Source organism: Trachurus japonicus, chromosome 18 (genome assembly GCF_045865225.1).
Source record: "Trachurus japonicus isolate A0001 chromosome 18, Traja_1.0".
Lineage (NCBI taxonomy): Eukaryota > Metazoa > Chordata > Actinopteri > Carangiformes > Carangidae > Trachurus > Trachurus japonicus.
The window spans coordinates 2,421,691-2,484,180 of record NC_140924.1 but is presented as its reverse complement, the minus strand read 5'-3'; the positions used below and the strand labels follow the sequence as shown (position 1 = coordinate 2,484,180).

Sequence of the window (62,490 nt, the reverse complement as noted above, 5' to 3'; positions counted from 1 at the left end):
TGTTCACTAACCAGCTGTTCACTAACCAGCTGTTCACTAACCAGCTGTTCACCATCCAGCTGTTCACCATCCAGCTGTTCACTAACCAGCTGTTCACTAACCAGCTGTTCACCATCCAGCTGTTCACTAACCAGCTGTTCACTGTTCACTAACCAGCTGTTCACTAACCAGCTGTTCACTAACCAGCTGTTCACTGTTCACTAACCAGCTGTTCACTAACCAGCTGTTCACTAACCAGCTGTTCACTAACCAGCTGTTCACTAACCAGCTGTTCACTAACCAGCTGTTCACCATCCAGCTGTTCACCATCCAGCTGTTCACTAACCAGCTGTTCACCAACCAGCTGTTCACCATCCAGCTGTTCACTAACCAGCTGTTCACTATTCACTAACCAGCTGTTCACTAACCAGCTGTTCACTATTCACTAACCAGCTGTTCACTAACCAGCTGTTCACCAACCAGCTGTTCACCATCCAGCTGTTCACCATCCAGCTGTTCACTAACCAGCTGTTCACCATCCAGCTGTTCACCAACCAGCTGTTCACCATCCAGCTGTTCACCATCCAGCTGTTCACTAACCAGCTGTTCACCATCCAGCTGTTCACTGTTCACTAACCAGCTGTTCACTAACCAGCTGTTCACTAACCAGCTGTTCACTAACCAGCTGTTCACTGTTCACTAACCAGCTGTTCACTAACCAGCTGTTCACCATCCAGCTGTTCACTAACCAGCTGTTCACCATCCAGCTGTTCACTGTTCACTAACCCAGTGTTTCTCAAACTTTTTTCAGTCAGGGCACCTTTCAAAGGTGCATAAAATCTCACAGCATCTCTGTGTAAAATGTAATTCAAAATGACACTGCATAGCCTAAATGTAAATGTCCTGTTTATTTAGACGGGACAGTTTTACAGTATTTATGCATAGGTGCCTCTGTAGCCTAAATATGCACACACACATGCACACAATAATCCGCAATGTGAGAGGAAGAGAGAAGGTCTACATGCGCGCAGGGCAGGCACGCGCTCAAATGAACATCCACCGGCGTCTCTGCTCCGTTCTGACTCCGTTACGAACAATCAGAGAGTTTCCACCGTGTCACTGCAGTGTGTTTTTATACATCAGACGCAGCGGAGTGGGAACAGAGCGACACAGATCCACTGGAGAGAGGAGGGGGGGTGACTCACCAGCAATGAGAGACGTGAGCCTGGTACGACCATAGACTGTAAAAAGAATGGCCGTAGCGTCCGTGACGTCACCCTGTGGTGTTGGGGAGTCGTTTTTGTGACTCCAACATGGCGGCCTGAACAGCGCCATGTTGGATTGGCCGGCTGAGAACCCGCCCACTGGCCTCGAAGCAGCTGTCCACGGACCTATCACTCAACGTTTCCGCGCCCTAATTGGCCAGAGTTTTAACCTTATAACAGTAAAACAGTAGAGTTAAAAAAAAATTCACCCCCCTCAGAGTGTGTGCGGGGGTAGAAACTATCGATTGAGACGAAAAAACGTTCTGACACCAGGCTTTTAACATGTTTACTGAGGATGTAAAGTGGGTGATTTTAACATGGGGCTCTATGGAGAATGCTGCTTTCTGACACCAGCCCCCAGAGGAAGAAGAGGGGATTGCAGTTTTTTGAACGCGGAAGTGACTTCACTTCTCAGACCCACAACTGCCCCCTTGGGTACGACGCATTTTTTTCTGCTCTGAGCGCCCGTGACCAACCCGTGTCCACGGAGCGGTCTCTCTCTCTCTCTCTCTCTCTCTCTCTCTCTCTCTCTGAACGCTGCTGAAACGAGCCGCCTCACGTCCGAGCCGCTTGATAAGTGCGGCGCTGTTCCAAAAATTGAACATACGTATTTAAACTCTGAGCGCTCTGAGCACCGCGCCGAGAGCTTTTTTCCGAGCTCCATAGGATCTGAATGGAAAGTAGACGCCCAGAGCGCTAAAAGGGCGTCCGGTGGACACGGCATCTCTTTGCATACCAGAGAATGTATTCTATGCAGTGTTGAGACTAACGCCGTTAGAATAAACGCGATTACGTAACGCCGTTACATTCCTCTGTAATTTGTAATCTAATTAATTACTTTATCCAGCCGTTTCCGTTACTAACATGACTTGTGTTGCCGTTACTAAAATCGGGGCCCCAGCGCGATCATGGTAAAAAAAATTTAAAAAAAGCCTGCAGCCAGCACGAGTTCTAGGCTATTGTTTTTTCTTTTCTTCCTTTCCTCCTCCTCACTTCATAAGCGGGCTGCAGAGTAGAGAGCACACTAGTACAACACGGTTTCGATAAATACCAAGGATAAGACAGGTCATGTTTTGCGGATATGGAACAAGGAAGTAACTGACTTGACGATGTATAGCTGCGTGACATCATTGACGAATCCTTGTAGGAGTTTATTTTACACACAAACCGACGTAGCTTCTGTGCGGCGCACACACACAACTTTCGACCGGTAAAACCAAAGTGATAGACAGAGAAGAAATGGCGAGTACAGAAGAGGAGGATAAAGTGGGAAAGTCGGTGTTTAGCAAGTGGAAATATAAACACTACTGCACCATCGTTGAGAGAAAGGGGAAGAACTTGTATTTGAAGTGCACGTTATGCCCGGGAGGAAAGCGTTTGCCCACATTTGATATCAGGTCTGAAAGGGATTGTTATGCCAGTTGCTGATGTGTCAGTTTCAATAAATATTATGTTGATGAGCAATAAATTGAATTATTGAAGTTCATATCCCTCCCCCATGGCAAACGATATTTGTTTAAGGTTAATTATCTCTCTATGCTGTTCTACTCTATGAAACTGGCGTGTGAAACATGCTTCTAAAAAGCCGAATTCTTTGACATATTACTTTGTTTTAGTAACGCAAAAATTACTTTTCCTAGTAATTAGTTACTTTTATAATAGAGCAATTGAGTTACTAACTCAATTGCTTTTTTAAGAAGTAATTTGTAATTGTAATTAGTTACTTTTTCAAAGTAATTTGCCCATCACTGATTCTATGAAATGTCAGAAGAGGTATTTTTTTCACGGCACCCTTGACTCAGTCAGACGGCACCCCAGCAACTAACCAGCTGTTCACTAACCAACTGTTCACTAACCAACTGTTCACTAACCAGCTGTTCACTAACCAGCTGTTCACTAACCAGCTGTTCACTAACCAGCTGTTCACCAATCAGCTGTTCACTAACCAGCTGTTCACTAACAGGACTATAAACTCACATCTTCATCATTAATTTATTTCAGGTTTGTTTGAATTCAAACATTGAAAACTTTATTTACATTTCAAGGTTTCCCATCCCCGCCCTGTGGCCCCGCCCCCCTGACGATGACATCACAGCTCATCCCTCGGTGAGGTCGTCGTTGAAGTGGAGCAGGATGGCGGGCGTGAACAGGTCTCGGTCCAGTCGCAGCGTCTCCAGCTGCCGGTCGTCGTCGGCGACGTGGTTGTCGCTCAGCGTGCGGCTCATGTCCAGAGCGACGCCGCCGTGCTTCCAGGTGTAGCTGGAGGCGTGGCCGTTGTAGCGCAGGTAACGCTGCAGGATCTCCTCCAGGGTCTCCTCGGAGCACACCTGAGGACCACACTTCACCTCTTAAAGGACGATTACGGGCAAATTCAACTGTATGTTCCTAACATTTGGGGTCTAAAAGAAGGAATCTGAAGATTTTCAGGTTAAAGCAGAAGTCAGTGATCCGGTGGTTTTGGCTAACTTCCTGTCAGCAGATGGAGTTAGCAGCCCCCGCCCTCGTCATGGATCTATTGGTCCTCGTCCCTACGTCACCACATTCAGGCGCATCCCTTGGCTGCACACACAGAGAGGACTGCCCCTTTATGCCGTTCTCTCTCCTCATTGGATAAAGGTTGTAGGATACAAGGAAAGTTTTCTCCTGGGCTCAGAGCAGAGCAGAGTGACTGACAGACCCGTGTTTCAGACCAAACACTCTATAGAAGTGATTGCTGTCGGAAGATACAACTATTTAAGACTTAGATTAACACAAATATATCACTTACTTCTGCTTTAGTGTCTCCTGTTTTGCGGTAGTTATGGTCTGTCCCCGCGTCGCCACGGCAGCGATGAATGGGAGCGGATTGAAGTTCTGCTGCTTAAGGTGCGTTCACACCGGACCTTTTATTTTTGTTGCTGTCGCTCGTATCGCTCCAAGCCCCAGCGTTTTTTCGCCTGGGCGATTAAAAGCTCAATCGCTCGTTTGCATTCACTTAACATGTAAATTCGTCGCCCGCGAGAAAAACAAAAGGTCCGGTGTGAACGCAGCTTTAGGCTGTTTCCATCCCTCAAAGCCACAGACAGCGTCAGATGGAGACTCAAACATGCAGCCAGAAGTTTATTTACTTCAACAAGCCGACATGTTTGTAAAACTAGATCTAATTCAAAGTCTGGCGGAGTCGAGACCCAAGTTGATTCTCGGTGTGTTCAGGTGCAGTGGGAAGCTCCCGTTGGTGTCATAAACACAGGAATATCAACTCTTGACTTGCTTCAAGTAAATAAACTTCTGGGTGCATGTTTGAGTCTCCATCTGACGCTGTCTGTGGCTTTGAGGGATGGAAACAGCCTAAGCAGCAGAACTTCAATCCGCTCCCATTCATTTCTGCCGTGGCGATGCGGGGACAGACACAACTACCGCAAAACAGGAGACATTCCTTCTGTTAGACCTAAAATGTTAGGAACATACAGCCCCGAGCTGCTGAATTTGCCCAGAATTGTCCTCCCCCAGATAACTGTGGTGTCATTCCAAGTCATTGTGATGAAATGAGCTCCAGCCGAGAGGCGCGTATCCGTATAATAGAGTCTACAGGGCAGCAGAATGCAGCCTCTAAATAACACATTATCTGCAGAGAAACTCCTTCATTTCACCAATATTTAGTTCTGATAGGCTAGTGCTATTCCCCTCTGAGTCCGGGGTTAGCTGTTATCAACATCCGGGGTCTGTAGGTTGACCTACTGACCTCTGACCTGGATGATGTCATCTCTGAGCTTGTTGCTACCGCTAATGCTACGGTTTGTTTCTGTGTGTTTCTGACTTGTCAGAACAAAATGAGCAGCTGGATGAAGTTCAGCTTCCACAGGCTTCCTCTCCTCAACCTGGACTCACTAAAGCTCCGGCTGGTTGAGATAAAAATGGACCCAAATGCCGAAGCAGAATGATTGTTATCAGAATGAGCCGCGCGGCGCTCAGAGATGACATCATCCAGGTCAGAGGTCAGTAGGTCAACCTACAGACCCCGGATGTTGATAACAGCTAACCCCGGACTCAGAGGGGAATAGCACTAGCCTATCAGAACTAAATATTGGTGAAATGAAGGAGTTTCGCGGCGGATAATGTGTTATTTAAGCCGCGTTTCCACTACATGGTACCGACTCGACTCGACTCGGCCTTTTTGTGTTTCCACTACGTAAAAGTACCTGGAACCTGGTACCATTTTTTTAGTACCTGCTCAGCCGCGGTTCCAAAACGGCTGAAGCGGTACTAAAATGTGACGTGTAAACATTGCGGACTGCTGATTGGTCAGAGAGTTGTCACCGGCGGCCGCGGGTCATCAGATATCACCACATTTCAATAAATAAATGTTTTAAAATGAACAAACTATGCAAGTCTGGTCGCTTTTCCGCTGTCGCTGTCCCCCCCGCCCCTCACCTCCTCTCCCCGTCTGGCCATGTGGGTTTGTTGACAACGAAGCCGGCGAAAAATCAATACGGAGCGGTGGATAACTTTATCTAACACATAGGATGTTACGATGTGTAGTCTTAACTGTCAAAAACAAAGGCTTACAGTTACGGAGCTGGTTTGTGTGGCGGTGCAGCAGAGAGGAGAGGAGAGCTGGGACACCGGGGGGCGGTGGCCATGGTAACGGATGTCGCCAGGTAACGGATGTTGCCAGGTTGGTTTTCAGTCGTGAGAGGCCAGGTGAAGGCAGAGAGCCTCCGCTCTCACTGTAACAAGTCACAAGTCATGTAGTTAACTATCACATTACTCCGGAGCTTTTTAATTAAGGTAAAAATGTGGCATAACCACGGGGAAAATCCTGTTTATAGTTTTGTTTTATTTTGTTAAGCGCCGCCGGTTGCTATGACGACCGGCCACTCTAAAGGCGGTACTATCCTGTAATGGAAACGCTCTCTAGAATAGTACCTGGTACCAGAGCCGAGTCGAGTCGGTACCATGTAGTGGAAACGCGGCTTTAGAGGCTGCACTGCGCTGCCCCGTGTTCTCGCATTATACGGATATACACGGCTCTCGGCTGGAGCTCATTTCATCACAACCACTTGTAATGACACCAAAGTTATCTGGGTGAGGAAATGATTGCATTTTATGATAGAAATAAGGTCCAAGTTGTAAAAAAACGGTAATTATCCTTTAACGCGTAGCAGAACTCAGTTACCCAGAGTGCACCTGGTGCTAGCTCACCTGCAGCCGCTGCTCCTGTGACGTCAGCGTGTTGACCACGCGGACCCGGCGGGTCTTGGCCGACAGGCGGCCGACCTCGTAGTCCGGGTCGCTCCACCAGGGCCGGCCGATGTCGCTGGCCCAGTCGGAGCGCGGCCCGGCGGGGGGCACGTGCACGAAGCGCCCCCTAGGGGTGAAGTACCGCACGCAGCTGGTCAGCGGGTCCACGTGGCGCAGCAGCTGAGGACAGGTGAGAACACAACCAGACTTTTACTTTGACAGGCAAGGGGTTGTGATGTAACAGGGTAAATACAGCAGTTAATTTTAAAACCTTTTAATAAGACTTTTTCAAGACCTTCTCAATATTTTTCAACACCTCACCACCGCTTCAAACTGTAACCATTTACATCAGTGACACTTTTAACGCAACAGTTTTAGTTTGTGATAAAGACTATAGACCACTATGATACAACAGAATTCAAAATAGGCTGGGATAATAAATAAAAGGCAAAGTTTATATAAAATAAAAATAAAAAAAACATTGCTCCACTCTCAAAAAACAAAAACAACAATCTTCTTTTCTTTTCATGTACCGGTTCATCTTTGTTTTTTAATAAAATGAATAAATTCACACACTTTTACAATGTTTTTTATGACTCAAACTCTTGGACAGCTAATTCAGAAAAAAATACCTTCAAAATTTAAGACTTTATAAAGTCGTGAAAAGACTTTTTAATACTTTTTAAGGGTCTTAATTTTCCCAAAATTGATTTATCACCTTTTAATACTTTTCAAGACCCCGCGGATACCAATATAATATAATCTATTATTAAATAATCAACAACTATTCTGATAATCTAATAATCAGTTTGATTAGTTTTTTAAAGAAAAAAAGTCCAGATTCTCTGATTCCAGCTTCTTCAATGTGAATATTTCTGGTTTCTTTGTTCCTTTATGACAATAAACTGAGTCTCTCTTTGGTTTGTGGACAAAACAAGACATTTGAGGACGTCATCTGGTGGTTTCAGGTGGAAACACTGATTTTAACATTTTATTGACCAAACCACTAATTGATTAATCGTTTAATTAATCAATAATGAAAATGATCGTTAGTTGCAGCTCTATACTCACGTCCTTGGTGTCGGGGTCGAACCAGCAGCTGATGTCCCTGCCGGCACACTCCATGATGGGCAGCAGCAGAGCGTCGCCTGGGGGGGGAAATCATATAATAATTTATAATATTTCAAGGTTTTTATAGCTTTTCTGTCTTTCATATTTTGTAGTAGCTGCATATAATGTCTGATTTCTATTTTAAACTCATGAAAATTTGGTTTTCTGGATGACCATTTGCATTTATGGATGTAATATTCTCCTTGTAAAATAAAAAGATTCAACAAAAACAGTTTTTTTTCATCATAGGTGAGAATTATATCTTTTTCTTTTTTTTTTAGGTTTAATCTTGATGCCTGTCAAAAATTTAAACATGTCTTCTAGTTCCATCCAAAAAAAATAGGTAGAACGACATTCAAAAAAATAGATGACAGATATTTTCCCCCTCCTGTTCACAAAAAGTACAGTTGATCTCTTTAAATCTGGAAATGGCCTGATTGACAGGATAAATTAAATACATGATTTTAACCCTCTATGGTAGCTACGCATTATGATCCCATTGGGCTAAAAAATGTTTGGACAATTCTCACTCTCATCTTCCTCATCATCATCATAACAGCCTGAAGTTTGCTTTACAGCATCCAAAATCACATTTATTGCAAGGATCAAAACAAAATGATGATGAATGATTTATTTTTGAACATTATATTTACACCTAAACACACACTACCATAGTCTCCTATGCAATGTTGATTCCATAATGGTCCACTGTCGCCTCAAGGCAACACTGCAATTTTCTATAATGGTACGTTGTTGCTTTTTAACAAGTTTCCATTATTTAATAAGTAAATAAATTGCATGGAACTATTAAAAATTAAACTTTACTAATCTATTAGTGTAAATATATTTTTTTTTCCAGATGAAAAGGGCAAAGAGCAAAATGGCAAACTGTTTCCTTTGAAAAGGTCTGCAAAAAAGGGGTTTCAGTAACTTATGGCTTCTTGAAAGTAATTTGATAAATTAAAGCATTGTTATTGGCTCTCTAAGGTCTTCTCTCTCTCTCTCTCTTTTTATTTATTTTTTATTTTTTATAGTATTACAACATTAAAAGGGATGCATTGTGGAGAACATGGTACCATAGGGAAACTTCCTTTATCTTGTTTGTGACACTATCTGAGTTTATAGCCTATGTCTATACATGTTGAGTTCCAGAGTAGTTTAGCTGATGGGGTACTATAGTTTCTTGGCAAAGCTTCCTTATATGTCTATTGGTTTGGTGCATTTTTGTCTGTTACATTTTTACCATCTAACATTAAATTTGCCTCAAAATGTAACGCTACGTGTGTGACTGTGTGTGACTGTGTGTGACTGTGTGTGACTGTGTGTCACCTTGGTAGCGGCTCATCAGCGGCGTCAGGTCGCAGACTTTGCCCAGGAAGGAGACCCACAGGTCGGCCGCCGTGTTGTGAGCAGACACCTCGGAGGGAGTGAAGAACCGCGGTCTGTCTTTATCTTTATCCCTGTCCCTGTCTGTCATCTTCTACCACAGTCTCAGTAGAGCAGCTACTGTCTCACCTGCTGCTGCTGCTGCTGCTGCTGCGTCTCTGTTGTTGTCCCGTCGCCACGGCAACAGGGGAAAGGGGGCGGGGCCGATGACGTCGGAGAGAACTCACCACGAAACACCGTTAAAGAGAAATTACATTTATGTCACTCAGAAACGATCAACCATATAAAAAAATCTCAAAATGTTTTCATTCAGTGCACAGGATTTTGGTATAGGGGAAAATATACATACAATTTTAGAATTTTCAGCTAATTTTTGATATTTTTGTCCCAAAATCAAGTCAGGATGTGTTAAAAACTTAAAAATAACTATTCTATTGAATTCCTTGGCCCACAATTGTGTAGAAAAATGTGTTAATTTGTCTCTGTGAGTTGTTTACTTAAAGAGCTATGCCAATTTCATTTTCAGTTTTTTCAGCTTCGAATTTGGGATAGGGGCAGTAAAGGGTTAAAAATAAACACCACGGGACATTTTTTCACCCTGGTACCTGTCAGAATCTTAAAATAGACACTTTAAAGATTAGGAAAAAACAGGTGGGGAAAAAAAATCCACTATGTGCTCGTGGACCCCTGTTTCCATCTAGACTAATATTTTTATGAGTTTAAAATAGAAACCAGATATTACATGCAGCTATTACAAAATATGAAAGAAAGAAAAGCTATAAAAACCTTAGAATATTATAAATTATTGCAAACAACTATTTAATAATACCTATAATATATAAAATATCTAATATAGTGTTGTTGGTACCCCTTTCAGTGTATACTGTATATGTATATATTTTTTGTTTGTCTGTTCATTGTATGTGTATTGTTTGAATATTTGTGTGTTTGTATATATAAATGTTTAAAAATTTAAAAAAAAAAAAAAAAAAAGAGGAGAGGGAAAAAAAGAAAAGAAAAAAAAGTCACTAATAAACGATCTGAAAACAGTTTCAACTTTATCTGTATGTAGGCCTACTTTGTTTTCTGTCTGTTTATTTGATGTTTGTTTTATTTAATGCCCTTAGGCTACAATTTATGCTTTGTATTTATTTTTTAAACATGATTCATTCATCTCTTCATGGTGTCTGTTCTGGCTGAATGCAGTGAACTACTGGATTTATACTAGTTTGTAGGTTTGTACATTAATTCTTTTGCAATAAAGTAAAAAAACAAGTTAGATGTGTTTGTTTTTTCCGCTTTATTTGGTGAGAAACGAGTTTTTTTAATCTAAAAATTGTTTATTGTACAGATGTTACAAACTGACCATTAAGTTTAGTTTTTTTATTATTACTATTCAGTTTTTCCTCCATAAAATACAATATTATTATATATTTATAGTGTGTCTGTGTGTGTGTGTGATTTAAAGACTGCTAATAATCATCAGACCGAAGTTACTAGAAATACGTCGTCATCTCTCCCTCCCTTCTCTCTCTCTCTCTCCGTCACACGTGGCAAACATTCACTTTCTCCATCTTTCACGAACTTTCTTCCACTAAAAAAAGGGAAAAACCTTAAGCCCCGCCCCCTGGTTTCCATATGTCCTCTCCTGATTGGCTGCTGAGAAGCCGCTGCGCCGCCGCTCATTGGTCGGTGGCCCCGTCAGTCCAGCCTGCGGCGCCTCTCATTGGCTGACGGCTTTACTTTACTTTACTTTTTTTCCAGACTTGTGTTGACATGTATGAGAACGAGAGTTTGGAAGTATCGCGAGATCTCAGGCAGGTTGAGGAATTCGCAGCGGATCAGATGGAGTGAAGGAGTGAAAAGGAAAAGAGGAAAAGAGGAATACCGAGACTTTTATTTAACGGACTCAACCGGAGAGAGGCTCGTGACCTTACCGACATGTCGTCCGGTCTCGCGCTCTGCCTGCTCGCCGCCCTCGCGCTCCTCTGCCCCGGTTCCTCCGCGGAGCAGCAGCGGAGGTTCTCAGCAGGTAAGGCCGCTCCGGGGGCTCCGCTGGCCGGCTAGAGGGGCCACAGGGCCCCGCTGGGACCACCGGAGGGTCGGGGTTAGAGGAGTTACAACTTCACAAAACAAAAACAAGCTTGAAATACACGTAAAAAAAACCGTAAAAAAAGATAGATAGATAGAGAGGGGGATGATAGATAGATAGATAGATAGATAGATAGATAGATAGATAGATAGATAGATAGATAGAGAGGGGGATGATAGATAGATAGATAGATAGATAGATAGATAGATAGATAGAGAGGGGGATGATAGATAGATAGATAGATAGATAGATAGATAGATAGATAGATAGATAGATAGATAGATAGATAGATAGACAGACATCTTTATTGGCAACATACAGAATGTTTTAAAAACTATCTATCTATCTATCTATCTATCTATCTATCTATCTATCTATCTATCTATCTATCTATCTATCGTTCGTTCTATCGTTCGTTCTATCTATCTATCTAGTATCTATCTATCTATCTATCTATAAAGTATCCATCTATCTATCTATCTATCTATCTATCTATCTATCTATCTATCTATCTATCTATCTATAAAGTATCTATCCATCTATCTATCTATCTATCTATCTATAAAGTATCTATCTATCTATCTATCTATCTATCTATCTATCTATCTATCTATAAAGTATCTATCTATCTATCTATCTATCTATCTATCTATCTATCTATCTATCTATCTATCTATCTATCTATCTATTAGGAGTTTAACGGATCGATTAATTAAACCAAACTAATTCAACTGGTGTAGCCTGTTCAAACTCAAACCAGGACTAATCAATGCACTGATTGATCAGTATCACTACTTTATCTGGACAGGACATACAAAGAGTCACTGAATATACATATCTAGGCATCTGGTTGGATCAAAAACTTACATACAAATACCATATGGACAACCTTGCAGTTCGACTAAAACAAAAACTTGGATATTTCTATAGGAACAAATCTAACTTTCCATTGATTTATAGAAAGCGTATAGATAATAGATATTGATTAACAACTTAACAATTGGCCCATCACCATAATCCCTATAGTCATACTGTAGCAGTAGGTTTGTTACCTTTAATTGTCGGTGCAAGCTGTTTTTAGAACGGCGGAGCAGAGCCGTGAGCTGCTCAGAGCTACGCTACGGAGGCTCATTATGGGATTTCTTGGTTTCCCTCATCATCAAACTCATCAAATACACAATCCAACAACTCCACAACGCTCTGGTGGACAAGTTGTGAGCTGCACATTCACCACGCTATGAGATAATAACACAACGTTACCACACAGAGTTGTTTTAGAGGGAAATAAATGTAAAACCGCTGATGCACGTTGCCTTCAGGGACAGTTTTTCATCAAGCAGTTTAGGTTTAGGTATATTTATTTTGCACACATTTATATTTGATGGTGCGAGGAGGGAACAGAGCCGATTGCCTGTCACTAATTACAATAAAACACATTTCTATAGCTAACAAATAAACATAGAGAAAAAAAGGAGATAAAGTGCAGACATAATCAATGTTATATGAGCAAAATGAGCAAAAATGAGGAGATAGAGAACAAAGTGATCAGTAAGAAATAGAGACAGTGGAAATAAGGTACAAAAAAGTAATTGAAATCATAAAAAAAAGACCCTAAGTCTCTGAATTTCCCTCTAAAACAACTCTGTGTGGTAACGTTGTGTTGTTATCTCATAGCGTGGTGAATGTGCAGCTCACAACTTGTCCACCAGAGCGTTGTTTGTGGAGTTGTTGGATTGTGTATTTGATGAGTTTGATGAGTTTGAAACCAACCAAGAAATCCCATAATGAGCCTCCGTTTGTAGCGTAGCTCTGAGCAGCTCACGGCTCTGCTCCGCCGTTCTAAAAAACAGCTTGCACCGACAATTAAAGGTAACGACGAACCCACTACTGCTATAAAACTATAGGGATTATTATGGCAATGGGGTCAATTTGCCAAAAATGTTGAACTATCCCTTTAAAAGGCCGAGCAGCTGATGATGAAGCACTACTTCCTGTTTTCTATTTCTGTCTTTTGACGAGTTTGGAGTTTTACTGGAGTCATTGAACACATCGCATCTGTGTGTGTGTGTGTGTGTGTGTGTGTGTGTGTGTGTCTGTGTGTGTGTGTGTGTGTGTGTCTCTGTGTGTGTATATAAGTGTGTGTGTGTGTGTTTGTACAGCTGTGTGTGTGTGTGTGTGTGTGTGTCGACTCAAACATCTGGACTCTTCTTCTTCAACATCTGTGTTTAAGGACGTCACGTCTCTGTGATGTCACGCCGGCAGTGGTTTGGTTGTTGCCGTGGCGACAGAGAAAAGCTGCTATTGGTCAGGAAGGAACAAGGAGGCTTTAACACCTTCCTCCTCCTCCTCTTCACCTCCATGACCCCCCCATCCCCCCATCCCCCGCACACACACACACACACACACACACACACACACACACACACACACACACACACACACACACACACACACACACACACACACCCCACCCCAAGGTGTTTCTGAGGAATTTAAACTCTCTCCAAATTCTTCGAAAGCCTGAAGGAGGAGGAGGGGAAGGGGGGAGGAGGGAGGCAAAGGGCAAAGGTAGGGAAGGAGGGAAAGAGGAGGAGGGAGGAGAAGGAAAGGAGGGAAAGGAAAGAGGGAAAGGAAAGAGGAGGGAAAGGGAAGGGAGGGAAGGAGGGAAAGGAGAGAGGAGGAAGGGAAGGAGGAGAGAAAGGAAGGAGGAAGAAGGAAAGGAGGAGGAAGAAGAGGAGGAGAAGGAAAGGAAGGAGGGAAAGGAAAGAGGAGGAAGAGGGAAAGGAGGGAAAGGAAAGAGGGAAAGGAAAGAGGAGGGGAAGGGAAGGAAGGGAAGGAGGGAAAGGAGAGAGGAGGAAGGGAAGGAGGAGAGAAAGGAAGGAGGAAGAAGGAAAGGAGGAAGAAGAGGAGGAGAAGGAAAGGAAGGAGGGAAAGGGAAGGAAAGGAAGGAGGAGAAGAAGGGAAGGAGGGAAAGTAAAGAGGAGGAGAAGGAAGGGAAGGAGGAGAGAAAGGGAGGAGGAAGAAGAGGAGAAGGAAGGGAAGGAGGAGAGACAGGAAGGAGTAGGAAAAGGAAGGGAAGGAGGAGGAAGACGAGAAGGAAAGGAAGGAGGAGAGAAAGGAAAGGAGGAAGGAAGGGGGAAGAAGAGAATAAGGAAGGGAAGAAGAGGAGAAGCAAAGAAAGGAGGAAGAAGGAAAGGAAGGAGGAGAAGGAGAAGGAAAGGAAGGAGGAGAGGGAAGAGGAGGAGAAGGAGGAGAGAAAGGAAGGAGGAGAAGGAAGGAAAGGAAGGAGGGAAAGGAAAGTGGAGGAGAAGGAAGGAAGGAAGGAAAGGAGGGAGGAGGAGAGAAAGGAAGGAAGAGGAGGAGGAGGAGGAGAAGCAAAGGAAGGAGGAGAAGGAAGGGAACGAGAAGAGAAAGGAAGAAGGAAAGGAAGGAGGAAGAAGGAAAGGAAGGAAGGAGAAGAAGGAAAGAAAGGGAAGGAGGGAAAGGAAAGAGGAGGAGAAGGAAAGGAAGAGAAGGAGGGAAAGGAAAGAGGAGGAGAAGGAAAGGACGGAGGAGAAGAAGGAAAGGGAAGGAGGAAGAAGAGGAGAAGGAAGGGAAGGAAGAGGAGAGGAAGGAGGAAGAGGAGGGTCCGGTCACCGTATTGATCGTGAACTGATCACATGATCAATGAGTGTTGTTGTTGTTGTTGTTGTGTCACAGACAACCTGCTGGTGATCACCGCGGCAACGGAGGAGACAGACGGCTTCGACCGCTTCATGAGGACGGCCAGAGAGTTCAACTACACCGTCAAGGTACACTCCTCCTCTTCCTCCTCCTCTTCCTCCTTCCTTTCCCTCCTTCCTCTTCTTCTTCTTCCTCACCCTTTCCCTCCTCCTCTTCCTCTTCTTCCTCCTCCTCTTCTTCTTCCTCCTTCCTTTCCCTCCTCCTCTTCCTCCTCATTCCTTTCCTTCCCATCTTCTTCTTCCTCCTCCTCCTTACTTCCCTTCCTCCTTTCCCCCCTCCTCTTCCTCCTCTTCTTCCTCCCTCCTTTCCCTCCTCTTCTTCCTCCTCATTCCTTTCCTTCCTCCTCTTCCTCCTCCTTCCCCTCCTCTTTCTCCTTCCTCTTCTTCCTCCTTCCCCTTTTCTTCTCCCTCCTCCTTCCTTCCCCTCCTCCTCCTCTTCTTCTTCCTCCTACTTCCTTTCCCTCCTCCTCTTCCTCCTCATTCCTTTCCTTCCTCCTCCTCTTCCTCTTCTTCCTCCTCCTCTTCCTCTTCTTCTTCCTCCTTCCTTTCCCTCCTCTTCCTCCTCATTCCTTTCCTTCCTCCTCCTCTTCCTCTTCTTCCTCCTCCTCTTCCTCTTCTTCTTCCTCCTTCCTTTCCCTCCTCTTCCTCCTCCTTCTTCCTTTCCTTCCCATCTTCTTCTTCCTCCTCCTCCTTACTTCCCTTCCTCCTTTCCCCCCTCCTCTTCCTCCTCTTCTTCCTCCTCCTTTCCCTCCTCTTCTTCCTCCTCCTTCCTTTCCCTCTTCCTCTTCCTCCTCTTCCTACCCTCATCCTCTTCCTCTTTCCCTCCTCTTCATCTTCTTCCTCCTCTTCTTCCTCCTCCTTTCCCTCCTCTTCTTCCTCCTCCTTCCTTTCCCTCCTCCTCTTCCTCCTCTTCCTACCCTCATCCTCTTCCTCTTTCCCTCCTCTTCATCTTCTTCCTCCTCCTTACTTTCCCACCTCCTCCTCTTCTTGTTGTTAACTCTCTCTCTTTGGGTCTGGGGGAGGAGTGGAGGCTCTTCTTGTTGTTAACTCTCTCTCCATCTCTCCATCTCTCCATCTCTCTCTACAGGTTTTGGGTCTGGGGGAGGAGTGGAAGCTGTTGTTAACTCTCTCTCCATCTCTCCATCTCTCCATCTCTCTCTAGGTCCTGGGTCTGGGGGAGGAGTGGAAGCTGTTGTTAACTCTCTCTCCATCTCTCCATCTCTCCATCTCTCTAGGTCCTGGGTCTGGGGGAGGAGTGGAAGCTGTTGTTAACTCTCTCTCCATCTCTCCATCTCTCCATCTCTCTAGGTCCTGGGTCTGGGGGAGGAGTGGAAGCTGTTGTTAACTCTCTCTCCATCTCTCCATCTCTCCATCTCTCCATCTCTCTCTACAGGTTTTGGGTCTGGGGGAGGAGTGGAGGCTCTTCTTGTTGTTAACTCTCTCTCCATCTCTCCATCTCTCTAGGTTCTGGGTCTGGGGGAGGAGTGGAAGCTGTTGTTAACTCTCTCTCCATCTCTCCATCTCTCCATCTCTCCATCTCTCTAGGTTTTAGGTGAACTAACCCTTTAACTCTCTCCATCTCTCCATCTCTCTAGGTCCTGGGTCTGGGGGAGGAGTGGAAGCTGTTGTTAACTCTCTCTCCATCTCTCCATCTCTCCATCTCTCCATCTCTCCATCTCTCTAGGTTTTAGGTGAACTAACCCTTTAACTCTCTCCATCTCTCTCTAGGTCCTGGGTCTGGGGGAGGAGTGGAAGGGGGGGGACGTGGCCAGGACGGTGGGGGGAGGACAGAAGGTCCGCTGGCTGAAGAAGGAGCTACTCAAACACTCTGACAAGAAGGACATGGTCATCATGTTCGTGGACAGGTAACTAACACACCTGGAGGAGAGAGTGTGTGTGTGTGTGTGTGTGTGTGTGTGTGTGTGTGTGTGTGTGTGTGTGTGTGTGTGTGTGTGTGTGTGTGTGTGTGTGTGTGTGTGTGTGTGTGTGTGTGTGTGTGTGTGTGTGTGTGTGTGTGTGTGTGTGTGTGTGTGTGTGTGTGTGTGTAACCAGACTCACCTGTCCCACTTACACTCAGGTGTGTAACAGGTGTGGTCACTTCCTGCCAGACAAAGCTCAGGGCAACACGACACCCACAGCTTCTCCTTCTGTACTCTAAACCTCATTACAATAGGATGAATCTCCTTGTTGTTTACAACTACTTCCTGGTAGAAAACCAGCATGAGAACAAAACAGGGATGTGACAGTCAGGTGAAACTGAGCTGAACTCATTCATGGTCTCTGATTATACTGATAACAGCCGACCTCCAATGTAGACGCACGACATGCGCGCTCATTACAGCGGCGCATACACGCGTGCAGTCGATGCGACGGCGACACCGTTTTTGGACATGCACGGTTCCCTACGTTGCTGTGTCAGGCAGGTGTTTCCACGGAGCTCTGCCCCGTTTCAGAGGTGAAGGAAGCCCTGAGTGGAAAGACGTCGCCTCCGCGATGTAGAATGTGTTCAATTAAAGTGAAACTAACACATTATATATATGTCCATTACACACTGAATGAAACATCCCATGTCTTTATTTATTCAGTTTATTTTAATAGTAATAATTATGACTAACATTCAGTGAAGACCTAAAAATCAGTATCTCCAAAATGGAAATATTGCAAAGTAATTTTTTTTTTTAAAGCATTTTTAATCTAGAAATATTGGCCTTCTGAAAACTATGTCCATCTATATGCACTCAATACTTGGTTGGGGTTGAACTACTGGAACTTGACTTTTCCATGATATTGTAATTTGTTAATGGTGAGCACCCCCCCCCCCCCCCCCCCCCCCGGGAAATTCCTCTCTTTTTTGGTCCTGACCTGTTTCATCCCTGACAATAGTGACGGACGAGAGTTTCGCTATATGTATCTAATTTTTCATGTCACTATATCACCGTTTAAGTTCAAGTTCACCTTTATTTTTATTTAGACTAATCTGATGTTTGTAAAGTTTATAACGGCTACCGCTGTTAGCTTAGCTGCTGTTAGCTTAGCTACCGTTAGCTTAGCTACCGTTAGCTGTCCCTGTCAGCTGAGCCACTGATGCTTTCTAGACACTGTGATTCCCCCAAACTGAATAAATACAACACATAGCAACACAACACACACACACAGAAATAGTAATGTTTCTTCAATCATTTCAGATTTGTCTAAACGGTGATAGGGCGTGAAAAATATGATATATAGCTAAACTCTCGTTCGTTACTATTGATCTCATTCAAATTACAGCTGGTTTTCTACCAGGAAGTAGAATGTAAACAACAAGGAGATTCGGTCTATAATAATAATATACTGCGGTGTGAACGGTGTAGCAGACTGAATCCTACATTCAGTCTGCAGTATACAGTACATACTAATGCAGTATAGTAGTATGCTGCTTTGAAAACAGCCATAGACTTTCTCCCCTGACCCTGACCTCTCTCTGACCTCTGACCTCTGACCCCCCCCTCCCCTCCCTCCTCTCAGCTATGACGTGATCTTTGCGTCCGGGCCAGAGGAGCTGCTGGCCAAGTTCTCCCGTCTGGGACACAGAGTGGTTTTCTCTGCTGAGGGGTTCTGCTGGCCGGACCAGAGGCTGGCCCCCAAATACCCCGTGGTGCACACGGGCAAACGCTACCTCAACTCTGGAGGTAACACACACACACAGAGACACACGGGCAAACGCTACCTCAACTCTGGAGGTAACACACACACACAGAGACACACGGGCAAACGCTACCTCAACTCTGGAGGTAACACACACACACACAGAGACACACGGGCAAACGCTACCTCAACTCTGGAGGTAACACACACACACACAGAGACACACGGGCAAACGCTACCTCAACTCTGGAGGTAACACACACACACACACACACACACATCCAGCAGCGTCGTTATTACAGGTGATGCACGTCTATGTCCGTGTAGCTACATTTATTGTCTGATCTTCCTTCATGCTGCACAGTGTCAGTCCTCCTGTGAAACTTTAGCTACTAAATAATATGACTGAAGGCAGTGGAAGTCTGCACATGTCGACACGCCCCCATGAGCTAATAAATAAATATATATAAATAACTGATAGTATTATTCGATCAAGTTCTTGTTATAGGTTAATGGTTAAACGGTTAACCATGTGCATCCCTAAAATAAACCTTTTAGGGAAAAAAGGCAAACTTGACTCCTTTATTCCACACAAAAATATGCTAATAGCTATGATATGTGTTAAAAATGCTTATGAGTGTATTATAACAGTTCAACACAATGAAAAATATACAAAACAGCTATACATCATTTTTGGCCAGTAAATAATCTTTCTGGCCAGTAGATTTTTAAAGCAAAAAAGTTAAGTTTGAACCCTGCATACACCCCTACCTGAGCGTGGGCAGGTGAGGGATGACCCTGTGTGTGTGTGTGTGTGTGTGTGTGTGTCTCTCTGTGTGTGTGTGTGTGTGTGTCTCTGTGTCTCTGTGTGTGTGTGTGTGTAGGCTTCATCGGCCTGGCCTCAGACCTCAGCAACATCGTGCAGCAGTGGAAGTTGAAGGACAACGACGACGACCAGCTGTTCTACACCAAGATCTACCTGGACAAGAACCAGAGGGTCAGACACACACATACTCAAGATATATAGCTAATATTAGCAGAGCCGTTGCTAGGAATTCTGGGCCCCCTTAAAGAATACTAAAGTGGGCCCCTCCCCCTAACTTTTCCTTTTTTTTTCTCCTTAGACTACGTATGTATTATCGTTTATTATTTAGCCTTCTTTGTTTTGATGCTAATGCAGCATTACACTGCAAAAACTCAAGTATCTTAGCAAGAATATTTGTCTTATTTCTAGTCAAAACAAATCTCATTCTACTTAAAATAAGACTCATCACATAAAAAGCAGCTTGTTTTTAGACACTTTTTACTTCTTTCAAGCAGATTTTCACTTGAAATAAGTAGAAAAATCTGATAGTGGAGCAAGTTTTTCTTCCTTATTACAAACACAAAAAACTGCTTTCACTGGCAGATTTTTCTACTTATTTCAAGTGAAGATTTGTTTGTTTTTAGGTAATGAGTCTTATTTTAAGTGGAAAGAGATTAGTTTTGACTAGAAATGAGACATTTGGACAAGAAATAAGACAAATATTCTTGGAAAGATGTAGAGTTTTTACAGTGTACTATGAGTATTAGTCAGGGTCTTATGCAGAATAAATCAGTCATACAAAGATTAGACTACTGGGGTTTTTTATGGGCCCCACTGGGCGCTGGGCCCCTAGAGTTATCATCACCTTTCTCCCCTACACAACGGCCCTGAATATATGATATATTGCTTTTATAAAACGGTTACCAATAATGACAATATGAAAGAGGGATACGCAATTTCATGTAGTTTTCTTCAAGCAGAATAAAAGCTGTTCCCAGCTGTCCAGACGTTAGCTCCAAGTAGCTCTGTCACTGCTCAGTCCCCTCTACCATTGTTAACCCTCTGGAGGTGAAAGTTCACCTTCAACATGTCAATTACACTACTTTACTACAGTTTTAACATCCTAAAAACATCAGCTGTCTTGTTGTTGTCATGGATACATGACAACAACTTCCATTCATACCAGTCATACGTGCCTGAGGCGGAGTGATAGCCTACGCTGTGATAAGGCTTTAGATTAACTGGCTTTAATTAACATCCCTTGTTCTCTTTTAGTTTTTTTGTATGTTTTTTTATTTTTTGAACTTGTTTTATAAGTATTTTAAACTATTTATTGCACTCTCCGCACTTTCTCTTTTTTTTCCTCTCTTTTCTCTCGTGGATATGTGTGCCAGTGTTGCTACTGTAATGTGTATGGTGTATGTATGTTTTACAAGTACAAAGCAGCTGTATTTTACCCAAGACGAATTTCCCTCCCGGGACAAATAAAGTTGATTTGATTTGATTTTGAGTAGTAGGCGTGATTGCTTCGCGAAAGCAACCGTCCGACGCGACGTCCATTAATTTCTAATAATGGACACCTCGTCGGGCATTATCCCTTAACGTAATCAGGCAATTTGACCAGAACATCTTTATGGGTGTCCATTATCACTTTTTAATGGACACCCAGCAGCCAATCAGAATCGAGTATTCACCCAGACCATGGTATATAAATATATATATATGATGTGTGATGTTAGAGGAGGAAGTAAAGACCTGCTGTGTTTTCTCTCCTCAGACCAAGTTCAACATGACTCTGGATCATCGCTCCAGGATCTTCCAGAACCTCAACGGGGCCGTCGGTGAGACACACACACACTAACACACATACTAACACACACACACACACACACACACACACACACACACTAAAACACTAACACACACTAGCACTAACACACACACACACTCTGCTGCTGAGTAACCATGGTGACGGCCTGCCTGTCTCCACCAGACGAGGTGGTGCTGAAGTTTGAGAAGGCGAAGGTCCGAGCCAGGAACGTGGCCTACGACACACTTCCTGTTGTTATCCACGGCAACGGGCCCACCAAGGTGAGGGGCCACCGCTGTCTGTTTGTTTGTTTGTTTGTTTATTTAGATTGAAGACAACAACACACATTAACTCTTTCGCGACCACACTAATTCCTCAGCACATCCGCTCAGGACCACATGTTTTTGGTTATTTGTTTACCTTTTATCTCACGTCGAACCGAACTCTGTACATCACCTAGAAACAAACGGTCTTCACGTGGTTGAAGAGTGACTTTCCAACGTGCTCCTCGAAAAAACGGCGAGTTTTTCCGCCGTTTCGTTTGTGAGTAGGAAGGAGAAGAAGAGAGCTGGGTTTCTCCAAAAACGGAGCTCCCGCTCTAGTTTCAGAGAAAAACGCACTTTTGTGTCAAGTGGCAATCTGCTCATTTTACCGGTAATCTGCAGTGTGGTGTCGCCCAAATCATTTCTACGGCTAAATAAATGCTGCACAGCGCCGTGAAAACAGCCGTGATAACCGGCTTTCAGATCCAAGTCTCCAAACCAGAAACGTTTGTAACAGCACCGGAAAAGGTCGCTAGATTTGTTGCCAGTCGCTTTTGACAAAAAAAAAAAGTCGCCAAGAGGGTTTGGAAAGTCGCCAGATTTAGCGAGAAAGTCGTCAAGTTGGCAACACTAGGTGCGTTTCCATCAGCTGTTTAGATCGTCTAGATGTATCGCATTGTTAAATGATGATGGAAACGCCGTGATTCAAATTAAAATCCCCTGATTCGCACAAACTGAAATACGCTGCTATGGCCGGTGTTGGTTGATTGGAATGGGATGGAAACAGCTGTATGCGAATTAAGTGACGTAGCCACTTTCACTCCATCTGCTCCCGTGTTGCAGTTCACTCACAAGACAACATCAGGGTTTCTGCACCGCCACGGCAAAATAAAAGCCCCCACACACCTTCATATGTGATTAGGCCTACTGCACAGTTCTTCATAGTTCCTCCTCAGTAAAAATGAAACTTATCAACCAACGCATCCAGAGTTTATCATTAATAAAGTCTGTGGCGGCCGCGACTCTCTCTCTCTCTCTCTCTCTCTCTCTCTCTCTCTCTCTCTCTCTCTCTCTCTCTCTCTCTCTCTCTCTCTCTCTCTCTCTCTCTCTCTCTCTCTCTCACACACACACACGGGCACGTTATGATGGTAATAAACATGCGCTAAATTGCTAAATACAGATGTGAACATGACAGTTGCTATCCTTGTTGCTGTGCAGCTGCAGCTGAACTACCTGGGGAACTACGTGCCGACGGCCTGGACCTACGAGAGCGGCTGTGGAAGCTGTGACGACGACCTGCTGTTCTTCAACGACGTACCTGTACACACACACACACACACACACACACACACACACACACACACACACACACACACACACACACACACACACACACTGACTGAAAAGCAGCCATCCTTCTTTAAAGGGATAGTTAGGGACATGTTTGTCAAACTGGCCCATTGCCATAATCCCTATAGTCATAGCAGCAGTAGGTTCGTTACATGCAATTGTCGGTGCAAGCTATTAGAACGGCGGAGCAGAGCCATGACTAGAGCTTGCTGTAAGAATGAATCCTTCCATGAGTCACTGTCACTGTAGCTGTGTCCCAATTCAGGGGCTGCATCCTTCGGAGGCTGCATTTGAAGGCCGATTACGTCACAGCGCTGTGTGAAGGCTGTCTTGTCCCAATTCGTCCAAATTCGAAGGCTCCTCCAAATGCAGCCTCCTTTCCCCTGCATTCGGAGGATGCATCGCTACCATCCTTCGCGGCCTCCCGTATCCCAAGATGCTTTGCTGCACCGTTGTTGTTATTAGCAACCTAGCCGTTAGCTATCGAACGGAGCAGCTCTGTGCTGTAGCCATGGTAACCCGGCTCTGCGGTGGCTTGGAGGTGTGGCTGCCCGCTGCTGAGCTGAGCTCTGCTCTGCTCTGGCTGCACAGGTGAGGAGCGGAGGCAAAGCATCTGAGTGTGACAACTTTTAATAAGAAAGCTATGAAAACACATCACTCTGCTCTTTATTCTCTATTCACTCAATAGCCTGAAGCCTGAAGCTTAGCCCCCCTGGCTGCTGTTCAATGGTTTGTTTATTAGTATAGGCTATTAATGATAACTGCCCTTGTATTGATTCTACTTCTTTAAAAAAAAAAAAAAAAGGAGGAGGAGGAGCGGAAGAGCAGTAGAGCCGTTACAAGCGCCACTTTTAAATGTTTAACGTCCGGCCGTTGTTTACGTTCGGATCAGGAAATGCTCTGAAGGCTAGACCGTCCCATTTACCGACCGTTGATGCGGCCCCCGGAGGAGCCTCCGAAGCCGTTGCCTCCGGAGACCGCGTAGGCTGGGTCCTCTGAAGGCTGCAGCCCCTGAATTGGGACACAGCTGTAGTTTACTATCTAAAACTATGTTCTTACTTCTGTAGTGTGCACATTTTAAAGGGATAGTTCAACATTTTGAGTTAGTTGTTTTAGAGGGAAATTCATGTAAAACCGCTGATGCACGTTGTTGCCTTCAGGGACAGTTTTTCATCAACAGTCTCTGTATTTCCCTCTAAAACAACTAACTCAAGATGTTGAACTATCCCTTTAAGAATGAGCTCTCAGACTGTCCAGAGAGCGTTGTAGCGGTTCTGACCCGGTGGTTCTGTTCTGGTTCTGTTTCTAGGACGAGGAGATGCCTCTGGTCCACGTGGCGGTCTTCATCGAGAAGGCCACGCCCTTCATGGAGGAGTTCCTGGAGAGACTGACCACACTCAACTACCCCGACTCCCGGCTACGCCTCTTCATCCACAACAACGTACACACACACACACACACACAGAACCACAACCTGCTTTACTTACTTTACTTTACTTTATTTGTTTATTTAGTCGGGACAGTGCATATTAATGGACAGTGAGTACTAGAGTACCACAGTAAATACACCAGATTCAGCACTGGTGCTAAATTACATCCGTAGTCCCCAAACAATACAACAATTAACATAGAAAGTCCATAAAGACGGAGGACCAGTAGATAACATAAAAGGTACATAGTGATGGGGGGTTAGGGTTAGGGTTATCATGTTAGCATGATTCTTTGAATTGTAAAAATATATATACTATATATATAATCTATATAGCTGCGATTAACATGATTCATTGTAGTATAAAAATATATATCTATACAGTTGCGATTGACATGATTCATTTTAAAGTATATTTTTTGGCGTTTTTGCCTGTATTTGATAGCCATAGTAGAGATAGACAGGAAAGGGGGAGGCAGAGAGAGGGGGAATGACATGCAGGAAAGGTCTGCCCGACGCGGGATTCGAACCGGGAACGCCTGCGTTGAGGACTGTAGCCTCTACATGGGGTGGCCGCCTTAACCACTGCACCACGCACCGCCCCGAATGATTCATTTTAAATATAGAAATATAAATCACAGCTTGCTAATTAGCTGCTGCTAACATTAGCTCGCTAGCTAATATCGCCCCGTCGTTTTCGTTACAGATAATGAGCTCACACAATCACAGCTAATGTTAGGGCTCACCCAGAGGTGTTTATCTGTGGAAAGTTGCGGTACTGCCGACGGGGCTCAAGGGAGCACCGCTCATTGAAACAACATTGATACGTGCTGAAAAAAAGAAAGAAAGAAATTAAGTCTGATGACTGGAAAGACAAACACACGGAAGTGACTTCACTTCCCCTTGGTTCTGACCCGTTGGCTGTGTCCCGGTCCACCAGGTGGTTTACCACGAGCGCCACATCCAGAGGTTCTGGCAGCAGCACAAGGCTCGGTTCCCCAACGCCCGGCTGGTCGGCCCCGAGGAGAACCTGCAGGAGGACAAGGCCAGAACCATGGCACTGTGAGTACACAACCACAACCTGCAGCCAAAACCAGATTCACAAAACCTTCTTAAGAAAAAAAATCTTCTTAAATGTCTTTTTTTTCTTACCTTAAAGGGGAACTAAACCCCTCAGTTTTGGATGACGTGCTCTAAGCTTGAAATTCAAAAAATGCCTTGAATATGGGCGGGACTCAGGAGCACTCTCCGATCCCCCCTCCCCCCTGCGCCCCATTCACACCCGCGAAATCACACAAAAGAGAAAAAAAAGTAATAAACACACAGAGACACTTCTGCTAGCGCTAACGAGCTACTAACGAGCTACTCTAACAGCACTAGTAGCGTGGACACTACTAGGAGAGGACGCCAGAGCCGTGACACAGCATCTACAGCTGATCCGCCGGCTCGTTAACTCGTTAACGGCTCGTTAGCGCCGGCCGCAATAACGATTCCCATTCAGGCAGCTGTTAGCAGCCGTTAGCCGCAGCAGAGCAGCTAGAGCGCCTAGCAACCGTTAGCGGCAGGCAGCAGCCGGTGCTGATTGGTCGGGGAGCTGGTGGCCGGTGACGAAAGCTGCCTCCAAAACGTCATCTGCCTCCATCTCAGCCAATAGGAAAATTCGATTGTAATAGCCGTGTTTCAACCCATAGAGGGCAGTCACTCTACATTTTTACTACAAAATACACCAAATTGAAATATTTTGACTAAAATGTCAAAAGTTGGACCAGAATCAACTGACAACACGACTTCATACCCAAATACATTTGTTTTCAGCAGAAAAAAGTGGTTTAGGGGTTTAGTTCCTCTTTAAGAGGAGACACTACAGGTGAATAGGGTAAAATTTTAAACTAACAGATTTCACCATGAAACTTCCCAAGTTTATCACTCACATTAAGACAAATATTTTTTGTATTACAAGTTTTGTCAAATGTTATGTTTAAATATGTAAATGAGGCAAGATCTCATGAAATCTGCCCTAATTTGCATACATTTCCAGAACCGAAATCTGAACAATGGATAAAGCTACTTTGTTTTATTTAGTTGACATATTAGAGTCTTTAGTTTTTCCAGAGGAGGATTGTGGATATCTCTTTTTATCACTCTGTAAATGAGAAAATACTGTCACCAGCCCTAAAACATCTAATGTCTCCATGTTTTTAGTAATAAAATGTTGTATAAATGAGGCTGTGAATGATATATATCAACAATCCCCTCTGTAAAAACCTTCAGAATATAGAAAGGGATCAAAGTGGAAGGTTTGGTGTCTGTAAGAACCAGAACCAGAACCAGTGTATTGATCCTGTGTGTGTGTGTGTGTGTGTGTGTGTGTTGCAGCGAGGCGTGCAGGAAGGACCCAGACTGCGACTACTACTTCAGCATCGACTCTGAGGTGGCGCTGACCAACCCAGACACCCTGAGGATCCTCATCGAGGAGAACAAGTCAGTACTCTCTCCTCTCTGGGATCAATATCTGCTTATTGATTTGTTATTAGGACTGGAACGGTCCGGTCCGCTGTACGTTGATCAATAAGAAGATCAAATGTCTGTCAAAGAAGGAGGCAGTGTGAGGTCTGATCCATCAGGTGACAGTCTGAGGTTAAAGCAGGTGAGACTCTGGAGGTGTCCATAGTTCCAACATGATTTTCATTTGTTGGGCAAGGAAAGGTAAGAATAACTAGAAAAAGATAAGCAGCTGAAGAAGGAAGCAAAAAGACAGAGAAAGGGGGTAGACAGAAAAGAAGAAAGAAAGAAAGAAAGAAAGAAAGAAAGAAAGAAAGAAGGGAGTAAAAAGACAAAGAAAGGGGGTAGAAAGAAAGAAAAAGACAGATAAAGAGTGTAGAAAGAAAGACAAAGAAAGAAAGGAAGAAAGATGGGAGTAAAAAGACAGAGAAAGGGGGTAGAAAGAAAGAAAAAGACAGATAAAGGGTGTAGAAAGAAAGAAAGGAGTAAAAAGACAGAGAAAGGGGGTAGAAAGAAAGAAAAAAGACAGATAAAGGGTGTAGAAAGACAGACAGAAAGAAAGAAAGAGGGGAGTAAAAAGAAAAAGACAGATAAATGGCGTAGAAAGAAAGAAAGAAAGAAAGAGGGGAGTAAAAAGACAGAAAGGGGAAAGAAAGAAAGAGGGGAGTAAAAAGACAGAAAGAAAGAAAGAAAGAAAGAAAGAAAGAAAGAAAGAAAGAGGGGAGTAAAAAGACAGAAAGGGGAAAGAAAGAAAGAGGGGAGTAAAAAGACAGAGAAAGGGGGTAGAAAGAAAAACACAGATAAAGGGTGTAGAAAGACAGAAAGAAAGAAAAGAAGAAAGGAAGAAGGGAGTAAAAAGACAGAAAGGGGGTAGAAAGAAAGAAAGAAAGAAAAGAAGGAGTAAAAAGACAGAGAAAGGGGGTAGGTAGAAAGAAAGAAAGAAAAGAAGGAGTAAAAAGACAGAGAAAGGGGGTAGAAAGAAAGAAAGGGGAGTAAAAAGACAGAAAGGGGGTAGAAAAAGAAAAAGACAGATAAAGGGTGTAGAAAGAAAGAAAGAAAGAGGGGAGTAAAAAGACAGAGAAAGGGGGAAGAAAGAAAGAAAGAAAGAAAGAAAGAAAGAAAGAAAGAAAGAAAGAAAGAAAGAAACATGTGGGCGTGTCCTTCTCCAGGTTGGTCATCGCGCCCATGTTGTCCAAACACGGGAAACTGTGGAGCAACTTCTGGGGCGCGCTGAGTCCTGAGGGCTACTACTCACGGTCTGAGGACTACATCGAGATCGTCCAGGGCAAGAGGATGTGAGTCACACACACACACACACACATCTACACACACACACACACATCTACACACACACACACATCTACACACACACACACATCTACACACACCTACACACATCTACACACACCTACACACATCTACACACATCTACACACATCTACACACATCTACACACATCTACACACATCTACACACACCTACACACATCTACACACACCTACACACATCTACACACATCTACACACACCTACACACATCTACACACACCTACACACATCTACACACATCTATACACATCTACACACATCTACACACATCTACACACACCTACACACATCTACACACATCTACACACATCTACACACATCTACACACATCTACACACATCTACACACATCTACACACACCTACACAGATAGCCAGGGCCGTTGCTAGGAATTCTGGGCCCCCTGAAAGAATACTAATGTGGGCCCCTGACTTTTCCACTTTTTTTCTTAGACTACACTGCAAAAACTCAAAATCTTTCCAAGAATATTTGTCTTATTTCTTGTCAAAATGTCTCATTTCTAGTCAAATCTAAACTCTTTCCACTTTAAATAAGACTCGTCACCTAAAAATTAACTTGTTTTTAGATCATTTTCACTTGTTTCAAACAAATTATCACTTGAAATAAGTAGAAAAATCTGCCAGTGAAAGAAGGTTTTTTGTGCTTGTAATAAGAAAGAAAAACTTGCTCCACTATCAGATTTTTCTACTTATTTCAAGTGAAAATCTGCTTGAAATAAGTAAAAAGTGTTTAAAAACAAGCTACTTTCTATGTATGTATATGTATAAATATACTTATTTTAGGTTTAATGAGATTTGTTTTGACTAGAAATGACATTTTGACTAGAAATAAGACAAATATTCTTTGAGTTTTTGCAGTGTACGTATGTATTATAATTTTTTATTCAGCTTACTTTGTTTTGATGCTAATGCAGCATTATGAGTATTAGTCAGGGTCTTATGCAGAGTAATTCAGTCATACAAAGATTAGACTACTGGGGTTTTTTGAGAATTATTATCACCTTTCTCTCCTATACAACGGCCCTGTATATAGCGGTTTCACACTGCCACGGTTCTGGTTCTGGCACTGGCTCTTTCCGAAACAGCATAGCTACTACCGTACTACTCACTTTTAATATTTTTTCATGCGAGAAAGTAACTGTTAAGACCCAAAATATACGGCCAGTTTATCCAAACGACGGCTGTTTAGAAGTTTGCTCCGATGTTTTTCGGAGAAGTGAAGCTCTGCAGTGACCGGGACATCACAGAGACAGCAGCCGGTCTGGAGAGCTGCTGGGCCGGCCAACCTCCGTCGTCATCCCGGGGGAGAAAACCATCGCTAATTAACTTATCCGCAGGTTTTTAGAGGTTTACCACCGGCTGGTTACATTATTTCTAGGAGATAAATGTTGGTCTCATTGATGAAATCTAACAATTGTGGCAGTAGCATTAGTTAGTCTGAATGTAAAGTGAAGCTTCCCGTGTGTAACATTTTTGGACAGAAGAGCAGCGCTGCCTCGGGGCTCTGTACGTACAGAAATCACCACATTTACAAAAATAAATAAATGTTTTACAATGAACCGATCAGTCTGCACTAAGTTTTATTTTACTAAGCTACTGTATATAACTGTATACTGTGTGTGTGTGTGTGGTTGCAGCGGGCTGTGGAACGTGCCCTACATCACCCAGGCCTACCTGATCAAAGGCAGCCTGCTCCGGTCCAAACTGGCCCAGGTGAGTCTGTACCTGGACGAGGGCATGGACCCGGACATGGTGTTCTGCAGGAGCATCAGAGACCAGGTAAACCTCACCTCTTCACCTGTTCACCTGTTCACCTGCTCACCTGTTCATCCTCTAATCTGCTCACCAGCGACGCACCATAGCTGTTGTTTTACACCAGTAACCAATAACAACATGTTTAAAGGGACAACGAGGAGTTTCTATTTGGTTATAAAAAAGTCTGATATTAATGTGGATGAATCTCCGTTACCACTTGTTAATGGTCCATTTTAGATAAATCTATGGTTTTGTCTCTATGGTTATTTTGTTATTATTAGTGGTGGTGGAAATGCTGGGCGAGCCGACCAGCGTTTCTTTACTTTCGGTTTCGTGGCGAGTCATGAGAATAACGCCGCCGTATGAATCTCCGTTTATGGTGGGAACTACGACGGTATGTGATCGTCTTCCAACCTCTGACTTTAATTCTTGATGAATGAAAACATGAGTCTGTCTTGCAACGGTCAAAGAATTTCACGGTGCGGAGGCTCATAAATGTAGTGAGAAAACACTTCACTTTTACAAAACTCCTCGTTGTCCCTTTAATAGAACGAATCTCCTTGTTGTTTACAACTACTTCCTGGTAGAAAACCAGCATGAGAACAATAGTGACGGACGAGAGTTTCACTATATATACAGTTTCATGTCACTATATCACCGTTTAGACTAATCTGATGTTTGTAAAGTTTATAAAACCAATGATTGGACAAACATTACTATTTACGTGTGCATGTTTTTGTAATTAGTCATGGTTATCATAGATTAGCCGGGCTAACGGTTAGCTACCTGTTTAACTTTAATAACTCAGTGACTCAATAAACGCTCCATGAACAAATATTTTCTCCAGCGGATATCTGAGTTCTAACATGACTGAGCTAACTGGAGTAGTTTCATGTGGTGTCCCACAACGGGAGGGTTTTAACAGCTGACGTCCTGCTGTTAGCCTAGCTACCGCCGTTAGCTTAGCCGCCGTTAGCTTAGCTACCATTAGCTTAGCTACCGTTAGCTGTCCCTGTCAGCTGAGCCACTGATGCTTTCTAGACACTGTGATTCCCCCAAACTGAATAAATACAACACATAGCAACACAAAACACACACACAGAAATAGTAATGTTTCTTCAATCATTTCAGATTTGTCTAAACGGTGATAGGGCGTGAAAAAAAATAAAAAAATAAAAAATATATATATACAGTATATATATATATATATATATATATAGCTAAACAGTCTGACAAGTTTAACGCCTGTTTGTTTTTTAAATGCACAACATTAATCACTTAAAGGGATAGTTCAACATTTAGTCAAATTGGCCCATTGCCATAATCCCTATAGTCATAGCAGTAGGTTCGTTACCTTTAATTGTCAGTGCAAGCTATTTTTAGAACGGCGGAGCAGAGCCGTGAGCTGCTCAGAGCTACGCTACGGAGGCTCATTATGGGATTTCTTGGTTTCCCTCATCAAACTCATCAAATACACAATCCAACAACTCCACAACGCTCTGGTGGACAAGTTGTGACCTGCACATTCACCACGCTATGAGATAATAACACAACGTTACCACACAGAGTTGTTTTAGAGGGAAATACAGAGACTGTTCGATGAAAAACTGTCCCTGAAGGCAACGCGCATCAGTGGTTTTGCATGAATTTACCTTTTGACCTGTTGACCTGTTCATCTTCTAACCTGTTATTGACCTATTGACCTTCTAAACTGTTGACCCGTTGACCTTCTGTGTCCTCAGGGCGTCTTCATGTTCGTGTCGAACCGCGATGAGTTTGGTCGTCTGGTGGCGTCGACCAACTTCAACACGTCCAGGCTGCACCCGGACATGTGGCAGATCTTTGACAACCCTGTGGTGAGTTCACGTTCACGTTGCCGAGCGCCACATGACCTCAGCAGACAGGAAGTGACGTCACAGCTGAGTGTGTGTGTGTCTGTGTGTGTGTGTGTGTGTGTGTGTGTGTGTGTTTGCAGGACTGGAAGGAGAAGTACATCAATGAGAACTACACCAAGATCTTTGAGGAGGAGAAGAAATTCGTGGAGCAGGTGAACATGATCACATACACCTACTCCCCTTCAGACTTACCTGTGTGTGTGTGTGTGTGTGTGTGTCGTTCACTAGTGACCTGGTTGTGTGTGTGTGTGTGTGTGTGTGTGTGTCTCAGCCCTGTCCAGATGTTTACTGGTTCCCAGCCTTCTCTGAGAAGATGTGTGATCACCTGGTGGAGACCATGGAGGACTACGGCGTATGGTCTGGAGGCAACAACAAAGTAAGTCCACCTGTCCACCACCTGTCCTATTGTATTGTTTGTTTGTGTGTCTGTTTGATGTTTTGTTGTTTCTGTTTGGGACCTAATCTCTTGTTTTATCTATTTCATCTTGTTCTTTCTCTTCAATGTTGTAGTCTATGTGCCCTAGTGTCTCTCTTCTGTGTTTTTAGTCCATGTGTTGTGTGTTTGTCTTCCTTGTTTCAAATCCATGTGTACTGTCTACCATCAAATAGGACCACAATGGAAATAAGCCTTTGGGCTTTATTGTGTTTTTAATCCTTTTGAACACATGTCTAATATTGTTCAATAAAGTTTTCAATCAATCAATCAATCAATCAATCAATCAATCAATCAATCAATCAATCAGTCCACCACCTGTCTGAGGGGAAACACACAAACCTGAGTCTTGTTTATTCTGTGTGTGTGCAGGACGAGCGTCTGGCCGGTGGTTATGAGAACGTCCCGACCGTCGACATCCACATGAACCAGATCGGTTTTGAGAAAGAGTGGCTCAAGTTCCTCAAAGAGTACATCGTCCCCGTCACCGAGAAGCTCTATCCTGGATACTACCCCAAGGTACGGCCAACATGCCCCAAGTACGGCCAACGTACCCCAAGGTACGACCAATATACCCCAAGGTACGACCAATATACCCCAAGGTACGGCCCTGATACCCCAAGTACGGCCCTGATACCCCAAGGTACGGCCCTGATACCCCAAGTACGGCCCTGATACCCCAAGGTAAGGCCAATGTACCCCAAGGTACGGCCAACGTACCCCAAGTACGGCCAACGTACCCCAAGTACGGCCAACATACCCCAAGGTACGGCCAACGTACCCCAAGTACGGCCAACGTACCCCAAGGTACGGCCAACATGCCCCAAGGTACGGCCAACGTACCCCAAGGTACGGCCAATGTACCCCAAGGTACGACCAACATAACCCAAGGTACGACCAACATAACCCAAGGTACGGCCAACATACCCCAAGGTACGGCCAACATACCCCAAGGTACGGCCAACATACCCCAAGGTACGGCCAACATACCCCAAGGTACGGCCAACATACCCCAAGTACGGCCAACATACCCCAAGGTACGGCCCTGATACCCCAAGGTACGGCCAACATACCCCAAATACGGCCAACATAACCCAAGTACGGCCAACATACCCCAAGGTACGGCCCAGGTACCCCAAGGTACGGCCCTGATACCCCAAGGTACGGCCAACATAACCCAAATACGGCCAACATAACCCAGGGTACAGCCAACATACCCCAAAGTACGGCCCTGATACCCCAAGTTACGGCCAACGTACCCCAAGTACGGCCAAGGTACGGCCCAAGTACCACAAGGTACGACCAATGTACCCCAAGGTACGACCAACATACAGAAGAGTCCAAAATAGAGAAGAGATTGCCCCTGCACAACTCAGATAAAACTCCACAATGGTGCAGGTGGTGTCAGGAACAAAAACCATGAAAAAAGAAAAGAAGGTTCCACCGCACTCAATGGGGTACATTCAATAAATTTATTTGTTAAAACCGCAGCAACGCGTTTCGCCCTGTGGGCTTCATCGTACGACCAACATACCTCAAGGTACAACCGTGATAACCCAAGTATGGCCAACATACCCCACGGAACGGCCCAGATACCTCCAGGTACCCCATGGTCCAGTCCAGGTGTAGCAGGTGTAGGTTGTTTTTGTCCTTCAGGAAAAACTCTTTCTACTTTCATTGTTGTTGCTGCTGCTTTTTTATAGTTCATGTCTAATTATCTAATTTCTTTTGTCTCCTCTCCTGGTTCTGGTTCTGGTCCTGGTCCTGGTCCTGGTTCTGGTCCTGGTTCTGGTCCTGGTTCTGGTCCTGGTTCTGGTCCTGGTCCTGGTTCTGGTCTGGTTCTGGTCCTGGTCCTGGTCCTGGTCCTGGTTCTGGTTCTGGTCTGGTTCTGGTCTGGTTTTGTCCTGGTCCTGGTCTGGTTGTGGTTCCCAGGCCCAGGCCATCATGAACTTCGTGGTGCGGTACCGTCCTGACGAGCAGCCGTCTCTGCGGCCGCATCACGACTCCTCCACCTTCACCATCAACATCGCTTTGAACAGTAAGGACATCGACTACGAGGTAACGCACTCAAACGCACACAAACGCACCACAGTCACTCACACCTGAGCCTGGTCGCCATCAGTGGTGGACAGTAACAGAGTAAATTTACTTGAGTACTGTACTTAAGTACCTATCCAGAGGATTTGTACTTTACTTGAGTATTAGATTTCTTTGGTACTTATTACTCTTACTTGAATACATTTCCAAGACAAATATTAGTACTTTTACTGGAGTTAATTAGTAGGAAGGCTGAAAAGTACTGGTTACTTTCAGGTCTTTTTCTAAAATCCTATTGGACACAAGCTGTGTTTGTCTGTGAAGGAAACCCTAACCCCTAAAAGCAGCACATCAGTGCAGCTGAGCAGCAAAGAGTTCATTCTCACTAACAAGAGTTAAAAGCTCCTTAAAGGGATAGTATCATTTTTTTTAAAGTGGGGTTGTATGATCTACAAATAGCCCCTAAGTACTTTAATTGCATTGCTTTAATTACGGCCTAAAAGAGGTTTCAACTGAAAAAAATACACAGTTCCATTGTTCGCTATAATATAATTTTTTCCAGCCCTTCAAAGTGCAGGAAAAACACAGTTTTTATTTGGACCTAACCAACTCACGTATCCCTCCGCCCAGGGTTAGCGCCCGCCGATCAGCAGTTGGTTAGGTCCAAATAAAAACTGTGTTTTTCCTGCACTTTGAAGGGCTGGAAAAAATTATATTATAGTGAACAATGGAACTGTGTATTTTTTTTCAGGTAAAACCTCTTTTAGGCCGTGAAAATAGGCCGTTTCTTTGGGTCTGTTCACAACACTGTATGTTGTAAATCTCTGGGCAGGGCTATTATGGGCTGGCGTTGCTAACGGGAGGAGTGCAGAGAGTCTTCTACTGCAATTAAAGTACTTAGGGGCTATTTGGAGATCATACAACCCCACTTTAAAAAAAATGATACTATCCCTTTAAATTCATTTAGAAAAAATTATAGTAATTCATTGATGTGAAAAATAAGACATTTACTCTTACTCTTACTTTGACTTAAAGTAAATTTAAAAGCATGTACTTTTGGATACTTAAGTACCTTTAAAAGCAAGTACTTTTGTACTCTTACTGGAGTAACATGTCGACTGAGCTACTTTTACTTGTAACGGAGTAAATTTTGGCCAGTAGTATTTGTACTCTTACTCAAGTACTGGGGTCGAGTACTCTCACGCCTGGGATCCACTGGCGTTCGTTTCGTCCGCCGCGACGCGCCTGCCAGTTCATTTTCTATGGGACGCGTCAAACCGTTAATGACGCGCCCGCAAAGCATTCTGGGTAGGCGGCGCGTCCGTTCAAGCAGTTGCGGCGCGTCCAAAAGTTGACCGGAGCTCAACTTTATGCAAATGAACGCGTCCGACGCAGGGTCACTGTCCAATGGGGAGCGAGATAGAGAACAGCTCGGGGGGGCGGGGGTCTGCTTGTCCACTGTCCGTTAACTCGCCGGTCTGTGTTCCCGCCTACCGAAGCGTCCGTTTTTTCAGAGGCGTCGCGTCCGGCAAGAAATCGTATTGACGCCAGTGGATCCCTAGCGTCAGGGATGCAAACAGCGCGCCGAAAAGCGAAACTCGCTTTTTTCATGACCAATTAGGTGACTTGTGTGAATCGTTCAGATCCGAAGAGTTTTTGTTTTTAGGAGGGGGGGGGGGTCTCAGCGTCTCAGCTGGGGTCAGTAAAATGTTTTTCTAACAGGCTGACAGTGACAATCAGGTGAAACTGAGGCGAACTCATTCATGGTCTCTGATTATACTGATAACAGCCGACCTCCAATGTTGACGCGACATGCGCGCTCGTTAAAGCGGCGCGTATCCGCGTGCAGTCGGTGCGACGGCGACACCGTTTTTCCCCCCCGTGCATGTCCATGGAGCTGTGCACCGTGGACATGCACGGTTCCCTACGTTGCTGTGTCAGGCAGGTGTTTCCACGGAGCTCTGCCCCGTTTCAGAGGTGAAGGAAGCCCTGAGTGGAAAGACGTCGCCTCCGCCATGTAGAATGTGTTCAATTCAAAAAGTGAAACTAACACATTATATAGGCCTATATGTCCATTACACACTGAATGAAACATCCCATGTCTTTATTTATTCAGTTTATTTTAATAGTAATAATTATGACTAACATTCAGTGAAGACCTAAAAAAAAAATCTCCAAAATTGAAATATTGCAAAGGTTTTTTTTTTTAGCATTTTTAATATAGAAATGTTGGCCTTCTGAAAACTACAGTATGTCCATCTATATGCACTCAATACTTGGTTGGGGTTGAATTACCACCCCCCCGCCGCCACACAATTCCTCTCTTTTTTGGTCCTGACCCGTTTGCATCCCTGTACTCTGCCCATCTCTGGTCGCCCCCGGCAACAACACCTGTCTCACCTGTGATCACCTGTGTCCTCTCCTCCTGTGCGTCAGGGCGGGGGCTGCCGCTTCCTGCGCTACGACTGTAAGGTGGAGTCTCCCAGGAAGGGCTGGTCCTTCATGCACCCCGGCCGGCTGACGCACTACCACGAGGGCCTGCCCACCACCAAGGGCACCCGATACATCATGGTGTCCTTCGTCGACCCCTGAACTCTGTGTGTGTGTGCATGTGAGAGAGCGTATGGTTGTGTGTGTGTGTGTGTGTGTGTGTGTGTGTGCACGTAAACATCACTCCACCTCGTCATGACGGAAAAAAGGACGAACCAGACAGAGGAGGAACGAGACCTTGAACGCATCGTGTCAGATATAGTTTATTTTTTCTCTGTGGTCACATGCAGCAGGTCTAGACAGAGGACCCTGAACGCATCCTAATGTTGACATTTCACAATAAGAGTCGAGTCCCCCCGTGGTGCAAAGATGTGTACTTTTTACTTGTATTTTCAAAATAAGAGTCTGTCAGGGGGTTCATCATCACCGTGCTGCCTTATTTTCTAACACTACCTGAGTCTATGCAGAACACAGAATGAACTGAGTTGTAGAGAGTTACGGAGGTGAAACTCCACTTTAAAGTATTTTAACTGTTACTGGGACGTCACTAAAGGTCTTTTACATTTCCATGTTTTATTCTTTGTTGTTTAGGGGTTTTATTTTATTTTATTTTTATTTTATTTTTATATTCACTTGGCTCATTTCAATAGATTTTCTTTGGTTGTGTTGTGTTGTGTGTCTACTCTCCATCCTGTCGCCCGGCCGGCGCTGCCTTCACTCTTTCTTCTCCACGTGTGCCTGTCGTCGTTAGAGGAATCAACTCTCTGGCTTTGTACAAACTGCATTAAATTATTTGTTAATGACTGAGTGAATAAAGTTTTGAGATTTAATAAATGATTTTACTGTGAGAGATCATGGCCGGGCTGCGTTTGTTTCTTTTCCTGACGCACCTGAACTCATCATGCATCACCCTCGATGATAGGCTACCGAGGTTTTATTGTTCTTAAATTAAATTTAGGAATACTTTAAATACCCAGTTCCACCCAAAACAAAAGAAATAGGCTACATTATAAAATAATGAATAATTTCTATCCATCTAGACAGTGAATTTTTAAGACTAAGATTTGGATTTGAAAGTAACTTGTGTGTTTTCTGTGAAGATGATATTGAAACAACAGAGCACCTCTTTATTACTACATGCTCATTACCCAGCTGTTCTGGAATTTCTCTTAAATAACCTCATAATATTGGCAAAATATTTTATTCATAAATGTAAATTTCTAAATGTAACCCCATTGTTTAAAACATTAAGTCCAAGAATGCACAACGTTTATATCAACATTTATTTGATCTCTCCCTTCATCAGACCCCAGAAAACTAATGTGAGGTACGTTGTAGATCCTAATTTTCTATATTTGTAAATTTTCATTTACCTTCTTTGTATCAAATATCTATTTATTTGAATTTTTACCTCAAATTATAATTTTTATATATTTTTTTATTTAGTTTCAAAATGTATTTTATATTGAAATTTGCTGCTTGTAAGATTTGTATTTATAATAAATATATTTTAAAAAATATATATATAAAAAACTCCTCAAACCGATGAACGGTTGTAGCGGTTTGATTTTCCCGCCAGATGGCGACAAAGAAAGACGAAACGCGCTCAGACGATGTCCCTTGTGCGTTGCCGTAGTAAATACAATCACGCTGTCGGCCATGTCTATGGTTCAGACCTGTGTGGATTTTTTTTTTAATAACATCGTATTTATATTCAGTTTCAGTCTTTAAACTCTAAAGTCTGTGATCGAGCCTGTAAAAGTGAATCTGTGGGGAAGACGTTCGCGCTTAGTCTGGTTGTGTTTGGGTTTGTCCCTCTGCGGCCGCCGTAGGGAGCAGGAAGCAGTCGCCATGGTGCTGGAGAAGAAAGCTTCTGGTGAGTTTGACTCTATATTTATAGATATTTATTAATTTATAGATATTTGATCGATAAATCCAGACTAATCGATGATTGAAACGTGAGACTGACGGTCAGACGTCGCCATGGAAACCAAACGGACGTTTCAGCCGTTTCAGTGACGTGTAGTGACGTCGTTTCTCTGTAGTTTCCAACAAATCTTTGAGTTTTTTAGACAAATCTTCAGTGAATAAACCAAACACGAGGTCATATCAGAGACTAGTAGCACAGTGGCTCCATAACTACAACATTTAGCAGAGCAACCAGAGGATTTGGGCGGTTTCTCACTGTAAATCGACTTGTAAAGCGAATTATTCACATTTCCTTTTCATTCATCATGATCCTCACACTCACTGACTGACACTGTAAAGACTGATTACAGAAACTTTGAGCCTCTTCATGTTTCACCAGTGTTAAAATAAAACAAAAACAAACCAAAAAAACCTGCAAATTAACTGGTTGCACATGTGCAAGTAGATGAAAAGTTTACCTTCAAATGTCTCCATGTTTCATTTCATTTTTGATTTATTTCATTCATGGTATGTACATTCTCACATAGTTGCACATATACATAGTGTACACATTTTCACCATGAATGAAAAGGAGCAGGATGAAGAAAAAACTTATAGTACCTGCCCCTCTCTGTTGTTACAAATTTCCTTGGCTTGCTTCAACACCAGTATTATTCTCTGTTTCAAAATATTAAAGATGATGAAACATGGTAATGACAAAAACAAACAAACAAACAAAATAACGGTAAACACCACTCGTCTATCTATCTTTTTCTTTTTTTACCCCTTCTTTTTCTCTTTCTCCTTCTTCTTTTTTGTAGACACTTTTCAATTCCTTACTTTGTGAATGCTGGGACACAAGTCTGGAGCCCTGGGTGGTTGATAAAACTATTAAAAGTGTTAAATGTTGATGATAATAAAGTTTTATTTTGAATGCAGCCCGGGTGGAGGCGGGCCAGCGCCGGGTGCTGGATGAAGCCACCAGACTGAGGAGACTGAGCAGACAGCTGGAGGCTCTGGAGAAGGACAACTTCCAGGTGGGACACTCCGACACACACCTGAGACACCTGAGACACCTGAGACTGGGTTGGTGGCGAGATGAAGCCTCATGAAGCACAGAAGAAAATAAGAGACCACTTTCACAAATGTTTCTTAAAGGGAAAGGTCACCCAAAATTGAAAAAAAATTATTGTCATTTAGAGCTTTTATTGGCTGAAAATGATTAAACTAGTCTAAATAATAAAATATATCAAGTCTTTTCAGACCTTGAATAATAATAATAATAATGCAAAGAAAACATGTTCATGTTTATTCCTAAACAACACAGTAAGAATATTTTAACTCAGGAAAAGAAAAGAATGACTGTCGTACATGTAGAGATGCTTTTAAAGGGATAGTTCACCCAAAATTGAAATTTCCCTCATGATCTCCTCCCCCTCATGTGGACTAAGGGCTGGGAGAAGTTTCAGAGTCCTCCGTGGCTTCTCTGAGTTACAGGGGGTCTCGGCGTAGCAGTGCATGTCCATATGACGGTTGCAAATGGATACCAACTGTCTTCGTAACAAAAAGACACACCAAAAAACATCCAGATACCTCCATGCTGCTCGTATGTAATGTCCGTCTTGTATTGAAGCCCCGAAATGCGAAATTGTAGCTCCTCTTCCCGGTTCGTCAAATTTGGACGGACCAGGAAGAGAAGCTTCCGCTACAAAACAAGCTTGAAATATAGACTTATTTAATTTTTTTCGATACAATTTCTCATGTCGGGGCTTCAATACAAGACGGACATCACATACGAGCAGCATGGAGGTATTTGGATGTTTTTTGGTGTGTCTTTTTGTTACGAAGACAGTTGGTATCCATTTGCAACCGTTATATGGACATGCACTGCTACGCCGAGACCCCCTGTAACTCAGAGAAGCCACGGAGGACTCTTAGTCCACATGAGGGGGAGGAGATGATGAGGGAAATTTCAATTTTGGGTGAACTATCCCTTTAAAAGCATCTCTACATGTATGACAGTCATTCTTTTCTTTGAACATGAACATGTTTCCTTTGCATTAATATTGTTATTATTATTCAAGGTCTAAAAGACTTGATATTTCTGTTATTTAGGCTAGCTTAGTCATTAGCCAATAAAAGCTCTAAATGACAATAATTTTTTTTTCATTTTTGGGAGAAATGTTGTCGGTAGTTGATAGAATAAAACAAAAAAAAATTAATTTAATTTTACTCAAACACATACCTATAAATAGTAAAACCAGAGAAACTGATCATTTTGGGAGTGGTCTCTTCATTTTTTCCAGAGCTGTAGATATTAGTGGTCTGTAGCTATATTTGAACTTTTTACTGGTTTAAATAGGTGATTTGTGTTCATAAAGAATCAGAAGGGAAAGTGGGAATGGGTGTGAGGACAATGAATATGCTTGTGTTGTGTATGTATGGGAAACACCGGAATAGAGATAATACTCTTGAAACACAAACCACTGTTGCAACCGATGCAGAAATACCACAGGACGTCATCGATACGCGCTTCGCTAAATACTTCCTGGATTACTCGACACGCACTTCGAAGCCTCGGCACGGCAACACACATCACTGGTGTTTACAGCATCTGACCAATCACATCACAGACATGGACACAATCTGAAAAGTCTGAAGAAAAATAGAATCATCCTTTCACGTTTCACCCAAAAAAAAACCATCAAATGAACAGTTTACACGTGAACAAGCAGATGAAACGTTCACTGACTGTCTCAGAGTTTAGGGAGAGTTTAACGGTTGTTGACGTGTTGTTGTTGTGGTTGTGTTTCCAGGACGACCCTCTGTCCTCCCTCCCTCCCCCAGGTCCGACCGCCCGCCTGCCGGCCTTCAGCGAGACAGAGGAACCAGGTGAGACGCCGTGTCCTCGTGTCCCTCGGTGTTCGTTACAAAACACGTTACAAAGGCAACACAGTCACAGTGATGCATTAATATCTGCTCAGGGTTCCCACGCGTCAGGGAAAACACATGGAAAATTTGTTTTAGTCATGGAAAACACATGGGAAATTTGTTTTAGTCATGGAAAACACATGGGAAATTTGTTTTAGTCATAGAAAACACATGGAAAACTTGTTTTAGTCATGGAAAACACATGGAAAATTTGTTTTAGTCATGGAAAACACATGGCAAATTTGTTTTAGTCATAGAAAACACATGGCAAATTTGTTTTAGTCCTGGAAAACACATGGCAAATTTGTTTTAGTCATGGAAAACACATGGGAAATTTGTTTTAGTCATGGAAAACACATGGGAAATTTGTTTTAGTCATGGAAAACACATGGGAAATTTGTTTTAGTCATAGAAAACACATGGGAAATTTGTTTTAGTCATAGAAAACACATGGAAAACTTGTTTTAGTCCTGGAAAACACATGGAAATTTTGTTTTAGTCATAGAAAACACATGGAAAATTTGTGTTAGTCATGGAAAACACATGGGAAATTTGTTTTAGTCGTGGAAAACACATGGAAAATTTGTTTTAGTCATAGAAAACACATGGAAAATTTGTTTTAGTCATGGAAAACACATGGAAAACTAAAACTTGTTTTAGTCATAGAAAACACATGGAAAACTTGTTTTAGTCATAGAAAACACATGGAAAATTTGTTTTAGTCATGGAAAACACATGGAAAATTTGTTTTAGTCATAGAAAACACATGGGAAATTTGTTTTAGTCATGGAAAACACATGGGAAATTTGTTTTAGTCATAGAAAACACATGGGAAATTTGTTTTAGTCATGGAAAACACATGGGAAATTTGTTTTAGTCATGGAAAACACATGGAAAATTTGTTTTAGTCCTGGAAAACACATGGAAAATTTGTTTTAGTCATAGAAAACACATGGGAAATTTGTTTTAGTCATAGAAAACACGGGAAATTTGTTTTAGTCATTGAAAACACATGGAAAATGATTTATCACAGCTACCAGAGGTTTTCGTTTTTCAAAAAAAAAAAGTGGGAACCCTGCTGCTGTAAATCAGTAATAAAACACAGTACTAATAAAAATGTCTGTGATATTTTACCGATTACAATCAAAGTAACTACACTACAACTGCAACTAACGATTATTTTCATCATCGATTAATCTGTCGATTAGTTGTTTGGTCAATAAAATGTCTAAAAACATCAATCAGTGTTTCCCAAACCACCAGATGACAACGTCCTCAAATGTCTTGTTTTGTCCACAAACCAAAGAGAGACTCAGTTTATTGTCATAAAGGAACAAAGAAACCAGAAATATTCACATTGAAGAAGCTGGAATCAGAGAATCTGGAGCTTTTTTTAATTAAAAAACGACTCAAACTGATTATTAGATTATCAGAATAGTTGATGATTAATTTAATAATTGATTATTGCTGGAGTAATTAATTAATTGTTGCAGTTACCAACGCTATAAAGTAAGCGTAGGCGTGTGTCAAACGTCTCATCAGCTGCATTAAACCACAGTTCAGCCTTTCAGTCGTATTTCTGAGGTGAATATTTGGCTGAAAGTAACTAACAAAGGTAGTGTAACGCATTACAATTCAGAGACAGTAATATAGTAATCAGTGTTGATTTCGACAGATGAGACGAGACGAAAAACATTCATCAACAAAGGGTTTTTTCATGACGAAAACAAGACGAAATCAATGCCCTTAAACACTGACTGTGACAAAATTTACACTCATTTTTTGTTGACGAGACGAAATCTACTTAATCAAATAAAAACTTAATAAAATGTCTCTTTCTTTTTTCGTCACAGACTTTTAAATTACAATCCAAAAAGTGCCTTCACTGGATGCGCATCAGTTTTTTTTCTCCTCCTGCGCTGCTGCCAGGGGTGTGTGTGTGTGTGTATGTGTGTGTGCGCCTGAGTGAGGGGCACACACACACCGGTGCTGTGCTAAGTGCGGCGAGTAGTAAGATCCTTTTAAAGCTCTTAATGGTCTCGGTCCCAGCTACCTATCTGAGTTGCTTTTAACATATGAACCCTCTAGAACTCTCAGGTCTTCAGGCAGCGGCCTTTTAATTATTCCAAAAGTTGCGAACAAAACATATGGCGAGGCCTCATTTTATCATTACGGCCCACGCCTATGGAACCGACTGCCTGAGGACTTGAGGAGAGCAGATAATCTGGACATTTTTAAAAGCAAACTGAAGACCTACCTTTTTAGCCTTGCTTTTAACTGATTCGTACTATTTCTATTATTCTGAAACATGCATTTAAACTTAATTTATCTTATTTCCTTATTTATTTGTTTACTATTATATTTTTTATTCTATTTTAATTCACCCATTCTTTTCTCTATTTTATCCCACTACATCTGCTTATTTTTACCTAGTGTCTTTCTGGTCTTATATCATTTTACCTAGTGTCTTTCTCGTCTTCTCAATTTTATTTATTTTACTTCATTTTATTTAGTGTTTTCCCCACTGCAAATTAGTGAGTATTAGATAGCGTTTCCCCGATAAAATCAAATGTTCTAAAATTATTGTGTGAATGTGTATGTGTTTGCGAATCTATGTATGTCTCCCTAACATGTGTTCCCTATGTCTCCCAATATGTGTCCCCTATATTGCTTGTTTTTAACATGTAAAGCACTTTGAGCTGCCATGTGGGCATGAAAAGTGCTATACAAATAAAGCCTGATTGATTGATTGATTGATTGATTGATTGATTGATTGATTGATTGATTGATTGATAGTACACACTGGCTAGGGGGGGTGGGGTGGTGCGGGCGCTGTAAACCGCCGAGCAACGGAAATCATGTGCAAGCTGGAGCACCCCCCGTTCACATCATTGCATTTGTCAATCGCTGTGTTTTATTTTGAAAATTAACCGGATTCTCTCGCTGTTTCTTTGTGCGACTTCCTGCCTGGCTTGACAGGGTTTTTTTTTTATCTCAAGCAATTTGCCTGGTAAAATAAAGGTTAAATAAACACACAAGCTGGAAAGTTGGCTCATCTGACAGCTGTCAATAATGACATAAATCTTGTGAGATGAGTGAGAAAAAGACTAAAATGAATCTATTGGTTTGACTAGGTTAATTGTGATTAACATGCTTTCAAAGACTAAAAAAGACTATTGACTAAAACTAGACTAAAATGCTTTGGATTTTCTTTGACTAAAACTAGACTAAAATGCCAAGACTTTTCGTCGACTAAAATGTGACTGAACAAAAAAGAATACAAGCTGACTAAATATGACTAAAACTTAGAAGGGCATTTGACACAAGACTAAGACTAAAACTAAATTGAAAAATAGCCGACAAAATGAACTCAGCAGCCGGTCGTCTGTAACGAGTTGTTGTGTTCCTCCAGAGAAGAAGAAGAGGAAGACGAGGGGCGACCACTTCAAGCAGCGCTTCAGGAAGAACTTCACCACGCTGCTGGAGGAGGAGGTGAGGAGGGAGGGAGGAGGGAGGAAGGAGGGAGGGAGGAAGGAGGGAGGGAGGGAGGAAGGAAGGAAGGAGGGAGGGAGGAAGGAAGGAAGGAGGAAGGAAGGAAGGAAGGAAGGAAGGAAGGAAGGAAGGAAGGAAGGAAGGAAGGAAGGAAGGAAGGAAGGAAGGAAGGAGGGAGGGAGGGAGGAAGGAAGGATGAAGGGAGGAGGGAAGGAAGGAAGGATGAAGGGAAAAAGGAAGGAAGGAAGGATGAAGGGAAAAAAGGAAGGCAGGAAGGACGAAGGGAAAGAAGAAAGGAAGGAAGGCAGGAAGGAAGGACGAAGAGAAAGAAGGAAGGATGAAGGGAAAAAAGGAAGGCAGGAAGGACGAAGGGAAAGAAGAAAGGAAGGAAGGCAGGAAGGAAGGACGAAGAGAAAGAAGGAAGGATGAAGGGAAAAAAAGGAAGGAAGGACGAAGAGAAAGAAGGAAGGATGAAGGGAAAAAAAGGAAGGAAGGACGAAGAGAAAAAAGGAAGGATGAAGGGAAAAGGGAAGGAAGGAAGGATGAAGGGAAAAAAGGAAGGCAGGAAGGACGAAGGGAAAGAAGAAAGGAAGGAAGGCAGGAAGGACGAAGGGAAAGAAGGAAGGAAGGCAGAAAGGAAGGATGAAGGGAAAAAGGAAGGAAGGAGGGAAGGCAGGAAGGACAAAGGGAAAGAAGAAAGGAAGGAAGGAAGGAAGGATGAAGGGAAAAAAGGAAGGTAGGAAGGATGAAGGGAAAAGGAAGGAAAGAAAGATGGGAGGAGGCAGCAGATTAGGTCAAGGAAGGAAGCAGAAGGATGGGCGAAGGGAAGGAAGGAAGGAAGGAAGGAGGGTAGGATGGAGGAAGGGAACATATCAGGTCAATTTGACCCAGTATGTTAATTTCTCTGACTCCTCCCCCTGTCCTGTGCTCTGATTGGACGCTGCCTCTGACTCCTCCCCCTCCCCCTGTCCTGTGCTCTGATTGGCCAGAACGTGTCTGAGAAGCCGGAGCCCAACTACCTGTCGGCGGCGGCCCCCCCCTCCTCGCTGCCCCCCCGCCACTTCTGCTGCGTGTGCGGCTTCCCCTCGCACTACACCTGCACCACCTGCGGGGGGCGCTACTGCTGCAGCCGCTGTCTGAGCACGCACCGGGAGACCAGGTACACACACACACACACACACACACACACACACACCGGGAGACCAGGTACACACACACACACACACACACACACACACACACACACACACACACACACACACACACACACACCGGGAGACCAGGTACACACACACACACACACACACACACACCGGGAGACCAGGTACACACACACACACACACACACACACCGGGAGACCAGGTACACACACACACACACACACACACACACCGGGAGACCAGGTACACACACACACACACACACACACACCGGGAGACCAGGTACACACACACACACACACACACACACACCGGGAGACCAGGTACACACACACACACACACACACACCGGGAGACCAGGTACACACACACACACACACTGGGAGACCAGGTACACACACACACACACACACCGGGAGACCAGGGGCCTCATGTATCAATGTTGCGTACGCACAAAAAAGTGGCGTACGTCATTTTCCACGCCAACGTTCAGATGTATCAAAAGTGAAATGACCGTGGAAAAGTGCGGTGGCCCACGCCAACTCCATAGCTGGCGTACGCACGTTTCTACAGCTATTGTTCCTTTGGCGACACCTAGAGGTGAAGCTGGGAAACTGTTAATAATGTGAAAACAATTAGTCCTCAGAGTGATGTGCACATCAGAGACACATTTATGAACAACCCATCCACATGTTGCAATTAGATAGGTGGATATAAAAGCACGCGCCAAGTGGCACCGTCAGCTTTAGTTTTAAGATATTGCAGATGCTGCAGTGCGAAGTGAATGTACAGATGCATCACATAGCCTATTAACAAAAATTGTGGCGAGATGGCTGGTTCAGCGCACGATTCATTCATTCAGCATAGTTGGGAACAGATTACAGGCTGGCACTGCAAAGTAAATGTATTTGTTTAATTGTCCTATAACCCCCGATGCACACTGAGCATGTCCGCCCAGATATCACACTGTCAGTGACTTTCTTTTTGCTGGTTAAACTACACAGACTGTGTGAAGTACTTAATGTCAATAAACACATGCGTAAAGTTGGACATGTGTCTTTATCAGCCTCCCTGGCGCACTTCTGCATTTATTTACTACGCGATCTGTGTATAAAAAAAGGCAGATGACAATCATAAATCCATTTCACATAATTTAATTATCGAGTACATTGTCTGCTTTCATTTGGGATGACAGCGGTCCTCCGCCTCACGTTCACCTTTATATAACACACACACTCTCCCACGGTGCCGGAGGACGGCAAAAAAAAAAAAAAAAAGATGTTTACACGGTTCAACTTTATCGAGGAGCACCTTCAACTCAAATTTGGTTAAATTGCTGTTCCTCACAGTTTTTCATGGTGTTATCTGACCGTAAAGAGAAGGGAATCTTTGGTGCAGGCCTTGTTTACATTGATTTGCATATTTAAATGGAGGCGTGGACAGGGAGGAGATTACCACTTCGGCATGTGGCTCAATTCCACGTTGATTGGGATGTACAAAGGAAAAGTGCTTGGATCCATGCGTACGCACACTTTGATACATCAGATTTTCTTTGTGCGTACGACAGTTTCTGGATTCTGGCGTACGCCATGTTTCAGTATGAAATCCACGCAAGTATTGATACATGAGGCCCCAGGTACACACACACACACACACACACACACACACACACACACGCACACACACACACCGGGAGACCAGGTACACACACACACACACACCGGGAGACCTGGGGCCTCATGTATCAATACTTGCGTGGATTTCATACTGAAACATGGCGTACGCCAGAATCCAGAAACTGTCGTACGCACAAAGAAAATCAGATGTATCAAAGTGTGCGTACGCATGGATCCAAGCACTTTTCCTTTGTACATCCCAATCAACGTGGAATTGAGCCACATGTAGAAGTGGTAATCTCCTCCCTGTCCACGCCTCCATTTAAATATGCAAATCAATGTAAATAAGGCCAGCACCAAAGATTCCCTTCTCTTTACGGTCAGATAACACCATGAAAAACTGTGAGGAACAGCAATTTAACCAAATTTGAGTTGAAGGTGCTCCTCGATAAAGTTGAGCCGTGTAAACATCTTTTTTTTTTTTTTTTTGCCGTCCTCCGGCACCATTACAAAGGGGATGGGAGAGTGTGTGTGTTATATAAAGGTGAACGTGAGGCGGAGGACCGCTGTCATCCCAAATGAAAGCAGACAATGTACTCTAATTAAATTATGTGAAATGGATTTATGATGTTTATTGACATTAAGTACTTCACACAGTCTGTGTAGTTTAACCAGCAAAAAGAAAGTCACTGACAGTGTGATATCTGGGCGGACATGCTCAGTGTGCATCGGGGGTTATAGGACAATTAAACAAATACATTTACTTTGCAGTGCCAGCCTGTAATCTGTTCCCAACTATGAATGAATCGTGCGCTGAACCAGCCATCTCGCCTCAATGTTTATTAATATGTGATGCATCTGTACATTCACTTCGCACTGCAGCATCTGCAATATCTTAAAACTAAAGCTGACGTGCCACTTTGCGCGTGCTTTTATATCCACCTATCTAATTGCAACACGTGGATGGGTTGTTCATAAATGTGTCTCTGATGTGCACATTACTCTGAGGTCTAATTGTTTTCACATTATTAACAGTTTCACAGCTTCACCTCTAAGTGTCGCCAAAGGAACAACAGCTGTAGAAACGTGCGTACGCCAGCTATGGAGTTGGCGTGGGCCACCGCACTTTTCCACGGTCATTTCACTTTTGATACATCTGAACGTTGGCGTGGAAAATGACGTACGCCACTTTTTTGTGCGTACGCAACATTGATACATGAGGCCCCTGGTACACACACACACACACACACACACACACACCGGGAGACCAGGTACACACACACACACGCACACACACCGGGAGACCAGGTACACACACTTTCCATGGGAAGTTAAGCAGGGGAATTTTGGAAATATTCCAAATTGGAAACTTTCCATGGGAATTATTGGAAATTATTGGGAATTAACTGAAAATTGGGGGTAATTTAAACAAACTATATCATGTCCAAACATGAATGTTACAGTAATATTTAGTTTTGTCATAAGCAGAGATCCATGCAAAATAATACAATTAAAAAAACATGACATTTCAACAGATTTATTTGTTTTTGTTCTGAATAATTAAAAATCAAAGGAAAATTTAAAATTTTGAAATGTCACAAAATAATGTGAGGTCCTGTTATACCAGCAATTTTCCACTTGTTAAGAAAGGCACAGGAAAATTAGAGTTGAAAGTTGTTTTACTTTTACAGTTTTTCTCAGTCGCTTTGGTGCTTTTCTCACATCACTCTTAACATTTGCACAACAGTTAGTGCATTTCTCAGAACAATTATCACAAACTGCAAAACCTAGTGGATGACCTGCAAAAGCGCGTCACTTGCTCAAAATGGATTGTCCATCCCTCAAAAGTAAGTACTCATGTCAATGAAACTGTCAGTGTCGTCAAAATGAGAAGTCCTGACACCATCGTCTATGAACAAGATAGTCAAATGGCTTTGTCATGTTTTCATTAGGACACTTTATTCTCTAAGTGTTTTCCAATGCAAAAAGTCATGATACCTGAAAATGCTCCAGACAGCACTATACACTACTAGTACAGCCATGTGAAAACTACAGTAAAGTTACACATTACTGTATTTAGTGGAGATACTGAATATGTATGTTTCACATTTCTACTGCATATGCTCTTTGCAATTCTGATTTGTTCACAGCATTGTTCAAAGGAAAAATACACTACAGTCATCTACAACAAACATAAGAAACACTCTTTGGATACAACTTTACGTAAACAATGTTGCAGTACATATAGTAACTGAACCTACAGAGTACTGTAAATCATTCCTGCACATCCAGACGTTCCAGTCACATTTTCATCTACATCACTCTGTCAACTGTAGCGATATTCAATATTCAATATTCCCAAAGATACAGTAATGTCATCCTTACATTGTATCTCTTTCAACCTTATGCCATTGTTTGTAAAGGGCTCAGTCTCTTCCAGCTCTGTGAGGTTGTCTTGTAATCCTATGTGATGCAGAGTAAAAGTACAGTAATGTACAGTACATGTACTGCATCAACCATTATTACTGTAGTGTACAATACTGTAAAAGTGCTTCCTACTTGTAAAATGCTGTAGTACAGTACCGTACTGTAAAGATGGGAAATCTTTACTGTGGTTGCTGTAATACATTACAACACAGTAAATCTGTTCTCTAGTGAAGCTGTAAGTCTAAATGCAAATTAAAAAAGTTCTCATCCCACTGTATCTAACAGTAATGCCTGACACAATGACAGCAGTGCAGATTGTTTAGTGCTGAATTACTGTCCAATACCATACATACCTGTTCTTCCTTACTCTAAATGTTTGAATAATTGAATTCACAGCTTCTCCCAACATTTAAAATTAGTTTGAAAACTAGTTCAACAATTTTGTATGTAATGACTCAAGCAATGAAATGAGGACTATTAGTTCTATAGGGAAAGACTATTCAGCGTTCAAAAGTATAGTTCATTTTGACTGACATGACATAAACAAATGATAATGTTGTAAAACAGCAGAGAATTGTATGAGAGCAACTGATACATGTCCAAAAGCATTTGCACTTTGTTCAGAGGAAGGAGAAACTGCTGCTATGATGTGGACAAATGACGACATGTTGTGGAGGTTGAACTAATAGTTATGAGAACTTTCATTCTGATCTGAGAACAGCACCAAAGCGACTGAGAAAAACTGTAATTAAAATGTCTGTTTAAAAATCGTGGTAAAAGAACTGTTTTAAAATGCCATTAAAACAGTTCAGTCTTTGAATAAAAAGGGGAGGGTGGCTACTCAAGTCCAGGGCCTTAGGATGGGGGAAGGGGCACCTGGCCGCCGGCTGCTCCGCTCCGGCCCTGCAGTGGCGCACTCACTGGATTCCCCCTCGGCGAGTGCTGCGGGGGGGGGGGGACACAGCCTCGGGTGGTCAACCAGGACAACTCACACACTCAACACGTTCAACTCAGCTTGTGTTCCTTTACTTGTCACTTTGTTTCTTGCCGTCAGCTCAGCCACACTGTTCCTCCGTGGACTCACTTTCAACCACTGCTCCGTCCAGACTCGCCCTCTCTGCTGTGTAACTCGCGGAAAGCACCGACAATTGGTCCAAATTGCGGAAAAGTTGCGGTGATTGTACAAAATTGCAAGATCGCAAAAATTTGCGGGGATTGGCTGAATTTGCGTTAATTGTTGCGATCGCAACATCGCGAATTCCTGGAGGGACTGTAAAGTTCAGTGCAGCCACTCGCAAAGCAGCCGCTGTTTTATTTATTTATTTTCGTTTTTTTCTCCACTCAGTTTTTTTCCCCACTCAGTTTTTTTCCCACTGTTTATTTAATATTCGAATATTAATTTTCACATTTGAATCTCCGATTTTTTTCAATATTCGAATATATATTAGAATGTAGAATATTGGTTGACGGCCCTCTGTCTCCTCTGTGTCTCTGCAGGTGTCTGAAGTGGACGCTGTGACCGGTCACCGTGGCGATCGGCCAATCAGGACTCACGTTGTTGTTGTTGTTGTTGTAAATAATGAGTGTTGTTGTTTTTCAGTAAAATAAACAGTAAACAAACCAATGAGCCCGTCTCCATGGCAACCACCTCAATCATTAACACACACACACAGAGTTCAGACTGAGAGAGTGTGTGTGTGTGTGTGTGTGTGTGTCAGGGCGAGGTAGAGCAGCAGGAAGTCGTCGTCGTCGTGGAGACGAGCGAGGACGAGGAGCCACGGTCTCAGACCTGCGATCAGCCGGACCCCCGTCACGCCACGGACCCAGGAAGCAGCGGACCATGACCAGACAGACAGACAGGTGGATGTTTCTGCTTTTCACAATAAGAGTCTGGAATGGGAGGGAGAGTTTTCACAATAAGAGTCTGGAATGGGAGGATTTTCACAATAAGAGTCTGGAACGGGAAGGAATGTTTTCACAATAAGAGTCTGGAACGGGAGGATTTTCACAATAAGAGTCTGGAATGGGAGGATTTTCACAATAAGAGTCTGGAATGGGAGGATTTTCACTATAAGTGGGCGTGTCCCAATATGCACACTCGATCACACTTACACACTTGGGCACTTGGCGTGCGCGTTCATGGGCTTGCACTTTACCCACACTTAAGGTAAGACCGCATCCGAGCGGTATTTGGCCAAGTATAAATCCCACAATGCACCACGGTGAAGTCCGCCGTCACCGGGAGCCACAAGCCACGTTTAGGAAATGCGATTGAATTAATCCCAATAAAATGAAATTAACTTTCTATCTCATAATTATGACTTTTTTTTTGGGGGGCTTTTTCGCCTTTTATTTGATAGTATATAGTGATATAGACAGGAAGGGGGAGGCAGAGAGAGGGGGAATGACATGCAGGAAAGGTCCACCTGGCGCGGGATTCGAACCGGGGACGCCTGCATTGAGGACTGTAGCCTCTACATGAGGCGGCCGCTCTAACCACTGCGCCACGCACTGCCCCATAATTATGACTTTTTAATGTCATATTTTATATTCATCATGCTCTGTTCATGTCTTTATTTTTTCGTTTTTCTTGTTTGTCTTATTTACTCACGGAGTTGGGCTTACACATTTATGATCTGAATCTTGCGCATAGAGACACTTTAGGAGCAGATGAGACTGTGATCCAGCAGCACTGGTTATTAAACTGTTGCTCTGTGTGTGTGTGTGTGTGAGTGTGTGTGTGTGTGTGTGTGTCGTAGTTGTGCTACTGTGCGCAATGGCACAGGCTGCACATGTCAAGTTTGTCCTGATTGCTTTTAAAGTCCCTGAAAAGTGACACTGGATTCGTTTATTTTTGAGTGAGAAGTTGAGTTGTGACTTTGAGTGAGAAGTGGAATTGTCCCATTGGTTGGGTTTAGGCAATAAAGAAAGGAGTTGGTTAAGTTTAGTAAAAAAAAGACCAGGTAGAGGCTAGACAGGCCACATAGAGAGAGTCCAGATAGGTAGAGAGAGAGTCAATCGACCAGCAACAGCGGGGAACATAGGACCTTTTTTTTGACGGTCCTATGTTCCCCGCTGCTACCGGGGAACATAGGACCTTTTTTCAGAAAACGGGTCCTATGTTCCCCAGTATGTATTGCAACCAGGGAACATAGGACCCTTTTTGGTAAAAACGGGGAACATAGGACCCATTTTCAAAAAGAAAATGGGTCCATGTATGGGTCCATGTATTTACACGTTGAAATTAACACGTTGAAATTCAACTCCCGTGGGAAAAGAAAGGTTGTGACAGCACTCACTTTAAGTTAAATACTTTTTAATTCATAAAAACTGCTCGGCAGCGAGAAACGGACGTGTTTCGGCAATAAGCCGTCCTCAGCGTTACCAGGTCAGTGGGTGTGTCCACTATTTAACACAAAGCCATGCAGCTGATTCCAATCTCCCATCACGTACATACACAAAACATATTATAGGCTAAATACTGTATAGAAGCAGTCAAACACTGTCAAAAAATATCATACAGAAAAATGAAGAACATTATCATGTAAATAACATTAACGAAAATACAATATATTCATGAAAATCGACAAGTTGTGGATATGACAATACTTGTCACTACTGTTTGATCTTAATAGATCTATATCCTAGACAGTAATAAAAAAGAACACACATGAGTCCTATAGTAACCTCGTAGATAAAGGTCAGTGATAAACAAATGTGGTGTACCCACTGCCCGAGAAGAGGAATGAACATGCACGCAATTCACTCCAGGCAGTGAGGTGGACCACATCTAAATCACTACCCACCATCACAAAAAACATGAAAATAACAGTTCCTCATTCAACCCCCTCGGATGCTCCGTCTGTAAACGGTGGATCCAATAAGCCTCCCTTTGGAGGAGTCTCTTCTCCCTGTCACCCCCCCTAAGAGGAAGATCGACAATTTCTATCCCCATAAATCTCAGACTGCAGACTCCATGGCCTGCCGAGTTGAAATGTCTGGCAATAGGTGACTTCTCATCATGGTTTCTGATATTACTTTTGTGTTCCGAGATTCTGATCCTCAATTCTCTTTTGGTTTTCCCTACGTAACAGAAACCACATGGACATTTAATAAGGTATACGACATGCGTCGTTCGGCAGGTGATCCTGCCCCTCACCTTAATTTTCCTGCCTGTGTGAGGATGTGTGAAGTGGTCCCCTTTAATTAATGAATTACAATTCACACAATTTAAACAGGCATAATTACCCGGGGACAAGGAACTCAAAAAATGTGAGGGTTTGACATAATAATTTGTTTTCACCAATTTATCCCTCAAATTATTCGATCGCTTGTAGGCGAATAAGGGAGGGTTTGTAAACTCTCGTCCCACTGCAGGGTCGCTTGACAGAATATGCCAGTGTCTCTTAATAGTATCTTTGATACACTGTGACATGGGAGAAAAAGTGGTGGTACAAACAATGGACTTCCGATCAGACTGAGGGACCCTGGGCACAAATAGACTGTCCCTTGTTTTCTCACGAACTCTAGACATACATTCATTCAATAACTTTTGATCATACTTTTTCTCACGGAAACGATCACATAATTCATGAGCGCGTTTTTGAAAATCCTCCTCTGAGCTACAGATCCTCTTTAGCCTCAGTGACTGACCCGTGGGAAACCCCCTAAAAAACTAATCAAAGTTGGGGTTACTTCTAAATACTCTTCCCTTTTTCCAAGTCATGGACATAGAGGGAGAGGACGTGGCCGACACAGGAACTGGGGAAGAAACGTTCCTAAGAACATCATCAACCCCAACAAACAGCTCAGACTGAGGATGGTCGGAGGGGAATGGATTCCTGCTGACGAGCTTAACCAACCTGTGAGGTCTGAGGAAGGTAATGCACCACATTCACACACATACACACAGATCAAAGACATACACATCGCTACAAATTGTGCTTCAACACTGACTCTAGTTATGGAGAAACTGAGCGAAAATGATGCGCATGTGTTCATCAAGTCAACGAGTTAGAAATACCCATAAACTGTAGAAAGCATGGTCGTAGCACCGTGACGTCACCCATTGATTTGGGGGAGTCTGTTTTGTGATCCTACGACGGGCATTTGAACTGCGCCATCTTGGAGACCAAAAACTAGGGATGTCCGATATTGGAAATTTGCCGATATCCGATTGTCCAGAACTAGAATTTCCGATTCCGGTAATAACCGATACCGATATGCAGGCTTTTTTCCCCAAAAAACGAATTAACAACATATCTCCTGTCAGGAATTTACACATTACTGTATGACTCATATCTATTGTGATGCCCCACTGGACCTGCTAACATTTCCATATTTCGCACATTCTGTGACATAAACTGTTGCTCACCCTGAGGTTTCTCCGATTTTTTCCTGTTAAAAGTTTTTCCTCAGTCGATGTGAGGGTCTAAGGACAGAGGATGTTGTTACGATGCCATGTAAAGCCCTTTGAGACAAACTGTTTGTAAAAACGGGCTATACAAATAAAATTGCCTTGCCTTGCCTTGGATGCATTCCACAAATTAACATGTGTTAAATTGTTATATTCATGATATTTTTATGTTTTTACTGTTGTATTTTTTTTTATTGTGAAGCACTTTGTTATTTTTATCCGTGAAAAGTGCTATATAAACCTAACTTACTCACACTCACACACACACGGACCAACTGTAAAGTCGGCTGTTTTAAAATTCTCACTTCTGGTCCCAGCCCCGAGCGGCTGCCGAGGAACTGCAGTTTTTTGAACACAGAAGTAGTATTCACTTGTAGAACTCACAACTCCCCCCTTGGAAGTTGGCAGCTGTTCCCTGTGAAGACTCTCAGTGTGCACATATTTGTTTTTCATGCTAAGATGATTAGAGATCCTTTGTGTTGCTGGTCCATCCAGACAATCAATATGGTTTGCCTTTAGCTTCAGTGGGTGAAAAGATGCAGCGGGTGAAATCAGCCCTGCCACCACCAGCTTCCACACCACTCCATGATTTCCAGCTATAAAAATTGCTGTAGGAGCAACATCAGTGCATGCCGATCACTGCAGAAAGGTTTCTGAGCGAACGGAGGAGCCAGTCTTCAACCAGAGCAACACAAAAAGGAACTTTGTGAACTCAGCAAAGACCATCCAGACACACAGGACCCTCTCCATCGCACCTGCAACTGCCAGAAGAGCTGAGGAGCAGCGCAGAACCAACAGCCGATAAGAAGATGACAGACTTCCTGTAAATGCCAGTGAATTACTGCCATCTAGTGGCCAGTTTTCTTGTTGAGGGAGAATGGTATAAAAGGAAGGAGACCATTGTTTTTTTAACTTTTTTTGTTGATTTGTTTTGGTGATTTTGTATTGGGGAGGAGGATTTTATATAAGCCCTTTGGGCTTCTTTTCCTCTCCTGCACAATTATTTGTCTTTGTATAATTAAATAGAATTCTTGTTTTATCATTGTGCATATGAATAAAATAAAAAAATAAAACCATTGTCACCTTTAAGCTCCACCTGTGTGTGTCTATGCGCTCACATGTGCGCATCTCCATCATCCCTTCCTTTGTTCTCCTCTGGCTGGCGCGGCGTTTGTGCTGCTGACCTTTTCTTTTGTTTGGACCATGTTCATGGCACTTTGAGTGAGTTTCTTTGGAGTACTGTAATTATTTACAATCTTTGTGTTGGTGCGGTCTCCTCATGATTTGGTATTGTTTATTGTTATTAGGAGACAGACATTAGAGACGGCACCTTCCATCCTGCATTAGCTCCCTTGGTTGAGTGGAACAAGGTATGTGTACCTCAATTTTGGGCTATTACTTTATTCTTGATGTCTTGTTTTATTTTTTGTTTTGAGTGATGCTGCTCACATTATATTTTAATCCCTTAATCAGGTTTTAGTAATATTGTAATGGTCTATTAAAATGTAGTTTTTTTTTTTTATTTGGATGGTAATAACTTTGGTGCATTTTGAATCTGTGTTGGGGAATTCTAAGTGAAGTGTTTAATATGTTTAACTTTTTCTTCTTTGTGTTTTTTTTTTTTTTTTGTATATTCCTCTACATAGTTTTCACGGTGCTACACTGAGGGCAATAAACATAAGCACCTGTATGAAACTCTCCGCTTCCTTCTTTGGGAACCAAGGGTCCGCTACACTTCCTTTTGGACATATACGACCATCAAGAGACCAGAGGAACAGCACAGACACCAATAACGGCCAAGGAATACACCCAAGTGGATTACACAAGTTTTATTGCACCTCAGGAGACAAATAACCTCAACTCATGAGCCATAGCCCTCAGCCCGCTAACTGTCATGTGTGCAGAAGGATTCCTATTATTCTGTGACCTTTGCCATACTTCAACTCCATCCATGAACATTCTGTCTGCCCAAACCCGGCACAGATGAGAAGCTACCTAATCCCAACCATGGTCAGGCTCTGTTCCATGTTTCTGCCTAAAAGACATTTACTCGCTGGAGGAAACAACAACTTTGCTCCCTTTTCACTTCTCCACTTCTTTCTAAAGAACATCTGGACAAGATTTGTTGAAGCCCTTGTTCCAAAGTACAAAGCCACATAGACAATTGAAGATCTTACGAACTCTACTGCAGAAGGCATGTCCCTGCTTTCACAAGCAATGACTGCAATAAAGTTGAAGAGTGTACAGTACATAATCGTGTTGCAAACAACTACGTTCTGGCCACATCAGAAACTTCACTGTCATCACTGGAACTGAATATTACATGTTTATTCATTATGACATGTGACAATATTACAAACGATTAAAACTCTGACACCACAAATTCATTTGGAAGGTTGATAGAAGGTCAAGTCAGTGTCAGTGCATGGCAATCACTGCAGAAAAGGTTTCTGAGGGAATAGAGGAGCCAGTCTTCAGAGCAATGCAAAAAGGAACTCTGTGAACTCAGCAAAGACCATCCAGACACACGGGACCCTCTCCATCGCACCTGCAACTGGCAGAAGAGCTGAGGGGCAGAGCAGGCCTGATGGCCCAGAAGAAGATGATGTACTCATCCTGGACAATTTCACCTACCAACGGAGCTGAGGAGCAGTGCAGAACCAACGGCCGATAAGAAGATGACAGACTTCCTTTAGGACATAGGCTATACGACCACCAAGAGATCAGAGGAACAGCACAGACACCAATAACGCCCAAGGAATATACCCAAGTTTTATTGGACTCCGAGACAAACAACCTCAACTCATGAGCCATAGCCCTCAACAGCCAAAATCCCACTAACTGTCATGTGTGCAGAAGGATTCCTATTATTCTGTGACCTTTGCCATACTTCAACTCCATCCATGAACATTCTGTCTGCCCAAACCCGGCACAGATGAGAAGCTGCCCAATCCCAACCATGGTCAGGCTCTGTTCCATGTTTCTGCCTAAAAGACATTTACTCGCTGGAGGAAACAACAACAACTGTCCTTGCCCCTTTCCGCTCCCTTTTCACTTCTCCACTTCTTTCTAAAAAACACCTGGACAAGACTTTATTGAAGCCCTCGTTCCAAACTACAAAGCCACATAGACAATTGAAGATCTTACGAACTCCACTGCAGAAGGCATGTCCCTGCTTTCACAAGCAATGACTGCAATAAAGTTGTAGATTGTACAGTACATAATCGTGATGCAAACAACTATGTTCCGGCCACATCAGGAAAACTTCACCGTCATCACTGGAACTGAATATTACATGTTTATTCAAGTCAACAATGTTACCTGACATGAAATAACGTATGACATGTGACAATATTACAATTGATTACAAAACTCTGACACCACAAATTCATTTGGAAGGTTAACAGAAGGTCAAGTCTCTAACATTTTGAATTTGTACTCCTTGTTTTGGTAATCACTTGCTTTGTCAGTCTGATCTCTTATCTGAAATCCATTTTAAAATCTTTACACTGGAGAACCATGTTTTAGATAACCTTCCTACCTTTTCTCCTTTTTCTAATAACTGTAATGATGATTAAGTTGTGACTGTTTATGTCTATGATTAATGAATAATCAAAAGGGAGAATTGTAATGGCAATTTCAATGCTGTTGTGTTTCAACCATTTAAGATGTCCACACACCCTACAATCCTGTTAAAAGAGTTCTTTCCTCAGTGGATGTGAGGGTCTAAGGACAGAGGATGTTGTTATGATGCCATGTGAAGCCCTTTGAGACAAACTGTTTGTAAAAACGGGCTATACAAATAAAATTGCCTTTCCTTGCCTACCTTTTCCACCAAGATATCAGGCCTTCTTGTGTATTAACCATTTGTGAGTTGTAATATAAGTATCACCCTCTTTATGTTTGAGTCACCCTGTCTTACATGCAACATCCCCACCATTGTTTTCCCATGGGAACCCACCAGGGGCTCAACTCCTGCAGGACAGCCCAAATGGGAAAACAACAGAACTAGGGGAATGTCGGTTCCTGTAAGGTGTGAAAGCCAGGGCCCCCACTAGACCAAACGTTTGAGCCAAGTTCTTCATATGTATTTGTAAACAACTCATTCTAAGCTTTTAATCAATAATCAGTTTTAAGAGTTTATGAAGGAAAAAAGTCCAAATTCTCTGATTCCAGCTTCTTAAATGTGAATATTTCTGGTTTCATTGTTCCTTTATGACATTAAACTAAGTCTCTCTTTAGTTTGTGGACAAAACAAGATATTTGAGGACGTCATCTGGTGAACACTGATATTTTTCAACATTTAAACGTTCAACGTTTAAACAATCAACAGATTAATCAAAAATAATCGTTAGTTGGTCAGGTGTAGAACCGGACCGTCCCGTCCTCTAGCTGCTGTGGAGCTGCTGGTGTCTCTTCAGGTTGCTGGAACTGCTGAACGCCTTCCCACACTGCCCACACACATACGGTTTCGCTCCGGTGTGGACGTGCCGGTGGACTGCTAACCTACTGGAGTCAGCGAACGCCTTCCCACACTGCTCACAGCTGTACGGTTTCTCTCCAGTGTGGACGCGCCGGTGGACCGTTAACCCACTGGAGTCAGCGAACGCCTTCCCACACTGCTCACAGCTGTAAGGCCTCTCTCCGGTGTGGATGCGTCGGTGGACTGTTAACTCTCCAGAGGTAGCGAACGCCTTCCCACACTGCTCGCAGCCGTATGGCCTCTCTCTGGTGTGGATGCGCTGGTGGGCCGTTAAATTTCCGGGTGTAGTGAACGCCTTCCTACACTGCTCACAGCTGTACGGCCTCTCTCCGGTGTGGATCCGCTGGTGGACCGTTAACTCTCTGGAGCTAGTGAACGCCTTCCTACACTGCTCACAGTTGTACGGCCGCTCTCCGGTGTGGATGCGTCGGTGAGCCGTTAAAGTTCCGGATTGAGTGAAAGCCTTCCCACACTGCTCACAGCTGTACGGCCTCTCTCCGGTGTGGATGCGCTGGTGGACTGTTAACTGTCCGGGTTGAGCGAATGCCTTCCCACACTGCTCACAACTGTACGGCCTCTCTCCAGTGTGGATGCGCTGGTGGACTGTTAACTGTCCGGGTTGAGCGAATGCCTTCCCACACTGCTCACAACTGTACGGCCTCTCTCCAGTGTGGATGCGCTGGTGGACTGTTAATTCTCCAGAGGTAGCGAACGCCTTCCCACACTGGTCACAGCTGTACGGCTTCTTTCCAGTGTGGATGCGCCAGTGGACTGCTAACTTTTTGGAGGTAGCGAACGCCTTTCCACACTGCTCACACCTGTATGCCGTCTGTCCACATTGGCGCCGCCGGCGGTGAGCGTTCAGATGAAATGAGGTCCTGAACGTGTTCCCACACCGATTACAGCTGTGTGGTTTCTCCTTGGTGTGATCCTGTTTCTATGGCAACAGACAGGAAGAAAGAGAGAATCAATCAATCATCAGGGGTAAAAAAGGTGACAAGATACCGACCTCTGCTTCCCCCGGGAAATTTTAAAAAACAACAACTTTAAGGTGAATTCACTAAGACTAAGGTCCAGATTTAGTCAGGTTTGCACAGCTTTTGCTCTTGTTAAACCTGCACAATCTGTGTTTGGTTTTGAAACATGTGAAGAGGGTCTTTAAAGACAAACAGAGAGGCAGATTGCTCAGCCTATGCAGGTTTAGCATGAGCAAAGGCTGTGCAAACCTTAGTGAATCTGTCCCTAGATGTCCATCAGATGAACCTTGCAAAAAAGTTAAGAGGAAATTAACGTAACGTGCAGTGCGACTGTTTCTGTTTGTACACTGATGGTCTGTTTTTTGTGACACTTCTTGATGTAAAAACATTTTAGACATTTTAGGTAAGACATTAATTTTGCCTGACACTCGCTATTGTGTTTGTGAAACATTTATTTTTTTGTGAAAATGCTAAAGGGGAGATTTCAATGTTTTTGTTTGATACCTACAGACCTCATTAGACCAGGTCCAGATCAAAAACCACTGTACTCAGACTTCTCAAATCAATCTACAGGCCCTGAAGATTCATTCAGACAGTGTTTCTGATCTGTGAAACCTTTATTCTATTTGTGAAAATGCAATAAAGGCACATTTCACTGTTTTCTCAGCATATAGACCAAATTAGACCAGGTCCAGATCAAAAACCACTACTTCTCAAATCTGGATTAGATTATCCTAAAGAGGCTAAACATTCATTATAATCTAGGCCAGATTTGAATAAGTCTAGTTACCGTGGTTTTTGACCTGGGCCAGGTCTAATGTGGTCTATATGATGAGAAAACGGTGTAATGAATGTTTAGCCTCTGCAAAATAATCTAATCCAGATTTGAGAAATCTAGGCATAGTAGTTTTTGATCTGGACCTGGTCTAATTTGGTCTATATGCTGAGAACAGTGAAATGTGCCTTCATTGCATTTTCACAAATAGAATAAAGGTTTCACAGATCAGAAACACCTACCTGAATGAATCTTCAGGGCCTGTAGATGAATCTAGTCCAGATTTGAGAAGTCTGAGTACAGTGGTTTTTGATCTGGACCTGGTCTAATGAGGTCTGTAGGTATCAAGGAAAAACAGTGAAATCTCCCCTTTAGCATTTTCACAAATAAAATAAACGTTTAACAAATACAATAGCGGATGTCAAGTAAAGTTAATGTCTTACCTAAAATGTCTAAAATGTTTTTTACATCAACAAGTGTCACAAAAAACAGACCATCAGGGTACAAACAGAAACAGTTGCACTGCACGTTACGTTAATTTCCTCTTCCCTTAAGTGCCAAATCGGAGGCTAACCACAAAATATACAGAAACACAGACCTGTGGACCGGAACCGGATGAACCGGAGGGCTCGTTGTCCTGGTGGACCGCGTCCTGCTCTAGATCCTGGTTCTCCTCCTTTATCATGTTGTAGTCCTGGTCCTGATCCTCCTTTATCATGATATTGTTGTAGTCCTGGTCCTGGTTCTCCTCCCTCATCATGATATTGTTGTAGTCCTGGTCCTGATC

General features: G+C 43.1%; 3 protein-coding genes and 1 pseudogene across 4 annotated transcripts; 2 read left to right on the top strand and 2 right to left on the bottom strand.

Annotated features, from left to right (window-relative positions):
• Positions 1-3,299: 3,299 nt before the first annotated feature.
• On the bottom strand, positions 3,300-9,051 carry cyb5d1 (cytochrome b5 domain containing 1). Its single transcript, XM_085760487.1, has 4 exons — positions 8,904-9,051; positions 7,536-7,612; positions 6,426-6,644; positions 3,300-3,571 (listed from the first exon to the last, which is right to left on the bottom strand). The coding sequence occupies exons 1-4, from the start codon at positions 9,049-9,051 to the stop codon at positions 3,341-3,343; spliced, it is 675 nt and encodes a 224-aa protein (XP_085616613.1). The 3' UTR covers positions 3,300-3,340.
• A 1,708-nt stretch (positions 9,052-10,759) lies between these two features.
• Positions 10,760-37,365, top strand: plod3 (procollagen-lysine, 2-oxoglutarate 5-dioxygenase 3). 2 transcript variants are annotated; one of them, XM_085760178.1, is made up of 19 exons: positions 10,760-10,992; positions 14,752-14,843; positions 16,503-16,639; positions 18,282-18,445; positions 19,286-19,398; positions 20,984-21,047; positions 21,200-21,297; positions 22,498-22,593; positions 23,939-24,070; positions 24,999-25,120; positions 26,435-26,539; positions 27,730-27,855; positions 29,545-29,686; positions 31,405-31,518; positions 31,638-31,709; positions 31,829-31,933; positions 32,363-32,509; positions 33,923-34,048; positions 36,464-37,365. In XM_085760178.1, the coding sequence occupies exons 1-19, from the start codon at positions 10,902-10,904 to the stop codon at positions 36,617-36,619; spliced, it is 2,202 nt and encodes a 733-aa protein (XP_085616304.1). In that variant the 5' UTR covers positions 10,760-10,901; the 3' UTR covers positions 36,620-37,365. The 2 variants fall into 2 exon arrangements, with proteins under 2 accessions (XP_085616304.1, XP_085616303.1); XM_085760177.1 differs by having other exon boundaries at positions 22,498-22,599.
• An 803-nt stretch (positions 37,366-38,168) lies between these two features.
• On the top strand, positions 38,169-51,676 carry znhit1 (zinc finger, HIT-type containing 1). Its single transcript, XM_085758917.1, has 6 exons — positions 38,169-38,393; positions 39,365-39,462; positions 41,242-41,317; positions 44,769-44,848; positions 45,838-46,007; positions 51,550-51,676. Exons 1-6 carry the CDS (start codon positions 38,369-38,371, stop codon positions 51,569-51,571), a joined length of 471 nt encoding a protein of 156 aa, XP_085615043.1. The 5' UTR covers positions 38,169-38,368; the 3' UTR covers positions 51,572-51,676.
• An 8,180-nt stretch (positions 51,677-59,856) lies between these two features.
• LOC146968291 (uncharacterized) overlaps positions 59,857-62,490 on the bottom strand; it is a 12,038-nt pseudogene continuing 9,404 nt past the window's right edge.

Bases quoted from the DNA above. Each gene is read 5' to 3' on its own strand.
- cyb5d1 (XM_085760487.1), bottom strand. From the start codon at position 9,051: ATGACAGACAGGGACAGGGATAAAGATAAAGACAGACCGCGGTTCTTC. The intron at 7,613-8,903 runs GTGACACACAGT...TTCCCCCCCCAG, and splicing joins GCTGATGAGCCGCTACCAAG to GCGACGCTCTGCTGCTGCCC. The intron at 3,572-6,425 runs GTGAGCTAGCAC...TGTGGTCCTCAG, and splicing joins CACAGGAGCAGCGGCTGCAG to GTGTGCTCCGAGGAGACCCT.
- plod3 (XM_085760177.1), top strand. From the start codon at position 10,902: ATGTCGTCCGGTCTCGCGCTCTGCCTGCTCGCCGCCCTCGCGCTCCTC. The intron at 21,048-21,199 runs GTGAGACACACA...TGTCTCCACCAG, and splicing joins GAACCTCAACGGGGCCGTCG to ACGAGGTGGTGCTGAAGTTT. The intron at 32,510-33,922 runs GTACGGCCAACA...TGTGGTTCCCAG, and splicing joins ATCCTGGATACTACCCCAAG to GCCCAGGCCATCATGAACTT.
- znhit1 (XM_085758917.1), top strand. From the start codon at position 38,369: ATGGTGCTGGAGAAGAAAGCTTCTG. The intron at 39,463-41,241 runs GTGGGACACTCC...TTGTGTTTCCAG, and splicing joins TGGAGAAGGACAACTTCCAG to GACGACCCTCTGTCCTCCCT. The intron at 46,008-51,549 runs GTACACACACAC...GTGTCTCTGCAG, and splicing joins AGCACGCACCGGGAGACCAG to GTGTCTGAAGTGGACGCTGT.